Raw genomic sequence first — 72,089 nt, 5'->3', positions numbered from 1 at the left:
CCTCTTCCTTAATGGGCCCACTGGGTGCCACCTGGGCTGCCATGTGGTAGCACTTGATTTGCCTATGTATGCCACATACTCACCCACATGGTGCCACATCATCACCACCTATGCATCCATTCACTGCCACCTAAGCACCACCTATCGTTGCCACCTTAGTGTTGCTATCTCGCTATGGTTAATGGGTGAGCAACTCTGCTTGGCAAGATAGTGAAAATTGCACGATTAGGACACATGTCACAATCTCCTTCCATCTAAACTCATTTTTCTTTCGCCGGATCTCTAAGTTTTTCTGGCGACTTGCTATGTCGCTAGCCAGAAACCCTAGATTTTTTGGCTAGCAAAGTAGCGAGGTGCAAGATTTTTGAGTTTTTCGATCGTCTTCAATTTACTGACCTCATCAACTTGTGCATGCATTTGGGTGTTCAAAATATCATCTTTGACTGTGTCCAAGTCGGGTCCATGTTCCACATTGCATGCCTTATAAAAGCACCTTGTCTTAAGACAACTATCATTTGGTGGGAAAAAGTATTTAGGGTGCTTACATCTTTATCACCCACTCAATGTGGGATAAAACTTCTCAATTTTCTCCTCCTACTCTTCATGTATTCGCTTGCACTTTTTCTTGGTTACATTTTTTTCATACCACTACCTATTCCTTCATTTTGGAACCTGCGGCCTTTTAGTTGCTATGTATGGGATTTTTACAGGTGTTGACTACCTGCTTCAATGGTGTGTTCTCCTTTTTGTGGGTGCCCCTATTCATGCTTGTGTGGTTGATCCTCTGGCATTGTTTTCTTAGACTTAGCCATGGCTTTTCCATGCCATGCATTAGCTATTTTGATTAAACCCCTGCCTCTGTGAGTGACTACGGGTTTCTTTTTTGAACACAGACTTGATTCTATTATTGCCCTGGCTATTTGGTTCTTTATATGCAGAGGGTCTCTAGCCTTTGTGATGTGTGTGCTTCTATTCATGTAGCTTGTGTTTTAACTCACATGATTTCTCCCTTCAAAAAAAAATTCCTCATTGCATGAAACTAAAACAAGCAACGGTCTGGAGGACCAGTCCAAGTTGTATTTGAGATCACAAAAGTCAATATATGGAGGAAAATATCCTTCCTCGAGCCTAAAATTGGCAAAAAACCCTTTTTTCATGTGTGAGTTTCAAATACTTGCGTGCTTGGTCCTTTTCAACGCATGCTGGTCTTCCTAAATGCTTTGAATGGGCCTTCTTGACTTGTGGGCTGAGTTTTTTCTATTCTAATTTTTCTTGTATGCATGGGTCTACTCATATAGTGTGGATGGCTTCATTTCATATCTATTTATGTCTTCATTTTATTTCCCTCTACATCTTTATATGCTATGGCTTGGTGCCTCTGTTTGCAAGCTACCTTACACACAACCTCTACTCTTTTGACTGCGTGTGAGTTTCTTTCCATACCTGCGACTGGTGTGTAGCTTCTTGTCTATACTTGCTTCCCTCTTCATTCATGGATTTGCTATCTTTTGTTGCTTTAGAAACTACCCTTTGGCTACCCCTATAGGGAAGCATGAGAAAGCTTCACAAATGTCTTATTTGGTCCATGTCATCCACATTAGAATAGGAAAGCATTGGGCTCTACTTTGACTTCTCACAAATCAAGCTCCCCTGCCACGGTGTATTAACAATATGGAATTCTCCTCTATTCTTAATCACTCCAACACAACTTCTGTTATGACCTCTAGTAACCATGAAAACATTACCAACATCAAATTTGATAAAGTCATTGATCTTGCTTAAGATAACAACTTATGCCTAAATCACTGCCTACTTGCCGTCATACATCATGTGATACTTTTACATCATGGTGTAGGCATATCCTTCTAGAAGCTATGGCCTATCTCTGCTTGACTATGGCTAACACAAAAATTATTTCCCAGTGACCCTCTTCGAATGTGGCCCCCTTTGCCATGACTACAAATTTGTGCTCCTCTTAAAAGGTCACATTATCAACATAAAAACTTATCAACATCCTCCTTGACATCTAATCTTCTTTGCATTTATGAAATCTCCCAAAAGAAATGAATTTTATATTGCTTCTTTAAAATCCTCTGCTAATGCCCTACTTTCCATATTTTGGAGGATTGTCAATCTGACATGATTATTCAGGCCCCAAAGTGGGTTTGGCTAAAAAAATTGCATTCCTAGACAATTGAACTACTAAATTGACCTATTGATCATCTCGAACTGATTAGCATCAAGTTCAATTATTGACTGATTGTTAAAAACTCATTTTATCACTCTCTACCAACTATCAACTTTTGTGCCAGGAGGTTCATTCACTGGCCTTAAAAATTGATCCAAACAGATAACTGGGCTTTGAAAACTAGGGCACTGATTCTTTGTCATAAGGAAATTATGGATTTGCAATCTAGGATCATGATGATTAACTGGGCATAGATGGAAAGTGTTCAAAGTGGGCTACTTGGATTTTATAGATTGAAACAATGGTAGAAAAGTGATTTTTGCAAACGAAATTGACCTGGAAAAGTGTGCAAATGGATTCGTCATGACTTGCAAATTGACACACTTGGAGTATTTTCAAAGCAAAATATAGGGGTACAATCCATTTGACTTGACCTATCATAGATTTAGAGATATAACATCACGAATAGGGGTACAAAACAATCTGTAAATACTGACACCTTTAAAAAGATAGAAATTCCATTAGGAATCGCACTTGAAAACTGATCAAATGGATTTTTCATAACTTGAAACTTGATACATAACAAGTGTTTGACATTAATAATGCAACACAATAGGAATTTCAACATTTGGGTCAACTGGGTCAAAGTTATAGTACGTCAAACAAGGCCTCCGAGAAATATGTGCAAAGTGCAAATGCATGAAAATAGTGACTGACCAACTTTGAGGGATTAAAAACCTAATAAAATGGACTCAAAATGATTTGAAATCTAAAACATAGGTTCTTTATTATGGATACTAGAGACTCTCAAAGTGAAAAATCATGAAACATTTCTAGGTGCAAGATATTCAAATTCAAACAGGGCCTCCTGTCACTATTTGACACGGGTAAAATGCAGATTTGACATTTTCTCAAAACAAGACTTCGCCAAATGACTCAGAATGATGATTTGACTTCATGGAACACTTAGCTAGGCTGAAAGGAAGGTGTTAGAAGCATTGAACACCTCCAGGGCGTCAAAGGTACATTCTAGTACATAGGCATCAAAAAGCGTTTATGGGGCTTAGTTTCTCAATGGTAGTCAAGATCAGGAAAGCAATTTTGAGCACCAATAGTGGCTTTTTCTAGGGATGCATGCCCTTTGCAGGCATGGCAAGATTTTAGATCTTTGGGAGTAGTAGACCACACACCTGACAACAAAAACTTCTCATGAACAACTTTATTGAAAGCAGGAAACAACTACCTCTACTATGTACAAGCGATGGCCCTGGGCCATCGAACTTCAACAAATTTTTTACCTTTATCATAAATCTTATTCTCATTTGAACATACATGAGGTAAACTGAAAATATTTCTTCTATCAATTTCACCAATCAGCTTAGCATCATGAACCAACTCTCTCGGCAAAACTGAATCTATAACTTCACTTTCACAATGCATATAAAAACTTACTTCATTTTCAACCATTTGCTCATTATGAAAGTTCTGATCAGCATGCTTAAAATTATTAGACTAAAAATGAAAACCTTCTTCAACAAACAAATGATGCATGCTACTAGTTTTGAATATAAAGGATTTATTTTGAACATGGGGAAAGGGATCACACATACCTTGCAAATGTGTATCCTTATGCATAACTGGATGGTATTCAAACGAGCAATTTGACTTGTACTCACACATGTCATCAATATCATAATCTAAAACTAATCCATGATCTTCAAATGGTTCTTCACAATCAACAAATAGATTAGTCTTCGCATTAGAAAGTTTATCATAAAATTCATTGCAAGGTGCATACTTATTTTCATTAACAACCTCATCAAACACCTTATTCTCAATCTCATGAGATGCAATCTCATCAATATTTTCACCATCATACTCAAAAGAAGAACAATCTAACCTCTTACAATAGTAAGACAAGGTATCATCATTAAACTCATTCTCAACTAAATCTGAAACTTCCATGTGCTCTTCAAAAAGAGGGTTAATAATTCCGTGCAAAGTGCCTTTTTAGACATTATGACAAGTGATGTGCTGATCAACATCAAACTCCTCACCATATAACAGATTAGTGAAAACTTTAAAACCATCTCTAACATCATTGTCATGGATACTTTCAACATATGAAGAAGAAAAATCAGAATCATCACAAGAGGACACACCATCAACTCCATCAACGAAGCATGCAGAGTATGAATCAATATTACTTGCATTGTTTCGATTAAAGTGATTCAAATTTCTTGCAAACAAATCATCATTTATCTTACCAATAAGATTTGATGCGTTAATTTTAGAATCATTGATATGCTGATTATTAGTGTATTCATCCTCAAGACATTCATCTACAAAGTTAGGTAGTCCATCTTTATAAATAATCCCTTTATCTTCATATTGTGTAGACAAATCTTCCTCATAACTTTCAACCTCAAATTGATTTACACAATTCTGAAATGGAATTTCATTTTCAGATTTAGAAATAGTATTCATACCTTTGCTTGCATAAGAGCACTCACTTTTTTCATTGCTTTCTTCTTCCCAATTTGCATCTGATTCACATGAAGACGAACATATACTATCACTATCCTCTTCTTGACTCAAACAAAAATTCTCATCATTGTCTTCACATGATGCTTCTTCACAATACACTAGATCAGCAAATTCACTATTATCATTTGACACATTAGTTCTAGCCTCTTCATCCTCATACCGAGATGAATACCTTTCCTCTTCTTGATTCATTATGTTTTCAACATAATGCAAATCATCAATGGGATAATGAATGACTAAACTTATATCTTGCATGCATAACTCATCAAGTGAATCAACTCTATCATCTACTATTGTAATACCATAAACATGTGCATTCAATTCAGAAAGAATGGAATCATTTCTTCTTTGCAACAAAGAAACCTCATCTACACATGTTTTTAATTCTAAAAATTCAACAAGATTTTTTGTAATAGCAGGGGTACTTATTTGCTGATCTAAAATTGAACATTCTATATGACATTGATTTGTTCTTTGCACCTCATCTTGCCGACAAACATTTCTAGAGAAGTGACTCTGGGTTAAGCCATATATTATGTTATTCTCAATCTCTATCGCTATCATGAATTCTTGATGCAAAGTCTTAGGTTCCTTATCTCTTAATAGGTAACTGATCTTTTTATCAAATGCATCAAGATAAACAACTAGACACACTTGATCATCTGGCTTGTAACTTTCAAGAATTTCATTAAAAACCTTTGCAAATCTGATATTAAATGTAGAAACTAACTCATCATTCCTGATTTGAATTTTCAAAAACTTATCAAAATAATTAGAGATGCTTACTCTTTCCTCGAACTGCATCATGAAGGCTGAAAGTAATTCATCCCAAGATGAAATTGAGAATGTTGGCAAAAAGAAAAACCAACCCCTAGCATCCCCTTCTAAATTCTAAACAAACAACTTCATCTGAACATCTTGATGAGCAATTTCAAAATCACCAACCAAGTCACTAAACAACTGAACATGATGACTGGCTGAATTTTCATGGTTCCCACTAAACTTAGGTAAATACTTTCTGAGATCATAGGGCATAGTATTTGGGAAACCATGAATACCATTAAAATTTAGTGGCATATACCGCTTGGTAGAAATAGATCTAAAACTTTCACTAATAGGCTGCATACTAGATAAAATGAAATTGGACATTCTTCAAATTCAAGACTCATTCACCATTAAAAACTTTTAGAATTCATAACTTGTAGTAGATCTAGAAATATCTTCTACCAAATCAACTTCAAACATACTTTGAAATATGAAAATACTTTCACTGAATCTACCTCTCACAAAGTATGTTGAGATGTGTTACACCATTCTCCTTTTTAATGTTGAATCCATTTGACAGAGAAATTTTTTTGAATCTTACTTTCATGTAAATAAAATCACATGCGAATGTAAATACCTTTGAATACAGATGCCTGCAACTACTTCAATGCTGCAAATAATAGCAGATTTAGATCTCATCCAGATTTAGTAACACTTGCACTACATCTCATATGAATGTTTCACCCATTGCCAAGAAGCTTGATATAAATACTTCAAATAAGCACTCCAACTATTATTTCCTTCAGAATATCTTCACATTTATGAAGCATTGGTGTAGAGATTTGACTTTGAGTCACCACTCACTTAGTGAGAAAAGATTTACCAATTTTCAAAATAAAGCAAGCTGGTCTAGAATTTACAACTAGTATTCAAAAAATTTATTCAACAACACTTTAGGAATTTCATACTCTTGACAACATGAAAGAACCTTAACAAAAACTCTGAATTCTAATAGCAACATATCAAAATGCCAAATGACTTTGATACTACCAATTATTCAATTTAGTCAAACTTCTGCTATCAATGAATAAGAACACTAGGGAACATGAAACTTCAACAAAGAAAATAAGGAACACCTCTTGCTATATATTTTCTATATCCAATCTGTTTCATGCCAGAGATTTTGGTTCTTTCTAAATGCAACTCCCTAACAGAGTCATCATTTTGTTGGCTTCTAATTTAACATAATTTGAACAACCAAGTATGGAAGGAAAGAATGCATCTATGGGCAGCTATCTCCAATAATGGACACAATTTACCAATAACTTGGGCCAACTATAAGGCTACACTCCTTCTACACTTCAGACTTTGCAAAACCTAGGTGGGTGAACCTCTTAGGATCCAATTGTGTGACTAGTGCAATAAGCATAATTAGAATCCAGAATAATAGATGCAAACCCTTAAATCTTATATACTTAACTAGGAATCACAAGCATGAAATAGCTAAGAACATGATATATGAAATTGATAAGCTAAGTGTGGGTTAAACTTTGAATAACTATAAACATGAAAGGGAAATGTTTGATTAATGATGTTGATTCAACCCAATCTCAAATATGTAGAAGTATAACGAATGATCCTATAACTGATTAGTGCCTAATCCATTAGGCAATTCCATGAATTCAAAATATACATCTGTAACATTAGGACATATTTTGTATACCTAGACATTAGATCTATATAATCACCTTGTGATTCAGACATCAGTTTTCATTTAGATCTCATTTTCACAAAATATCCTTCTCAAGTAACTAGTAACCTTGTTAAACATATCAAGCATTTACTTGGCCCTTTGGTCCAACAACAAAATACATCAAACATACAACTTGAAGGGGATGCAAATGGACCTTAGATCTTTGTTCCAAGACCACATAAGACTTACAGATTTCTGAGATAGGAGACAAGAACCAAAATGAAACTAGTGAAATTATTGCTCATATGTATTCATTTCCTTGAAACTATACATTTAGATGCAGAAAATTAAAACATGAAAACACCTAACATATCAAAACTTGTTGTATTATCTACACTACTGCTATTCACATGAGAGAATTATGCTGAAGAATGGTATCACAATCAAGGAAATATGTCAAAGTACTAGAATGAATGGTCTCATAGCAATGAACTTTTTTTCTTCCTAGGAATTGGAACCAATACAATGAGAAAGAATAAGATAGATATAGAGGAAGAAATTCTTGGATTGAATCTACAATTGACATCTGTCCACATGAAATTCCCTTTCTTTGCTATGAAAAGACTCTCCCTAATCTCTCTCCTCAACTGCCTATCAGATCCCTTTTTCAATTTACTTTCAGAGGCATCAAATATCTCATAAGTGTCATGATGAAAGATCATAAATAATTCTGAAGTAAAAGTGAATTCAAGGTAAAAGGTAAAAATCAATTGAAATGACCTCAAGAATACAAGAAAAGTGATTAAAATCAATTTTCTTCACTTTTACACTTCACCAAACCTTTATATCTACCTCATGACCAATTTTGATGATTAGTGATCAAAATTGTTTATTCTGATGAGAACACCCCAAAATTCACAAATTGGCTTATAGCTCGAACTGGTGAGCACCTGTGCAAAAATTGACTTCAAAATGAGAAAATTCATCTCTTCTCGGTTTTGGTGATATATAAAATTTCTATATTCACCTATGAGAAACCCCTCCAAAATAAGTTTGAAAAAATGGTCCCTCTCTAGTATGACACTCAGGTCTACAACTTAGTTTGCAAAAATTTAAAAACTCTCTAAAGTTTGATGTTAGAAAATACCCACTTATGCATAAAAAAATGCATGGGAGCCCTTAATATTAAAAATTAATATTTCATTTAAAATCCTCTTCCACAATGGGCCCATTGGGTGCCACTTGGGCTGATTGGCCTACCTATGTCACATACTCACCCACGTGGTGCCACATCATCGCCACCTACGCATCCATTCACTGCGACCTAAGCGCCACCTATCATTTCCACCTCAGCATTGCTATCTTGCTATGGTTAATGGGTGAGCAACTCCACTTGGTTAGATAGTGACAATCACATGATCAGGACACATGTCACAATCTCCTTCCATCTGAACTCTCATTTGTCTTTTTTTAGATCTCTAAGTTTTTTTGGTGACTCGCTATGTCACTAGCTAGAACTCCTAGATTTTCTAGCTAGCAAAGTAGTGAGGTGCCGAATTTTTGAGTTTTTTGATCATTTTCAATTTGCTAACCTCATCGACTTGTGCATAAGTTTGGGCATTCAAAATATCATCTTTGACTGTGTCCAAGTCGGGTCCACATTCCACATTGCGTACCTTATAAAAGCACATTGTCTTAAGACAACTATCATTTGGTGGGAAGAAGTATTTAGGGTGCTTACATCTTTATTAGCCACTCAATGTGGGATAAAACTTCTCAATTTTCTCCTCCTGCTCTTCACATTTTTCATACCATTGCCTGTTCCTTCATTTTGGAACATGTGACCTTTTAGTTGCTATGTATGGGCTTTTTATAGGTGTTGACTGCCTGTTCCAATGGCATGTTCTCCCTTTTGTGGGTGCACCTATTCATGCTTGCGTGGCTGATCCTCTGGCATTGTTTTCTTAGACTTAGCCATGAACTTTGCATGCCATGCATTAGTTGTTTTGATTAAACCCCTATCTCTATGAGTCACTGCTGGTTTCTTTTTTGAACACGGGCTTGATTCTATTACTGCCCTAGCTGTTTGGTTCTTTATATGTGTAGGGTCTCTGGCCTATGTGATGCGTGTGCTTCTATTTATGTAGCTTGTGTTTTAACTCACATGATTCCTCCCTTCAGAAACAAATTTCTCATTGCATGAAACTAAAACAAGTAATGATCTAGAGGACCAATCCAAGTTGTATTTGAGATCAAAAAAGTCAATCTGTGGAGGAAAATATCCTTCCTCAAGCCTAAAATTGGAAAAACACCCTTTTTTCATGCGTGAGTTTCAAATACCTATGTGCTTGATCCTTTCAACACATGCTGGCCTTCCTTATCGCTTTGAATGGGCCTTCTTGACTTGTGGGCTGAGTTCTTTCTGTGCTAATTTTTCTTGTATACGTTGGTCTACTCATATAGCATGGATGGCTTCATTTCATATCTGTTGATGTCTTCATTTTATTGCCCTCTGTGTCTTTATATGTTGTAGCTTGGTGCCTCTATTTGCAAACTACCTTACAAATAGCCTCTACTCTTTTGATTGCATGTGAGTTTTTTTCCATACATGTAGCTAGTGTGTAGCTTCTTGTCTATACTTGCTTACCTCTTCATTCATGGATTTGCTATCTTTTGTTGCTTTAGAAATCACCCTTTGATTTCCCCTATAGGGAAGTATGAGAAAGCTTCACAAATGTCTTATTTTGTCCCTGTCATCCACGTCAGAATAGGAAAGCATTGGGCTTTGCTTTGACTTCTCACAAATCAAGCTCCCCTACCATGGTGTATTAACAATATGGCATTCTCCTCTATTCTTAATCACTCCAACACAACTTTTGTTATGACCTCCAATAACCATGACAACATTACCAACATCAAATTTGATAAAGTCATTGATCTTTCTTAACATAACAAATTATGCCTGAATCGTCACCTACTTTCCTTCATACATCATGTGATACTTTTTCATCATGGTGTGGGCATATCCTTCTACAAGATACAACCTATCTCTACTTGACTGTGGCTAACTCAAAATTATTTCCCAGTGATCCTCTTTGAATTTGGCCCCCTTTGCCATGAATGTAGGTTTGCCCTCCTCTTAAAAGGTCACATTATCAACATAAAAGCTTATCAAAATCCTCCTTGACATCTAATCTTCTTTGCATTTATGAAATCTCCCAGAAGAAATGCATTTTATATTGCTTCTTTCAAATCCTCTGCTAATGCCCTACTTTCCATATTTTGGAGCATTGTCAATCTAACATGATTAGTCGGGCCACAAAATGGGTCTGGCTAATTTTTTTTTGTTCCTAGACAATTGAACTCCTGAATTGACCTACTGATCATCTCAAACTGATTAGCATCAAGTTTGATTACTAATTGATCATTAAAAACTCATTTTATCACCCTCTGCCAACTGTCAACTTTTGCGCCAGGAGCTCTATTGACTGGCCTTAAAAAAATGATCCAAACAGATAACTAGGCTTTGAAAATTGGGGCACTAATTCTTTTTCATGAGGATATTATGGATCTACGGTCTAGGATCATGATGAATAACTAGGTGCAAATGGCAAGCTTTCAAAGTGGGCTACTTGGATTTTACAGATTGAAACAATGGTAGAAAAAGGATTTTTGCAAACGAAATTGACTTGGAAAAATGTCCAAATGGATTTGACATTGTAGACACCTAAAAACCTTTAGAAAATAAAGTATTTTTATTTTCAAAAAAATTCCTGATGACATCATCATTTATTAATTAATTAATTAATTTATTTATTTTTATGCCATTAAATCCCTTTATCTTAATTAAAAATATTTAATTAAGGAATCCCTCCCAAAAATGTTTAAATCTTATTTAAACATTATTTCCTTATTTATTAATTATTTAATTAATAAATTGACCAAAAAACCCAAAATAAATAAAAAAATTATTTTTTGCCCAAAACTTGGCCAATTTCCTTAAGACCACTAACCTCTTCCAAAATCTTCTAATCCTTCTTTAATTTTGATTAAAGGCTAATCCCATCATTTCCTACCCCTAATCCCAACTCAAAATATTTAATTAAGATTAAATATTAATCCTCATGTTTATTAAAAAAGTTTTAATAAATATCTCCTCAACCCAAACCCTTGAAATAAATAAAACTTTATTTATTTCCTAAAAATCTAATTTATCCTCATCCTAAGAAGTTCTAGACTCTTCTAGAAAGTCTTCATCCTCATCCTAGGAAATTCTAGACTATTCTAGAAAGTCTTTATCCTCATCCAAAATCTAGACTCTTCTAGAAGATGTCTTTAAACCTAATCCTAATCCCCTTCTAACCTTGTCACATTCTCTAAACATGGGTTAAGACTTACTAACCCAATCCAAAGTTAACAAATATCTCCTCCTTCACCCACCCTCATTAAATGCCATCCACTTGCCTATCCCTAAGCTAATCCTAAACCATCCTAATCCATCCTCTAATCATTTGTACAATCCTAACCAAGCTTAAAACCTTCCTAATCAAGCCCAAGTCGAAATTCCTCTCATCTCCTTCAAAATATCCCAACCATAAAACTTTATGAAGCCCACTAGGCCATAAATGACTCTTCCAAGCTTTTTTATTGCTCTTACAAGCCATTATGAGGGTCTTTATGAAGATTTTATCCCTTGAGCCTCCTTTTTTGACTCATCCTTCCCCTTTCCTCCATCCTCTCACCTTGTGACATGTGTCACTCCTTGATTGGCTGTAAGGAAGCACAATCCATGTGCTCTCCTCTCATGCAATCTGAACCCTCCATGAGCTTTTTCCCATCCTTGCATCTTAGCCCTCAATCCCTCAAGCCTCTTGCCTATAAATTGGATCCTTCCCCTTTGTAAAATAACACAATCCATGAAATAAAGTCATAATGCCATTTTACATCAAAACCATACACTCACACCCAAATTCCAACTCCATTTGAAGCCCTTTTTGAAGCATAAAGCTTGAGCATACATCCTATCTATTTAGACAAAGCAAATCAACAAGAGAGCTTCTCATTGAGAGAGCCCATTAATGGCTCATATTCTCAATTGAGAGCTTATCTTCATCTATCTTGAAGTTTATGAATTTTTTTTAGTTTGTAGAAGCTTTATTTAAATTTGATTTCTATTAGCATACTAACATTGCTCATATACATTTTGGCACGCCCGGTGGGACCCCGCATGGGTCATCTTCATTAGCTTTTTTAGTCAAGTTTTGTATGTCATTTGCTGATTTTGGCTAATTTTGCTTGTTTTTGTGCTTGGTAGGATTGTATAAATTGGTTTTGTAGGTCCACATGAGCATGAAGAAGACAAAGGAACTCATAGTATATCTCATAGTGTTTGCAGATTTTTCAAGCTTATAGGTGGACAAAGAACTTGGAATTCTTCTTCCTCTTCTTGTCTATATTCTTCTTATTCCATCTACTTCTTCTTCTTCTTCTTGTGGGAGATCTTGGCCATTTTTTTTTAAGGAAGCAAAATCATACACACTTCTTTTTAGTACTTAAAATGAACCCCCAAATTATACTTAAATCCATTAAAAAATTTAAAATTTTCTAAAATAAATAAATCTTTTAACAAGTGAAACTAAACCAATCTAATCATTTGCATCCTTGCAACATTAAGGTTTTAGATGCATTCATGCAAAGTTAGGAACACTTAATTTTTGAGAATTTAAAAAGAACTTCAAGTTTCCATTTCAAAAGGTTCAAAATCAACACTAAGTGCACACTAAAATCTAAATCAAACTCAAAGCATCAATCAAGGATAAAATGAACCTCATTTGCAAATATTTTAAAGTTCCTTTAAAAATGTTTCTTAAGTTTTTCATGCATCAAAACAATCTAGAAATATCATTTTTAGGCTTAAAATATGCAAACTAGAACACAAAATCTTGAATGAAAACCAAAGTCCAAAGAGTCATTTTCACTTTTGAGTCCAAAACAATCTTGAATGATCTAAGGTTAAGAAAAAGAACTTCAAAGTTCTTAAAACAACACACAAAATCTCAATCTTGAATGCTCAAAGGAAAAAACTTGAATGTTTAATCACTTGTCTTTGAATGCATGTTGCTAAACACAATCTTGAATGCCATGGATTAAAATCAAATTTTCCTTGAATGCATGATTAAAACAAAAAATCCAATCTTGAATGCCAAGGATCAATTAACCATTGCAATATCAAACACTTCATTTGGAGCTTCTAAAATTGAACAAAACAAATCTCTTTTCCACATGCAATTTAGGTAAATTTTGATTTTTGGACATTTAAGAGACTTTGTTAAGTTAAATACAAATTTTCAAAAATCAATTTGAGTAGTTCCTTGGACTCACCTCTTTTCTAATCATCCATCAATTCAACCATTGGTTGCAATCTCAACGCCATTTATGGGGATGGGTCTACTTGAAAAAGGTGTTAAATGTTCCACAATCTAAATCACTCACTTGGTCTTTGAACGTTTGCTTTAACTTTATAAAAAAATTTAAATGACCAAAACTCTAGATTAAATCGATCACACTTCAAGTTTGGGCGCTAAAATTGAACAACTATTGACGTGGAGGGCCTTCGGGTGCGCACTTGACAAATCAAGTCTCACACATCTTTGCTTTGGGCTTAAAACAAAATCACACCAACTCTTGAATGTTTTGAAGGAAATTAATCAATACTTGATGTGGAGGGCCTCTGGGCGAGCGAGTTTTCTTTTGTTGACCCTAACTCTTCTTCTTGTTTGCATTCTTTGATTGATTTACTTTTTTTGGCGCTTCAAGTTGGAATTGAACATTGTCTCTTAAACATGAGTGCTTGCAAAGTCTAGATTAGCACACATAAGAGTCAGTTGGTAAAAGAACAAGTGTGTTTTATTTTAAGCCCAAGGTTATCCAAGTCTTCTCTCCCCTTGTTGTCTTTTGAGGCCATCTTGGGTGCATAAGATTAGGATCCAAAACCTTGTTTCTTTTTAAGAGGCCTACTTGGGGATTTCATCACCCCTTGGACGACCTCAACTCCAACATTCTGGTGGAGTATAAGAATCGAGAGGTGAATCGAAAGACACCTCTCTTGGAATCAAGATTTTTGTCACTCGGGCTAAGCCTTAAGAAAATTTATACCCTTGAGAAGTGAAAGAGGAGAAGTGGGTTACCGCTCCTCTCAGCTGTGTGACATCTTGTTGGTTTCATCTACGGATTTGGGCCTCACGTACCTTTGGGTATATCGAGGACTTCCTAGCTAAACCAATTGTCAGCCTTGTAGACAACCATCTAGAGTGTTAATGTGTTTCAAGTGACTGATCGAAACATTTGTAAAACATACACACTCCTCAACGCAAGTATCACATTCTGAGAATCAAAAACTTCTATCTAGTTGTTCCTATCTATTGCTTGCTTTTTTATTTGTTGAATGAATGTTTGCCAAACTTGGTCAATCCTAGCTTAGGGAACACTTAGCGTAGTCACTGCCTATTCTAGAAGTTGAACAAGTTGAAAAAAAACAAACAAGGTCTCTCAAAGCCAAGCAAATTCAAGAATTGATGTCAGAGCAACCCAAACCCAAACAAAAGTTCCACAAAGTTAAACTCAAACCATCTTAGGCATACCAAGAACTTTCAGCCAAGAGAAAGGAACTAACACCAAGTCCTCAAATTTCCAAACTCCACAAAGCAAAGGATAAAGCTACCGACAAAGCACTTCAAGAGGCCTAGTTAGAGCGCACCATCAAATTTAGCCAACATATCCTGCTTATGCCTTACCAACTAGGCATGATTTCTATGATTAGACACCCTTGTTTCTCCACACCTTCTTGGATAAGCTTCACCTTAGAGTCATCTTTGTAGAAAAGTCAGCCATCTTAGGTTATCCCCTTAAGCATTATTAGCTCATCCATCTCATTTAGGACCAAACCATCTAGCCAGCAATCCAAAGTCTTCACATCCAAGCCTTCAAAAATTGTTGTCACCTTGCTAAAAGTTTGCCATTCCTAAAATCTTTCAAAACCACCAATCTCACCAAGGTTATCTCTTTGACAAAGCTTTGTCTAGGGTAATCTAGCTTTGCCACTTGTTATCCCTCATCACCTTGAGCTAAAGGTTGGGATACACAAGTGGTCAATCTCGTGTTCTTCCTAAAGGATCATTAGTCTATCCTTAAGTTGACACAATCACCACCAAGCTTGCACATAGGAAAGCAGACCTTTTGTGCTTTGGCAACATATCTTTGAAGTTAGAATCCCCAACCCAATCCTCCTTAGGTTTTGTCATATAGCTTTGCCTCAACCTAGGAAATCATTTGCATAGAAAAGCCTTCCTCCCTTTTGCATCCACCAACATTTGTTGCATCTCATCCCTAGGAGCATTTTTCATGCCACCCATCACTCGCTTAGCCAAGAAGAAATAAACAATGGAGCCCTATCATTTGGATTGAACAACCTCACCCCCCTTGAGCGCTCAGCCATCCTTCAGCCCAAAGAAAGCTATGCCATCATCTACTGACATTGAAGCTTTCATGAACCAACCGGGAAATGCAGTATTGGTAAATGCCATTATAGACAAGAACAAAGAGACAATCATGACTAATTTTTGAAGGGACAATGTAAGAACCATCATCCACCCAAGTTGAAATCTCCATGTCGCAAGCCAACCTAGCCACCACCACTCCATCCTTGGTTCATACCTCTCCACTCCAAACCCCCTTTACCCAAAACACCTCACTGTTCATGCCCTTCACTATTGTTGTTGCTGCTCCCCAACCCAGCCTTCCAAATCCACCCATCTCCCAAATCAGTGCTAGCATCTTTGGCCAACCTCAACAATATACAACAGGGATGTCGCCCATCGGGCCAAGTAATCAACCTTTCATCACCCCCAGCTTGTTCACCATAGCCTAAAGCACAATCCCATCATTTCCATTAGGTCTTGGGAGCTCAGTGCCATCAGCCACAAATCCACAAGCTACTACCCTCACTCCACAAAGCTATCAAACCCAACAAGCTACTACCAATGTTCTGCCCAGCTCTCAAGTGACCCAAGCTCTCGCCACCACTCTACCAAGCTTCCAAATCCAGCCACCAAGCTATCAAACCCCATCAATTCCATTTCCTAGCTTTCAATTCCCACCACCTCCACCACCAACTAATCCATTACCTCCTATTACCAACTACTTTTCAATGCCACTTCTAGGAGGTAACCCACCAATCCAACCAACCACCGATTATTTGTAGGTACCATCCCAAATGGGGGCCCAACCCACATACCTTGGTCAAACCCCACAAGCCCCCTGATCCTTTCCCCAAGCTTCACAACCATCTTATACCTTACCTTCACAAAGTAATTCATTTATCCCATAGCTAGCTTATGTTCCTCAATCCCAACCTCAAATCCCATATCAATAGCAAGCCTCACAGCACATGTAGCACTATGCGCCACCTCCCCCTTAGCAAACCATCATCCACCATGCAGCTGCCCAAACAATGTACAACCCCTATCAGCAAATCCCTCATAGCCATCAATATTCAGTGGCCCCATCTAGTGCATACCTACCTCAAGGCACTCCTACATTGGGGGCACCCCAGCCATCACCCATTAATTCAGAATGGGAAGCCATGAAAATAGCTTTGTAGAACATCCAAGAGGGAAATGATCCAAAAAATTTCAAGTTTGAGAATGTGTGCCCTTACCCATTTTATAGAGCCAATACCATGACACCATTCCCCAAGCATTTTGAGACACCCAAATTTGACAAATTTAGAGGAAAAGGAAACTCTGTCACACATATCAAAGAATTTTACATGCACTGCCAAGAAGTGGCATACGATGACATCTTCCTCTTGTGTCTCTTTCCCAAAAGCTTGGCTGGAATAGCTCTTGAATGGTTTTATAGAATCCCCTATGGCACAATTAAAAATTTTGCTAAATTATATGAGGCATTTGTAGCCCAATATGCCCATCTTGTTGAAACAGAGCTATCAGTAGTTGATCTTGTCCACACCAAGCAAAAAGGTGGAGAAAGTGTTCTCAAATATATGCAAAGATAGCAAACCCTTACCACCCACATATCTTGCACCTTGCTAGAGTGCCATTTGGTGAAAATGTTTATTGATAATGCCCATCCTAGCTTGGCTCACCACATGACCATGAATTGTTTGCAGACCTATAAAGATATCAAAGAGAAAGGAATGATCCTTGAGCAAGGACTCATTAAAGATGGTGTGGTCAAGATTTACAATGAAGCCAACCAAAATCAATCACATTCCAATGATAAGTCTAGGTATTGGAACAAAAACAAGCATGTTGCAATAGATGGCATCACTAACACTAGACATGTGAATATTGTTGGTCCTTCTCACAAGCAGTCCAACCCACCCTATCAACCAAACAATCAGCAAGCTATAACCTACCAATAGCAGAATAACCACAGCTATCAAAACCACAATCCAAGACCAAACTTTCAAGGGTCTAGCAATCAAGCTAATGCCATCAATGTAGCTGCAGGACAAAAGCCCAGATTCCAACCTACACCTAGAAACTATACACCCCTTGGTGAGCCATTGGATGTCATTTTTGAAAAATTAGTCAAGGAAAACCTCATCAAATTTCCTCCTACCCAGTAAATTGACCCAAGCCAATCCAAAGCTGCATGGTACAAAGACAATGAGTACTGCAAATTTCATAGGGTAAAAGGTCACACTACCCTCAGATGCATGAAACTGAAAGACTATGTGCAGGACCTCATTAATAGGAAGGAAATCACTGTTGGTGCCCAAACTTCTCCGAATGCAGGCTTACAAATCTATCAAAATTCTTTTTTTCCTCACAAAAATCAAAATCTTGGAAAAGCACCTATCCAAACCAACAACAACACCACCAACAATCGTCAGCAGTCTGCAGTCACCACTCGAAGGACCAAGGACCAAACAATGAGTCTGCAGTCACCACTCGAAGAGCTCGATTTAACATCATAGGCCCACCTGTTTCACCAGCACCATCAGCTCCATCAAAAAGCCAATACAATATCTTGGAACACCTTGGGAACATGCCAGCCCAAATCTCCATTTTAGACCTTCTTCGCACTAGTCTTGTGTACAAGAACATTTTGACAGTGCTCTCATAGAATCCCATGTCCCTTCTGATATCAATGCTACTAATTTTTGTAATCTTGTTGGATACCTTTCATCCTCATGTGCCCTATCATTCAAACCCACTGACATACCCATGGTCAAGCCAGATCACACCCTTCCACTTCACATAGCCATTATGGTATCCAATTTTGCTGTGAAAAGAGTAATGATAGATAATGGATCAGCCTTGAATATTTGCACCCTAAAATTCATAAAACAAGTTGGGTATACTGAGGTAGATATCATCAATGAGGTTATCACCATCAAAGCTTATGAAAACTTGGAAAGAACCACAGAAGGAACTATTTTGTTGCCAATCAAGGTTGGGCCAGTCATCCAAGAAACACTCTAGCATGTTATTGATCTAAACCTACCATTCAACATCCTCCTCGGTCACCCATGGATTCATGCCATGAAAGCTGTTCCATCCACTTACCATCAGTGCATCAAATTTCTACATCAAGGCACTGAGGTAACCATCCATGCCAATCCAGAACCCTTTGCTTACTGCAATATGGTTGAAGCTTCATATACAAACCATTGCCCTAGAATTGATATTGGCACATCCATCGCCAGCTCATCCCACACTTGTAATGACCCAGAAACCATCCTCGCCTCTACCCTATCTACTGTGAAGATCAATAACAAGGGCTGTGGAGAGTATAGTCTATTGGATGCATTTTTTTTTGGGGCACTCCCACTTGATCCACATGCCCATGGATGATCGACATATCACAAAGCTAAGGAGATTCCACCTCCTCGATACAAATAGTTTGGCTTTTTATCCTTGAAAATCCCTCTTCATGAGGAGCTCACTCCAAATATCAACAATTGGTTACATAAGGATGCACCTCAAAGGAATTAGGCATGCCTTGATCACTTCAGCCAGAAGTATCCCCAAGAACATAAGCTCATCACTGATAAATGGAACTATCAAGGTGGTGGTCTAAGAGCAGAAGGAAGAGGCATGCAGTGCCCCATCAACGCACACAAGTGGGAATCAAAGTCAATTCTTGGCTTTGACATACACACAATTGAGGGCACCAATACGAACGGTCATGCTTTTTTGAACATTCACTGTGACCTTGTCAAAATTGAAGACATTCCTAAGGAAGTTGAAAAGAGAGCCTATGATGATATCCTAGACCAAATTTCCCTCGAAGACTCTGTTCTCCAAGAACTATCCATCCACCTCATTGACCTACCACTCGCCCATCCACAACTCATAGATTTTGACCAACCAAGCATCATACACATTGATGAGTTCACATCAGAGGAAGCACTTCTAAGATTCATGCTAGCTGAAACACCTCACAAGAAAACAAAGCCAAATTTTGCCTATATCTACAAGCTAGATCCCAAGGGGTATTTTGGAGAAAATCCCCAACCTAGTTTCGATACACCCAAAACTAGAACTAAGGTGAATCTAAGACTAGCTAAGGTAGCGAAGAGAACCCCTCAGCAAGAATATCCAGAGCCACAAGAAGAACATGAGGATTTAGCATTACCTCCTCAAGATAATCAACCAAAGATATCTTCTATTCTAATTGAGGATACTAGGGAAGTCAACATTGGTTCTTCAGAGATCCCTAGGCTTGTTCACATTGTTGCATCCCTATCACAAGACCAAGTTGATCTCCTCTTTGAGGTCTTAAGAGAGAACATTGGCCAATTTGCATGGTCATATCAAGACATGCTAGGGCTTGATCCAAAGCTTGTAGTTCATCATCTTGTAGTCAATCCACAAATCAAGCCCGTCAGACAAAAACTTGGAAAAATGCACCCCAAGGTGGCATTACTGGTCAAAGCTGAGTTAGAAAGAATGTTAGCTTCTAAGCTTATCTGACCTATCGACTATTTAGAGTGGATCTCCAACATGGTCCTTGTCACTAAGCCTTCTGGTGACATGAGAATCTACACTAATTTCAGAGATCTTAACAAAGCTTGTCCAAAAGATGATTTTCCCTTGCCCAACATAGATATGATTGTAGATCTTACAACTAGACATGAAATTTTGTCCCTCATGGATGGATTTTTTGCGTATAATCAAATCAAGATTGCAGAAGAGGATCAGCATAAGACATCATTCACTACCCCTTGGGGAACCTTTTGCTACAACATGATGCCTTTTGGCCTAAAGAATGTTGGGGCTACCTATCAAAGAGCTATGACAACCATTTTTCATGATCTCATCCATACCATTTTGGAGGATTATGTGGATGATATCTTGGTCAAGTCTCATACCTTCATGGATCATCTTGCTGACTTAGAGAAAGTCTTTGATAGGTTAGCCAAATATCATGTCATGCTGAATCCCAAGAAATGTGTCTTTGGGGTCACATCTGGCAAGCTTCTAGGCTTTATAGTTTCTAAACAAGGTATAGAGATCAACCCCAAGAAGGTCAAGGCTATCTTAGACATGCCTCCTCCCCAGACACTGTGACAACTTCATTCTCTTTAGGGAAAGCTTCAATCTATTCAGCGCTTCATCTCCCAGCTTGCAGATAAGTGTACACCATTTTCACATTTACTGAAGAAGGATGAGAACTTCAAGTGGGATCCTTTATGTCAGCATAGCTTTGACCATCTCAAGCAGTATCTCATCAATCCCCCTATCCTAGTTCCACCAGTTCCTGGTCGTCCCCTAATTTTGTACATATCAGCAACACCTACTACTCTAGGGGCACTTCTAGCACAGCTCGATGACTACAGCAAAGAAAGAGCCATCTACTACATCAGTAGAACCCTAGTTGGTTATGAACTCAATTACAATCCTATGGAAAAAGCTTGTTTGGCAGTTGTTTTCTCAACTCAAAATCTTCACCATTACATGCTAAGTCATACCATCCAACTAGTCTCCAAGATTGACCATCTCAAGTATATACTCTCCAGAACAACACTTAAAGGCCGTTTGGCCAAATGGGTTATGCTCCTTAGCAAATTTGACATCCAGTATGTGGACAGAAAGACAATAAAAGGGAAAGCTATAGTAGATCACCTAGCTGATGCACCTCTAATAGATGCTTATCCATTGATCACAGAATTTCTAGATGAGCATATCTATCTAATTGAAGAACAACCCCCATGGAAACTTTATTTTGATGGCTCATACAAATCTCATGGATCAAGGGCAGGAATATTGTTGGTCACACCTCAAGGAGATTACATTCCAAAAGCCTTCAAGCTACAATTCCCTAGCACCAACAATATAGCTGAATATGAGGCCCTCATAGCAAGATTAAAGATAGTTGCAGAATGGAACATTGCTGAGCTACAAATCTTTGACAATTCTCAACTCATCATCAAGAAAGCCCTAAATGAATATCAAACCAAAGATGAAAAGCTATTACCCTACAAAGAGCTAGTTTATTAGCTAACCCAATATTTTACAAAGCTTTAGTTTACACAAGTGCCTCGAATATAGAACAAAGTAGCAGATGCTATGGCTACTATCAGCTTGCTCTTGGAAATTCCCCAAGCAGCTACACAGTATGAGTTTTTAGTCGAGCAGCTCCTCACACCTGCCTATGCAAATGAGGATTCAAATTGTGTTTGTATCTTGGTTGGTCCCCAATCTCCTTAGTACCATGAGATTCATGCTTACCTTAATGATGGTATCATATCCCCTCACCTCACATGTACCCAACGCCAGAACCTCATTCAAAAATCATCCCGCTATGTTATCATAGCCAATACCCTATATCGTCGAGGTTATCACGATACTCTCTCTCGATGTTTAGACCAAAATGAGGCCGCGATGGTGTTAAAGGAAGTATACTCTGGACTTTTTGGTGCCCACACGAGTGGTATTGTCCTAGCGCGACAAATCCTTAGAGCAGGCTACTATTGGCCTACCATTGAAGAAGACTCCTGTGACTTTGTCAGAAAGTGTCTCCCATGTCAGCAGCATGCAAATCTTGTGCATGCTCCAGCACAGGATCTATAGCCTATTGCACCACCTTGGCCTTTCACTTGTTGGAGCCTTGATCTAGTTGGAACTATCACACCCCTCTCATCTGATGGACATAAATGGATAATAACAGCTACAGACTATTTCACTAAATGGGTGGAAGTAGTCCCCCTAGTCTTAGCTATAGGAGTTCAGGTCTCCAAGTTCATCTTGTACCACATTGTTTGCCGCTTTGACATCCCATCCACCATCTTCATTGACCACGGAGGTAACTTTGAAAATCTCAACATGAAAGAATTATGCACTTCCCTTCACATCCATCACCGCTTTTCTAGCCCATATTTTCCACAAGGTAATGGCCAGGCAGAGGCAACTAACAAAACCCTCCTCAAAATCCTAAAGAAAGTTGTCAATAATTCTGGCCGTGATTGGCACCTACAAATAAATCTAGCCCCATGGGCCTATCAAAATTCCTTTCGTACATCCATAGGCACAACTCCATACTCCCTAGTCTATGGTGTCGAAGCGGTACTACCTATAGAGGTTGAACTTCCCTCCTTGCGCATATCTTTGCAAGGGCAAATATCAGATGAAGAATACAGAGTAGCTAGACTCACCTAGCAAGATCTCTTAGACAAGAAGTGATAAAAAGCCTATGATCATTTCAAACAAGGCCTCCCAGAAATATGTGCAAAGTGCAAATGCATGAAAATAGTAACTAACCAACTTTGAGGGATTCAAAACCTAGTCAAATGGACTTGAAATGATTTGAAATCTGAAACATAGATTCTCTATTATGGATAACAGACACTTCCAATGTGGCAAATCATGAAACATTTTCTAGGTGCGAGATATTTAGATTCAAACAAGGCCTCCTGTCGCTATTTGACACTTAGGGTAAAATGCAGATTTGACATTTGCTCAAAATGAGACTTCGTCAAATGACTCAAAATGATGATTTGATTTCATGGAACACTTAGCTAGGTTGAAAGGAAGGTGTTAGAAGCATTGAACACCTCTAGGGCCTCAAAGGTATAGTCAGGTACATAGGCATCAAAAAGCATTTATAGGTCTTAGTTTCTCAATGGTACTCAAAATCAAGAAGGCAATTTTGAGTGCCAACACAAGTGTTAACAATTGGCTATATGTAGATATGTACATATTGTTATTAACAGAACCACATAATGTACATGCTTATAGTAAACCTCAGTAATAAAGATACTTAGCTTTTAGGTACTCAAAAAATTGTCCAAGTATGGAAATAGTTTACAAGAGTGTATTCTTTTATGTATAACTTATTTATATGATGTTATTATTGAAAGAGAAGATATATTGGAATAATATAAATGTTGATGATGATTTATATAACCTCAAACATCAATACAAATAGTATGGAAAAGAGATTTTTAAGATGTACAGAACATCAGAATGAAAGGTAAAAGAATTATTTTGTTTACAAAATAATTACTTGACCAATTAGAGACAACATTGTAGATGTTTACTCTAAGTTTGGAAAGTTTATTTTGGTCTTAGGTGACCTAGTAGAAGTTTGTGAAAAGGCATGGTATTTATGCAAAGACATCTTGCGAGAATATTTGGAAGTGACGTGAAGTTTTGTATCATATGTAGAAGAAAATTTATGATAAACTAATTTTGTGATCCAAGATTGAGCTTAGGTCAAAGATTAGTTGAAAGAAGGTACATCATCCATACTGTTATATTTGAGGAACTTAAATTACTTGTTACACTAGTGAGCTCTTCTTGCACACATTTTAACACAACTCCTAATAGGTTTAAAATCTCCTAATAGGGATTCAAAGTCTCCTAATAGGGACTCATATGTACTGAATGAGTTTATAGACTCCTAACAAGGTCTATCCTCTAAAAAGGATCATTTATATTAGTACATAATCTAGTACATATCATCCCCACTAGGGTTTTCCCTTGGCTAGGGTTTCCATAGTTAACAAAGTATGGTGTTATGAGTTCTCTCTATGCATGGTTACTTTTACTGTTTAAGAGTACTTGTTTGTTTGAATACTGATTCATGTCACCCCCACCACCCCCCACACCCTCTTAACACTCCCTATTTCTAACAATTTGTATCAGAGCATAGTTACTTAGAAGAGGCTTAATAACTTGAGTAAGATCCCTATGGATATGGAACAATTGATGAAGAACCTTGAAGAGACACTTGGACAAATTGATCTCCTTACTAAAGAAAGAGATAAGCTGAAAGATAATTATGAAAACTTCAAAGTATACATTAGACAAATAAAGGACAAGATTGAACATCTCAAATAAAAGCCTGAATCTACTGAATCTAAAACTAGTGATGATGAATATTCAAAACTGAAGATAGAGTACAATATCTTGAAGCATGAATTGAAAATTACCAATCTAAAGTTGAGTTTGAAGAATGATCCTAGAAAATTTGAATCTAATTTGAAGGCTAAAAATTTAGATCTTAGAGTGAATCTAGTAAAGAGGACATTTGAATTTGAAATATTGAAAGAAAACCATTAAGAACTTCATAAGTGCAACACTATTGTGAAAGGTGAGCTAACTCAAAGGAAGCTACAACTTGAAAATCTTTATTCTAGTAGAGAAAATCTTGATGAATCAATGTCAATAAAAAGACCTAGCTATGATAAGAATGGTATTCATTACCTATTTAACATGTTGAAAAAGAAACCTAAAAGTGGATCAAATTTGAAAGAAAAAGAAAAATCTAATGATAAGATTGAATCTAGTCAATCTTCTAAAAAATCTAAAGAAGCTAGAAAAGAGAAGGAAACTAAGAAATTGGATGAACCTAAGAAAGTGGAATCTCCTAAGGAAATTAGGTATGAATTTCAAGGTAAGTTTTTTTCATATAATGAAATAGTTCATCTGAAAAGAGAATGTACAAATAAGTCATTTAATCATGTTACAAATTATTATTGTCATAATTTTCATGGTATTGGACATAAAGTAATTGATTGTAAGAAGCCTAAATATGATAATGATAAAAGGAATAGTAGAATGTCTAGAAATACTAACCCTATAGATGGAAGAAGATCTAATGAAAGGACATCAAGAGAAAGAAGACCTTATGAAGAAAGAAAGAAGATCATGTGTTCTAAGTGTAACAACTTTAGACACATAGCCCAAAATTGTCAAGCACCTATTGATCAATAGAATCCTAGAAGTAGAACCCTAGTATGTTAGTTATGCAATGAATTTAGACATATAGCAAAGTATTGTAGAATGGACATAAGGAATAATGGAAGTAACTTTGGAAATGATAGAAGGAATTATGAAAGAAACTTTGAAAATAGAAGCAAGAGTGGAAGAAACTTCAAAAATGATAGAAGGAATCATGAAAGTAACTCTGAAAATAAGAAAGATAATGAAGATCAAAGAAATGTAGTTAGAGAACTTTGAGAAGAACTTGATGAAAAATTTGTGAAGGAATTAACTATTGAATTAGAGGAAAATTAAAATGATGTAGAGAAAGGGAGATTGAAGTCAAGAATTGAGTTTGATTCAACCAAGTTGAATTAAGCTTGTTCACAACACTAGAATTTGAAACTTCATATAGAGACCAAACTATTAGTAGCGAGGTTGAGAGAAGATGTATACAGAAGAGTTGAGATTGTAGCTAAGATGACTTGCAATTTAGAGCTTATCAGAACAAGTTACAAAGGAAATAAGAATTACTATTACAACAAAGAAAGTTTACTCTATGACAAAAGATGAAATCTATGTTTTCACAGAAAAACTCATGGAGAAATTTTTTGTGAAGCATTTTCATGATGAAAGGAAGCTATGATTAACCTTGTGCAACATTTGAAGACCAGATAAATGAGTTTGAGTAGATATTTGATTTCATAATGAAATTAATAGCTTTTTTGATTTGGAAAAGTACACAATTAATACAAGTTCTAGTTGGATAAATAGAGTATGAACTTGATTATTTCCACATTGAGGTTATCTCAGAAGTGATTTGACAAAGAAATTCTAAGAAAAACACTACTTTAGAAAAAGTTGTTTTTATCATTTTTCATACAAAATTTCTTCGATAAATTTATCTTTGGTGAAATCATGGATATATCAATAGTTCATAATGTTGAAGATGACAAGAGACCCAAGTTGAAGGTTATTTCTATGAAACCCTTAGAAGGAAACCTCAATTTGGCTCTATCAACAACTCTAAACAATGTAATATACTTTGAAGATGTAGGAAGCTATTTAACTAGCAAGTTTGAAACTATTGGAAGTGAGTTAATGAAAAAGGATATGTAAATTATTTTCAACCATGATATGAATGTGAAGCCTAGATTTGAACATATGGAGGATTTAAACTTATTTAGATATCATTTCTACCATGAACTTGATAACAAAGAATGGACTCAGATCATATTAAGCAAAATTCATAATGTGAAGTTTTGGATGGGAGATAAATTAGTTGACATTTCTGCCAACCTTATCATGAAGTTACTAGTCTTAGCAAACAAGGTGCTATGTACCCATTAGTGAGAAATTAGTCAAGAAGAAAGTGGAAATCAATAGTAAAGTAGTTTATAATAGTATGGAAATGGTGATCAGCACCATCAGAGAACATGATGTGAGATTCTTAAACGAAATCATTGCATATTCTATTTTTGCAAGTTCTACGAGTGACAAGTTGTCAGCATGCTTTATCTATGTAGCCTACAAGATTTGTGTTGAGAAAGAATATGTCAATTTGAGAGAGAATTTGAGATTACAACTCCTTGAGAATCTAGAGAAGATTAAGAGAAATAATAATGGTGTATTTAGATTTCAGTCACTAATCAATCATATTTTCTTTCATGTACTTAAAATATTTCCATTTCTATTAGTTAAAAAGATCATTAGCAATGAAAGATGTACTATGGATAAGATAATAGATGTATACAGAAGACATCCTATAGATAAAATCTTGGATAGTGGTAATTTGATTATGAGAACATTCCAAAATGAAATGAAACAAAGATTCAAAATTGCACCTATAATTGTTGACAAATTTAGGGATGACATATGTGATGCAGGAGCATCCAGAGGTATAAGGGCAATCTTGTGTCACCCAAAAAAAAAAGTACTTAGACTTAGTTTCTGTTTCACGTGTTTTCATTTTTGGATACCCATTTGGGCCAAATAAAGGTTCCAACTCTCACAGTTCCACTATCAGTGTGTTAAAAAATCCCAAAAAAATAGGAGCATGCAATTTGGCCATCATTTTGGTGACCTAGAAGGTGTGAATTGGCTAGATGAATGTAATTGTGATTTAGAGCATTCCAAAAAAAGAATCAAGTCAAAAGGCCCCATGGTTTGAAAGTTATTAATTTTTTTTGGGTTTTGGAGACCTCCTAAGAATGCTTCAAAGTTAGGTTAGGGGCATTAAATGACCTCAAAAAGGGCCAAAAATGGGGGATGAGCAAAGCTAGTCCATAGGGCTATAGAGCACTTCGAGAGCTTTTTGAAAATGTAAACATCTCGTCAATCGGAGCTACGATTCAAAAGTTATGCCCCCCGAAAGTTCGGTTACCATTTCTGGATTCTTCTAGATTTGTACTGACTTCTAACGCAACTTCTAGAACCTTCTATTTGGTTCGTGGATGCCTACTAGCATTTTCTAGAATTTACTCCTAGTCCTTAACCCTCCGAGATCTATTTAAGGAGATTTATGGCATTGTAAAAGGCAGTTCGGAGTGGAGTTTGAGAGGAGGTACTAAAAAGAGAAATTATCTCTAGATTTATGCTATTGTAAGCCCTTAGGGCATGTTTTGAAGTTTATTTTCTCTGTACTATTTGTACTAGCTTGTTTTCTCAGTTAATATAATTTCCCTTTTCTGTTGTGTCCCCATCAATATGTTTGATGGTATATACTGACCTAACTTATGTTGAAGCAGTAGAACCAAGGGAAACATTTCTTGATCCCTAAAGTTATGAATTAAGTGATGATGTAGCTATTGGCTACATTGATCTATTTTTTAACTCCAAAAAGGACCAAGCATCTTATAGATTTGGAAAATATGAAGAGTTAACTCAGTTATCTTACTAGACATCCTTAGATAAAGTATCTTATAAGAAGATTGAGACTATAATGAAGAAAGCATTGATTGAGGATGGTATGTTGGAAAGTGAATCACATGCAGTAAGGAAAACTATCTACATACTAAAGAAAATTGGTGAACAAGGTGTGATGTATGTAGCACCTCTAACAATTGGGCAACCATCAGGTGTATCTATTGCAATGACTCCTATAGAAAAAAGTATTCCATATGCTTTTGTATTAGCCGAGAAACCAAGTGAACCCAAAAGAAAGTTTGACAGGTTAGTAGAAGTTGAGACTCATAAGACAAAGATAGTTAAGCAACTAGCTACTAGACCTAAGAAAACGAAGAAAATAGTGTTGACAATTGAAGACTCTAATGAGGAATATAATGAGGAACAAGAAGTCAAAAATCCTGAAAAAGTTATTGTTTCTAAGTAGTTAGCATGTAAAATAAGGCAACCTTGGAAATTGAAGATAGAAAGGATTAACTCAACCATTTCAAATGAAAGGAACTTTGTGCAAATGAATAAGTTTTATGATTTGTATAATGATATTGAGAAAAAGTGGATTGGTATCTCTACTGTGAGATATATGATTCTTAATAACTTGAAACTTGAAGATATTGAAGGTATTATAAATTAGAAAGTCTATGATAGACTTATAGAAAAGAAGACACCAACTCATGAGGAAGACATGGAATTTTAGAAATCAATGATAAGGACTATATGCAAAACTGATGATGGAGAAGAAATCAAGAAAATGATGAACAAACTACCACCCTACTTAAGAAATAAAATGAGTCCATTTAGTTTATGGAGGTATGAAGAATATTATAAGAAGTGAAAAAACAATAGCCATCAACCATATGATGTTTGAATCAAAGGCATCACCTACCACAATAAAGAAAACTTTGGAAGTGTTAGTAAGCAGTAACACCATGAAAATTGATCAAAGTAATGTTGCTATTAACATTGATGAGAATCTTTTTGAAAGCTTTAATTGTCTTGAGTCTCATTTTGAGGACATTCAATATCAATTAAAACTAATTGAAGAAGAGAAGAGGTAGATAGAGGAAGAAAAGAAGAAGATTGAAGAAGCCGAGAAAAAATTTCTTGAGGAGGATAAGAGCAAAAAGAAGAAAAGAAGAGGAGAGAAGAGGAAAAATAGAAGAAGCTAGAAGAGGAAAAGAAAGAATAGGAAAGGAAAGAAAAAGAGGAGAAAGAAGAAGAGAGAAAGACTAAAGCATCTAACTCAACCACTCCACCATCTCTTGCCAACCTTATAGGTGATGATGATGATTGATCTAACTTGATCTCATCTTTAAATAAGTTAATTGAAAAAAAATTAAGAAAGTCAAGAGTCTATAGAGTGCATTAATGGAGGTGACTAACAAATTACACAACATTCTAGTAGCCAAATATACAAAAGTAGACCCCAAATAGAAAGCCAAAGTAGTAGTAAAATCATTTGATGATGAATTTACTAATTTTTTGAATGTTGTTGAATCTAAGGCTCAAATTTCTCATGATGCTAATCTTTTTAGCATTGTTTTTTAGAACATAAAGATTGATTTGATGAGTATTGATACTTATATCAAGGAACTTTGAAGATGTCAACAAGATGGAAAGGTATTGTACATAAAATGTACTTTATCTCACAAGTTGACTACATTTTTTCATAATAAGATGGAAGGGAAGCTAAGTGAGCTAAAATCTCTGACAAGTTAGCTACAATATCTAGTAGAGTTGATGACTTTGAAGGACAAGTTGCTAGTGTTCACACTAACATTAAAAAATTGCAACTTGGAAAAGAGAAAAAATAGAGAAGATTATCAGATTTTAGAGAATTTATAGCTCTAAAACTATCAGCCTTTGAAAGAAAATTGGAGGAATGTGTTAAAGAAAAGGACACTGTTCCAATTTTATATATTCTAACCTTAATTCAGTTGAGATTGCATCATATGCCTTATGTGAAATTCTCACTACTACCGAAATAATCAAGGCCACATGGGTGAAAGATATGGATAGTCTAAAGGAAAATTTTGGTAATTGTATGAAGATGATATTAGCTTGAGGTAGAAAGACAAATTTTTTTGACTATTTTTAATAGTAGTTACTAGAATTTTGTGACAAATTTTGGACATTCTGACCTTTGTCATTGATGTTAAAGGGGGAGAAGTTGTATAGAAATTTGTAAGTTATGCATTTTGTAGTCATGTCAAAATGGGGAGCATTTGTAAGATGAAGTATTTGTAATAGATGGGAAGTATAGTTATCTTGTATGTTTTGGTAAAGTTTTTCTTACTTAGCCAATTTTCCTACTTTGTTGCCACCAATGTCAAAGGGGGAGATTGTTGAAAATTGGCTATATCTTGATATGAAAATGTTTTAATTAATGGAAACACATTATGTACATGCTTATAGTAAACCTTGATAATAAAGATACTTAGCTTTTTGGTACTCAGAAAATTGTCTAAGTATGGAAATGGTTTATAGCAGTGTATTGTTTTATGTATAACTTGTTTATGTGATGTTTTCTTGAAAGAGGAGATATATGGGAACTTTATACATGTTGATGATGATGTGTATAACTTTAGACATCAGTAAGAATAGTACAAAAAAGAGATATTTAAGATGTATAGAATATCAGAATGAAAGGCAAAGGAATTATTTTGTTTACAAAATAAGTACTTGACCAATTAGGGATGACATCCTAGATGTTTACTCTAAGTTGGGAAAGTTTATTTTGTTCTTAGTTGACCTAGAAATTTTTTTTGAAAAGGCGTGGTATTTATGCAAATACATCTTGTGGGATTATTTGGAAGTGACATGCAAAAGCTGTGAATGTGAATTTTTGTATCATATGCAGAGGTAAATTTTTGATAACCTAATTTTGTGATTTGAGATTGAGCTAAGGTCAAAGATTAGTTGAAAGAAGGTAAGAAATCCATACTTTTATATTCAAAGAACTTTAATTATTTATTTAGGTAGTTATCTCTTATTGTAATTGAAAGTGCATGTTTGGGCAGTGAGCTCTTCTTGCACACATTGTACCACAACTCCTAACAAGGTTGGAATCTCGTAATAGGGATTTAAAGTCTTGTAACAAGGACTCATATGTGCTAAATGAGATTATAGAATCCTAATAGGGTCCATCATCTAACAAGAAACATTTATATTAGTACATCATCTTGTGGGTATCAAACCCCATGGTCAGGGTTTCCCTAGTTAAAAAATATGGTGTTATGAGTTCTCTTTATGCATGGATACTTTTACTATTTAGCATTACTTGTTTACTTTCTTATGCATGGTTAAAAGTAATTAATAATATCTAGTTGGTGACAAAAGTTTGTAGAATACTAATTCATGCCCCCTCTTAGTATTCCCTATTTCTAATAATGAGCTAGGGTGAAAACATTGATTTCACAAAAATTTCAAATGATTTGTAGAACAACCTTATAATAAGATTTTTTTTGAAAGGTATTATGGCTTTATCAAATCTCCCATGCAAATTTTAAAATGCAATCAATGTTAATAGTTTCAACAAAGAAACTATGAAAAAACTGATATTAAGGCATAACGATTAGGGATTTTCTAGGGCATGATTAATCAAGAGGCATACAAACCATAATTACAAAAATATACTTGAATTTTTCACAACAAAATTGAAGGGATTTTTACCTTGTTAAAAACTAGGCCAATAGGAACAATTGTTCTTGGTTCAACCTTATTTAATTCTTTATTTTCCTTAATCTGAGGTGTTAAAATAGTCTTATCATTTTCATTAGTTTCTCTATCTTAACCATCTTCTTCTTAATTTATCACCCTTGACTTCTCAGCTTCTAGAGTGATTAGGTTATGGGCATGTATAGGAGACATGCTACCTTATGGACTCATCACACCTAAGATTTCTCCACTACTATGTTCATCATCAATGTTTATAGTCTCTACCTTCTTTGTAGTTAGCCCAAAAATGGTCTTCTACAAAAAATTTCTTTGTTGGTGTATAACTTCCTCTTTATTTACTAGTATAAAAAATGTTTTCAATTTTGGGATAAATTTGTTCCTGTATTATTCAAAAAATGTCTCCTTCTATTCTTCTGATAGATTAGCCATAAATCTGAATAATGTGTTAGTTCTTATATGATTTTCTACTACCTTGGCCTCTTGCCATCTTCTCTTTAATCTTTCAAAAATATCTTGAGGTATCTATTTCTCCATTTCATTGGTAGCTATCTTGAAATTTGGCATCATTTCTATCATAGCTTCTTAAATTCTATTTTTATCATTATTATCTAATGTGTCATATTTCACAAATTTAAAACTAGATAATCCTAGAGAACTTTTTATATCCAAACATACATCATCAATAGACTTTTATTTCCTCTCTGGTGGTCCTCTAACCAATCTACTTCTTCTAGTTCAAGTTTTACTTGGTTGAGTTGTCTCTTCTACTTTCTTCTTTATAGACTACTCAACAATAGCAACTCCTCTAGTTCTTGGCTTATTTGGTGGTGGAGTTATCACTACCTTCTAATTATCTTTTCTTGGAGCTTTCTTTCTCAGTGGCATGAAAATATTAGGGCTTTACCCTTGTCATATTTTTCTTCTTCATCTTCCTCATCACTACTATCTTGTTCTTCATCTTCACCAAGACCTTGTGTTATTTGCAATGGTTATTTTCCCTTGCCTAGGGTGCCTAGTTTGGCTTCTAGGTCTTCAATCATCTTCTTTCTTTTCTTCTCCTTGGAAGCTACCTCAATGTTCACTATTATCTTTTCCTTAGCTTCTTCCTATCTTCCAAAAGGCTTAGCCTCAACATCTATTTCTCTTTTTAACAATGCATCAATGTTTGCACTTACAACATCACTATCTATCTCATATTCAAATCTTTGTATGCCTTCCTTTGCTTCATTTCTTGTACAAATGTGTTTTTTGTATCAACAAGGAAAAAAATTTCACTATAATATTTGGTGACCAATTCCTTTGGAATTCTCATTCTGCTTTTCATTCTCAACTTGAATTCATCAAAATATGTATTCATTTCATTATCAAAATTATCTCCCAATTGAGTAGTAAACTCATTAATTTCCTTGCCACTAGTTTATCTTGTTTTCATACAACATTACCTATTCCAAAAAAAAAAATTCTAGATATAAAAGAATATATAATCAATTAGGGAACCAAAATTACACGTTGAATTATTTACATTTCTTATTGATGATAGGTTTTCTGCTAGGTGTAACATTTCTAGCTCAACAAGATCATACTCATGATCTTTAATTACAATCTTCCATGCTTGGTCCACAACCATACATGACACATTATTCAATCTGCTCAATTGATAGAATTTTTGAGCAATGAATCATGCTAAAAATTTTATGAGTGGATCAAATATTCTTGTAATGGACATACCACATCCATTCCACCCAACTTCTGTATTAGCCTCAATTTCTCCTCAGCTCAAGCATCACATGGTTTTGTTCTTATCTAGGGTTGGATAACCTGTAACCCTATGCAACATCTACTTCATGATCTCCACTAGTCCATTCTATAACCAGTACTTCATATCATAAACTTTACTCAAAATAACTTTGGTCCATTCCATTCTAAAATTTCTTAGAAATTATAGGGTTCAAGTTAACCCTTTCCTCTTGACAATGTGAAACTTATCCTTCAAAGTTCCTTCATTACACAACTCATAAGCTTCCCTAATTTCATTATCTCCTACTTCTCTAATTTTGTGCATGTAACAACTTCTAACACTATGAATCATAATGACTTTAGTTGATATTGAGGATAACACACCCATTGAGTCTCCTTTTATAATAATCTCTAGAATAGCACAAAATTTAGGTGGAGGAGAGGTGTCACTCTTCACTAGTTGAACTTTACTAATCTTTTGACTCATTCTATTGGTTGATGAATCTTCCATTATCATAACTAGGGTTTGATGTTCTTCCTTCTCTACATACTTGACACTTGTTCATGCTCTTTAATAGTTAAAACTTCTCGATAAAATTGCTCCTTGAAATCTCTATTGGTTTCTTGAAATCTCTTAAGATCGCTCTAAGCTTTTTAAAAATCTAGATACAAGGCATGAAGTATAATATTTGAATTTTTTTATACACCTCATCTTTTCATTGATTAGGTTCACCATTAATGTTGTGTACTTTATTGAGTGAAATCTAGCTAGCATAACAACTAAGTCTCTTCCATAACCTTCGATCTTTATTGGAATGTTTGGTCTATGTTGCAATCTCAGTCAATATAGATAGTTTACTAATACTCAACAACATTTCAAAAAAAAATTTCTCATGCATTTTATATATCCATATATGAACTTTTAGCACACATTCATGTAAGGAACTGATGTATCATATATCATTTAGGTATACATTTGCATACATACCTCTTTTGCTTAGTTAGAGATGACATGATCACCTTCTCCACTAGATTGGGTGACCTCAGCTCCATAAGCTCCACTAATTACATCTTTTGTTTTCTTTTTCCATTTTTGGTTCATTTCATTCCTCACTTGCTCAATGTACACTTTTCCTTTTCCTCTATCCTTTGTTTGTCCTACAATTCTTTCTTCGATGTCCAAAATAGTGAAACTTGGAACATGTATTATTAGATGCATAATTCTTATTTGGATAGTAGGGTTATGTCTCTTATCTACATTTAAATTCTCTATAACCATATTTCTAATAGCTGTAGTTGGTGTATTTCTTAGTTTTGATCTACATTTATTTATTTGATGTTTTTGTTTCTTGTAGTAAAAATAGTAATAAATAAATTTAGGTTTGTAATTTTTTCATACCATGTTTGATTTGATAGATATATGAAGTATGACCAATTTTTCCATAATGATATCATGTTGGTTTGGCTTTTGGCTTTGCATTTCTCATTTCTCCATTCTTGGATGATTCTCCTTTTTGAGTGCATGAATGTCCTGACACATTAGAATAGTTTGATGACTTCATAAGTTCTTCAAATTACTTCATTAATTCCTTTGGTTTGTTATATTTCTCCATAGATTCCTTTCCATTCTTCAGTATCTCATTGTGTGACTTTGGATTTGCAATTTCCAAATCCTTGTGATTTAATTCCTGATTTGTAGTCATTAGTTGATTCATCAAATCTATTTGTGTAATTGTGAGCTTCTACGCATATGACATCCTTTCTTCAAGTCTATTAGCCATTACCCTTTTGTCTTCTTCTACTATAGTCTTGTCTTCTTCAACTTTCTTTCTTTGTTCAGTCACTTCACATAGTCTCATTGATTGTGTTTCATGTGCTTTTTTCAGTGCCCTTACCTCTTCACTAAGGAGTTTGTTCCTGTCAAGTTGTTAAAAAGATTCTTTGTCACTAGGATTTATTGGTTCAAATAGTCCTTTAGTTTCAACTTCTTCATAAGAGTATTTCTTTATTTGGATGACAATTTCCTTTCTCCTTTTAAAGGAATCCTTTAGATATTGGGTAAGTGCACCAAGTTGTGGTGCCAAAAAGATGAAACCTTTTTTTTCTTTTCTAATTTTGAAAAGTGTGTATGCACTATAGTCCGCATGCACTATAGCATGCACATGCTATAGCTTGGGTATCCCAAGCCATAGTGCATATGTGCTATAGTGTGTATGCAATATAATGCAGATGCACTTTTTTTAAAAAAATTATAAAGTGTGTACGTGCTGTTAAGAATTAAATTGAAAAATATTTAAATAGTGCATACATAGTATAGTGTGTATGCAGTATAGTGCATACACGCTTTTCAAAAAAATATATAAAGCATATACACGCTATTTAAAATTAAATTTAAAAATCTTTAAATAGTGGTGCACACGCTATTTAAAGCTTTGCATTCTACCAAGCCTAAGGTTTGGTTTTGCCTTGGGGATCCAACCCAAAGGTTTAGAGTTTGTAAACTAGTTTGAGACGTATTTTTCTACAAACATACAAAAAATGATTGATTTTTCTTGTGTGCTCTCCTTCAAGTTTCCTCATGGTTGAGCATCGATAAAATTAGGTTACATGACATTGCAGGTCTCTGTATTAGCTATATAACCATATAATTTATTTTTTATTTGAAGTATTTCAATCCTTTAATCTATAATTTCTTTTGAATGTATGTCCATTTTTTGTCAAAAACTAACATATACTAATTGGGCTGTAGATTTTAGTTCATTCATCAAATTTTGCAACAACTTAGTTTTTTAGAAACTAGACTCCATTCTACACACTTTGATAAAAAGAAGTTTTGATTTTAGAATAGTTTTCAATCATTTCTAGGGGGAGCACATAGATATTTCAAGTTTTTGGGATGTGTCTAATTAAAATTTTCATAAAAAAAAATACACATTATAAAATTACCTGAAAAATCTGGGACAAACTACATAGTGTTAGGTAAATTTTGACTAGAGTGATTAAAGAATTTCAAAAAAAATTTAAAAATTCAAGTGGGCCACACTTTTTAAGGTGTTATGTTTTTTTGGAATAAATAGTACCACTTTGTGTGGCCCTCTTTTTTGAGGACCTAAAACTAAACCATTTTGAAAAAAAAATTAGTAGTTTAGAAACTAGATTCAAAGGACTTTGTTTTTTTCATATCTTAAAATTTTGAGCGTAACTATCTTCAAATTCTTGTTGAAGTTTAGAAATTACTGATTTTAGAAAAAAAGTATCCACTTATACCCCCCCTTTTGGCACCACAACTTGGTGCAATCACCCTATTATCTTGCCTTCTCAAGCTTTTGCAGTTTGAGTTGGATGTCAATCACCTAATTGTCAATAGTCTTGCCCAATTTGCAAGCCTCCATCTTTCAATATCTAATCTCCAAGCCTTTAAGCTTGTTTTAGAGAACTGGTGCTCTGATAAAAATTTCTAATTTATGGAGATGTAAACTAGATAATAAGAGGGGGTGCCCAAGGGGGAGTGGGGGGGTGAATTAGAATCTATAACACTTTACACTTTGTCATATATTCATCAACATCCAATAATAACTTGTGCATCCAAAACTATAAATGTAAACTTGTTGTAGCATGTAAATCAATTTAATCACATCAAAGTAGTAACACATAACACAATATTTGTTACCCAAAAACCCTCCAAAGTGAAGGTAAAACTAGGGCAGGCATGACACCCACAAATCTTTACTACTATAGTAATAAAGTTAACTAGTTAAGGTTACAATATTTGACCATAACATATGATCTATTTTGTGAGGATTCGATCCTATTGAAAACTTAAGAAACTATTAGGTTTCACCTTGTTAAAGGATTTGACACTTACAACTAAGTAAGGACTCTGTCAGGAGACTTGCAAAGATCTATTAAGACCACTCTATTAAGAGATTTACCCTAATTGAACTCTATTAAAACTATCCTAGTACCTGATTCTTAGGTTTCTCTACAAGCTAATTTTGAGACTCCTCCATACTAACTGATCCTCTCCATTGATCTAATACAACTTGTCTTTCCCTTTCCCTTTCCCTTTCCCTTTCACTTTCACTTCTTGTGAATGGGTCACTTTCTCTGTTGGATGATAACATAACCCTTGAATGACTTCTAATCTTCACAATTCTTCATTGTATATTACATTATATTCTCACATATACTCTTCTCTTCTCTGACCATACAATCTAGGTTAAGATCATCACTATTTAAAGATTCCATGTAGAGTCTTGTAGATGGTTTTATGTTTTTCCTCTTCATCCTAATTGTTTAATATACACATAGGGATATGTGATCTATGTCATGTACATATTTGGAAATAACCTTCCAAGTTGACATGATAATCATTTTGCCTAAAACTTTATTCCATTCCTAACTTTTATGTAAACTCTACATTTCTCGGCCTTTACTATTTTTGATGATTGACATTACTATGGCTCAACCTTTGTTAACCTTCTGATGCTTGGCATATATTGTGCTCAAAACATACTATATCACTTGGTACTTATATATTTGGAATTTCACTCATTCATTGAGAACTTGCTCAATCTATGATGATCTTGGTATATATAGAAAATTACTCCATGACCATACACTTACTCAACTTCTATAGAATTTATCGCTACATACTATTTTATGTACATGACTCAACCTATGTAGAGTATCTCATCCATAGTGATGACTATCTTCTCTACCTTGTAAATGACTGAGTAGCTAACACTAATAGACAACAATGGTTAGAGATACCAGCAATCTCTATAAGATTGCATCATTGTCTCTAATGGTTTTTTCAATGGTTCTCTTTTTTGTTTCCAAGGTTCTTTTTTCATCTTCAACTTCTCTTATTCTTTCAAGTACTTCAATCATTATTAGGAAATAATTTTCTTGTTCCTTTTCTATCTTGGTCACCTCTTCATTAAATACATTACTTTTATTCATTAGATCTCTTATAAATGCATATCTTCCTTAGAATTAATACACCCTTCTAATAATTGACAAATGCTAATCAAACTTTTGTGTATGTGTTCTAATGGTTCCTTCCTTTTTACAAATGAGACCTTCAACTTACCCTTTAGTTATTTTATTTATTCATTAGCTTCCTCTAAGGATTCTTCCAACTATTTCTTATACCTATACCTCTCCATCTTTCAAGATCAAATCTCAAGTTAAACTTTCCCTCTAGAGGGGGTGGAAGGTGAATTAATTATCTAAGCAATTCACCTATTTTAAACTTTTCACCATAAGCCTTAACTTATATTCATTAACTTACAACAAAGTAAATTTCTCTATCTATTAACCATATGATGAAATATAAAGTACATTCTATGAACAATAATTAAAGCATACATACACATAAAACCAAGATCTCAGTCTTGCATAAACCCTTAGAGGGAAAAATGTGGTGAGCATGGTACCTTCAACTCTTCACTATAGTAGAAATTTTTTACATTGTTAGGAGGTAAAAATGTCACCTTCTAAGTGACTAACCCTATTAGGAGTGATTGGAATATTGTTAGACATATCTTCAATTCCCATTATAGACTATGATATTGATGGATTTTATCATACTATTACAATGTTCACCTAATCAAGGGGTTTACATGAAAGTATTGTTAAGAACTAGTTTGCTTAAAGGATTTTGATAACTTGCTAAAAAATGTTAGTAAAAAAACAAGTTAAGTGACTTGTAATTAGACTTCACATAATTCTATAAAATCCTTTATGCTCTATACTTATCTATACAACTCTTCTCAACAATTTTTTTCTTTCTGACGCTCAACTCCTTTTATGATTATATCACCTTTGATTGGAAAGTATAATTAGGGTTTTTAATCTTTATAAAACTACAATCAATCTCTATCATGAACATTATGTAATCTTTAATTGCATCAGCTAGATCTAACACATTCTATAATTCTATAGTTAGAACATATCTTTATTTCTATTCACCAAAACTTTTCTTGAATTCACCATAATATGAGACCAGATGACCCTATAAACTATTTCATTTGGCTTTGTAATCTATTTAGAAATTTCACTTTTTATCCAGATTTTATGAATCTCACTTCAACATGATTATGTATCCAATTAATCAAAATTGTTTCTATCCCACCTTTTTGTTGACTAATTGGTTAGTCTATTTTTTGATTCACCTTTAGCACTCAAACCTTCACTTGTTTACCTATTGGGTCTATACACTATTATTCCTATTCACCAATAAGAGTTTACCTATTTTTTGTTGTTGCCAATGTTTAGTTAACTTGGTCATCTTTATGCTTCCTTTCACCAATATAGTATTTTTTTTACCTATTGTATATACCTATTCATCTTCTAGTGCTCACAAAAATGACTTCACCTATGTAAAGGTTTTCCATAAATTACAACCACATCATCCAAAATCATCATCAATGTTCTTATTTGAATTCTAGAATCAACATAGGTTTCCATTGTAACTACTACATCTGAACATTTTTAACAATCATATCCCCACTCTAATTAATATATTACTAGTCTAAAATAATATTCAAATTGCATTATGTCTATTAGTAACTATTTTAGGCGATACTTGATTTGATCTTATCAAACATAACTCACTTAATTATTCATATCAATAGTTAAAATCACAACCATAATATCATAATACATATCATAGTCTTAATATATAATAACAACTTCTAAAACATATTGTAACTCATAATTTATTCAATCCATACCTAGTATTGTGTGCTAAAATATTGACACACTTCTATGAATTATTATATCCAATATTTCTCAACAATGAGGTCTCAAACAGTGACTCATATCTCTCTATTCATGGAATGAAAGGGTTTATAATGGAAGTCCTTAGTTTAGACCTAGTTTGTGTCCATGCAAGTACACCATAAAATGAGAGATTCAAAGAGGAAAAGCAAGAGTGTAAGTCTCCATGATCATCAAATATGCATGCAAATGAAAATGGAAGCTATTCTATATGATAACAATGCATGAAAGAAAACTAATCTATGAAAGGAAATGCAAATGAAAGATCATTCTATGAAAGGAAATATAAATCTAATGTAACATGCAAGTGCAAGAGTAATCCAAATGGATTTCAATAGATGTATGAGAGAAGAATAGAAGAAAAGAGAAGTTGTAATGTCCAAGCTCAAGTGCTTAAGCTCTCCTCCAAAATCACTCTCCAAACCTGCAACATAACAATAAATCTTGATCTATGAAAATGAGAAGGAGAGGGCTCCTTATAAATGAAAGTGTTAAGAGGAATGCATCCTCAAGAGAAATGTGGGATAAATCCCGTAAAAGGAAAGTGAGAGGAAAAAGTCCACCACTTAGAAATATGCGCAAAAAGGAATCTTTATTTATTTAATTTATTTCTTTTTTATCAAACAAAAATCTTTTTCATTAAAAGAGAGATTTTCTTTTAATTAAATAAGACAATATTATTTAATTAAAAGAGATATTTTAATTAAATAAGATAAAATTATTTAATTAAATGAGAGATTTTAATTAAATAAGATAAAATTATTTAATTAAAAGAGAGATTTTATTTTAATAAAATAAGATTATTTTATTTATTTAAAAGGGATGTTTTCTTTTAATTAAATAATATTATTGATAAAATGATCAAACCTTAGGAAATATTGAAATAGTTGAATTAATTATAGTTGGATGAAGAAAATTGATTTGAATTAGAAATATTGTAAGACATTGATTCAGGAAATTGATAATTTGATTGCATCGTTTGATGAATTGAAGAATATGGGACCATAGTCTAGGTGACCATTTTAGGATGCATGCATTTTCCCCTCTTTGACTAATGTGTGATATTTATGGGAACACATGCAATAAAAGAATGTAGTTGAAGTGTGAGATCGATTTGGGGTCACAAAACAACCTAGAAATGTGTTCGATGGATGGGAACACATCATGACAAAGATAAGATGATTGAAAAAGAGAAGGTCAACACCATTGTAAATGGGTATTTGACATGTCCAAGATAAGAATCTCAACAAGGTTACCTCAAGTAGAGAAATTTATAGGATCTATATGTCAGAAACAATAGTCCACCAAGATAACTAAGAGGGGGGTAGGGGGTGAATCAATTGTCCAACAATTAAAACATTTATCAACCATAACAAATCTTATCCATTCAATGAAAGTAAATAACAACCATAAGAAGATGCACATAGACAATACACTAGATATATTAACTAGGGAAACCCTTGATTAGAGGGGAAACCCCAATGGGAATGATGCCCACAAGATGATGTACTAATATAAATATTCCTTGTTAGAGGATGGACGCTGTTAGGAGTCTATTACAACATTTATTAGATATGAGACATTGTTAGGAGACTTTGAATCCCTATTAGGAGATTCTAACCCTATTCAAAGTTGTGCCAACCCTATGAGGAGTTGTAGTACGATGTATGCAAGAAGAACCCACTACCCAAACATGTGATTTCAACTACAAAAAGATCTCATTACCAAAACAAGTAATTTACTATTAAGTTCCTCTTTCCTCTATTCCTCAAATGAACGAATTAGTCTTAGGCCTTGTAGACTAGGTCATGAACCTCAAATCCAAGTATCCAATTTTGAATCACTTAATAAAACCTCAGTGATGAAGTTTCCTTCACTTTTGCTCTTCTCTACTCAAATTCACATTCTGCTATTTGTGTTGCTTAGAATCACTTGCCCATGTTATATATGATAAAGGAAAATGTCCTTCCTTTATATTGAATCCATAAAATAATCCCTTGAGTTAGTTGTTACACCTTCTCAATTAATTATTATAGGACGACATTAAGAACACGTTATACTTAGTGATAACATTAATCCTCCACCTTAAAACTTGAATATCTTTTTGTACACATAATATTATGACAAGAAAACTTAACCTAATCATCATCAACATGTCTTCTTCACATCTTTAACTTTGAATTCTCAGAATAACAACTATTAAGAGATATAACAAGTTTACTAGAACATGCCTCGATAAACTCTATCTCAAAATAGTTTTTACGAGAACTTGCATAACTTATTTGAGACTTAATATCTTGTGCTTCCATGGTTCACTACATATACTAGACACTTAGTAGTATCTCCCTTTAACCTTGCTACTGAAAGTACTTAATAAGTTGTCCGTACCAACTTGATCTTTCTACTATTCTTCTATTAGATACCATAAAAAATTGCTATGTTGACATCAATGAAAAACTGATGGGGACACAACCCAAGCACAAAATGGACACAACAGGAAAGGGAAATTTTATTAACTTTGTAAATAAGCTAATACATTCAGTACAGAGAAAATAGATTTCAAAATATGCCCTATGGGCTTACAATAGCATAAATCTAGAGATAAATCCTTCTCCTAGTACCTCTTCTCAAACTCCACTCTGAACTGCCTTTTACAATGCCAGAAATGTCCTTAAATAGACCTCAAAGGGTTAAGGATTAGGAATACATTCTAGAAAGTGCTAGTAGGCATCCACTGACCAAATAGAAGGCTCCACAAGTCGCGTTAGAAGCTGATGAAAAACTAGAAGAATCTAGAAATAGTAACTGAACTTTCGGGAGGCATAACTTTTAAACTGTAGCTCCGATTGACAAACTATTTACATTTTTGAAAAGCTCTCAAAGTGCTCTATAGCCCTATGGAAAAGATTCACTCATTCCCCATTTTTTGGCCCTATTAAAGGTCATTTAATGCCCCTAACCTAACTTTGAAGCATTCTTAAGAGGTCTCCAAAAATTGAAAAACTACAATAACTTTCAAACCGTGGGGCCTTTTGACCTGGTTCTTTTTCTGGAATACTCTAAATTACAATTACATTCATCTAGCCAATTTACACCTTCTAGTTCACAAAAATGATGCCTTAATTACATACTTCTATTTTTTTGGCATTTACACATATCCCAAGGTGTTCAAATACTCTATCCTAGAACACTATAGTGGAACTATGAGAGTTGGAACCTTTATTTGACCCAAATGGGTATTTAGAAATGAAAACAAATGAAATAGAAACTAAGTCTAAGTACATTTTTTTGGTTGACACAGGATTTTTCTTACACCTCTCAATGCTCCTGCATCAGACACCTAGGGTAGATTGAAAAGTGATCCTGTCACTTTATGAATGGTAGAGGAAATCCCAAATGGGAAACCTCATCTACTGAAATCCAAGTTGAGTCCTCTATCGGTCATCCTTTACACTTGACCAAATACTCTTCATACTACCTATTTTTGGTACTCCTACCCACATGATGATCTTGAATGTCTTTTATCTCCTCCTTCTTAGAAGTAGGAATTGGACATGGCTCTAACATCAGCTCCTCATCTGCACCATCATCATGTTACTCTATCAAGTCTGTAATGTTGAAAATTGGAGAAATGTGAATACCATCTGGCAACTCCACCTCATATGCATTTCCTGAGTCATGTTTCTTCAGAATTTTGTAGGGGCCAAATTTCTTCATTTTCAGCTTGTTGTAAGTACCGGCTAGAAATCTTTCTTTTTTTGTTAGTGTACCATGACTAGATCCCCTACTTGGAATTCCTTATGTCTTATCCTTTGATCAGCCCTAGCTTTATACTCTTGATTCATCTTGGTAATGTCTGCCTAAACCTCCTCATGTAGATGCTTGATATGTTCAGCAAATTCTTCAGCTTCAACACTTGTCCTCTCCCCTTGCTCTATCTTCCTCAATTCTGGTGCAGTCCTTGGGCTACTTCCATATACAATTTGGAATGGTGATGTACTTGTAATCCTATTTACAGAATTATTGTAAGCAAATTCCACTTGTGGTAGAATGAAATCCCATCCCTTGGGCTTATCCCCAACTAAAAATCTCAGCAAATTGCCCAGACTTCTGTTTACCACTTTTGTTTGGCCGTTAGTCTGCGGGTGATGTGTGGAACTAAATTTAAAGTCTACTCTCAACTTCTTCCACAATGTCCTCCAGAAATACCCCACAAATTTAGTATCTCTGTCAGAAACTATACTCCTTGGGAGGCCATGTAGTCTTACCACCTCTCTAAAAAACAAGTCTACAATAGGGATAGCATCATGAGTTTTGTGGCATGGAATGAAATGTGCCATTTTCGAGAACCTATCAACCACCACAAATACTGAGGCATTACCCCTTTGTGTCCTTGGCAATCCAAGAAAAAAATCCATACTTATGTCCTCCCATGGCTTTGATGGAATAGGCAATGGCTGATATAGTCTAGTATTGTGACTAAATCCATTGGCAACTTGACAAATTTGACAACTCTATACAAACTTCTTCACATCCTATGAAATCTAACACCAAAAATAATGTTCTCTAAGAATGGTAATGGTCTTATCTTGACCAAAATGTCCTGCCATCCCTCTGCTATGTTTCTCCTTTATTAGATTTTCCCTCATGGAACTCCTTGGAATGCATAATTGACTACCCTTGAATAACATACCATCCTAAATTAGATAGTCTAACCACTTAGTTTTGTCTATAGCAACAGGCTCTTTACAAGCTTTCCATGCTTCAGCAAAATCAGGATCCTCAAGGTATAGATTCTTGAGTTCATCAAACCCAACTACTTCAACCTGCATTACTATAAGCAACAACTGTCTCCTACTTAGTGCATTTGCAACCCTGTTAGATTTTCCACTTCTATGCTTTAACACAAATGTATAGCTTTGCAAGAACTCTACCCACTTCATATGCCTTTGATTCAATTTAGCTTGGCTATTTAGGCACTTTAATGCCTGATGATCAGTATACAAAACAAATTCATTTGGCAATAAATAATGCCTCCATTTTTTTAAGGCCTAAACTATTGCATAGAATTCTTGATTATAAATAGAATACTTCTTTTTCACATCATTCAATTTTGCACTAAAATATGCAATAGGCTTACCTTCTTGGCTCAATACAGCTCCAATAGCACTACCACTAGCATCACAATCCACCTAGAACACCTTTCTAAAATTTGGAAGTACCAACATAGTTTGTTCTATCACCTTCTTCTTCAGCAATTCAAAACTTCTCACAGCTGTCGTAGTCCATTTGAACTCTTTTCTATCCCCTCTTATTGTGTCAGTCAGGGGTGTACATATGCCACTAAAATTCTTAATGAACTTCCTGTAAAAACTAACTAGACCATGAAATGATCTTACCTCAATAGCAAACCTTGGAGTAGGCCATTCCGAGATGGCTTTTACCTTTTTTGGATCCATTTTGAGACCTTCAGGTGATATAACAAACCCCAAGTAGACTACCTCCCTTTTTGCAAAGATACACTTCTTCAGATTAATTAATAGTTTCTCTTCCCTTAATCTTTTAACTATGAATATGCAATAAATGTTCCTCCAAAGTCTTGCTGAAAATTAAAATATCATCCAAATAGACAATAACAAATTTTCCCAAGAACTTCTTAAGTACTTCATTCATAAGCCGCATGAAGGTGCTTGGGGCATTTTTCAATCCAAAGGGCATGACTAACCACTCATAAAGACCCTCCTTAGTCTTGAAGGCTATTTTCCACTCATCTCCTTCTTGTATCCATATTTGATGATAGCTACTCTTGAGATCTATCTTTGTGAAATACTAAGCTCCACTCAAGTAGTCCATAAGATCATCCATTCTTGGCAAAGGAAACCGATACTTGATGGTTATCCTATTTATAGCTTGAGAGTCTGTACACATACTCCACTCTCCATCCTTCTCTGGTGTTAGTACTGTAGGTACTGTACATGGACTCAAGCTCTCGTGAATCAAGCCCTTCCTCAATAGCTCATGAACGTATCTATTTAGCTCCTCAGTTTCAGTAGCAGTCATCCTGTGAGTAGCCTTGTTAGGAAAACTAGCTCCTAGGATTAAATCTATCTGATGACTAATTTACCTTACTGGTGGCAATCCTTCTAGAACATTATCAGAGATGATATCTCCAAACTCACCTAGTAAATCTAAAACTTCAAGTGGTATTTCACTACTACCTTCTTTATCTTTCCTAGGAATCAAAGTATAGCACATACATTGATGTTTCATGCCATCTAAAAACTTCCTTCCATCAACAAGACAAATCCTAGCACTGCTACATACTTTTTCACCTTCCTTTTTCACAGGCTTCAATTTATGGTAAACTCCATCCTTTGTTAGAGAGTATGTGTTTGCATGACCATCATGTACTGCATGCCTATTAAACTACCATGGTCTTCCCAACAATAGATGGAAAACATCCATTAGAATAATATCATAGAGAACTTCATCATGGTAATTCCCAATTTTGAACTTCACTAAACATTGTTCACTTACTAGGACCTTATGATCATCTTTCACCCAAGCAATTCGATAGGGCTGGGGGTGTTTCTCTCTCTTGAGCTTCAGCTTAGAGACCATCTCCTCTGATAGCAAGTTATTAGTGCTACCACCATCAATGATAACATCACAACATTTATCCTCACACTTGCACCTAGTAAAAAATAAACTTCTTCTTTTTCCTAGTTCAATCTCACCACTTAGTAGGACTCTTTCATTTACTAAAGTCTCTCCTCTTTTTGCATCCTCATCCACATGAGCAATCCGAGCTTGACCCTTAGCTCTCCTATTTTTCCTTCCTTGTCATTGAGGGCATTCGAAGGCATGATGACCTTCTTCATTGCAATGGAAATAGGTACCATGGAAGCATCCTCTTCCTTGTCCATGTCCTCTACCTCTTCCTCTCTAATTTCCAAAGTCTTCATCATGGGAGCAGTTGAAACCCTTGTTCCTCTGGTTCCTGCTAGTACCCAAATCTTCATTTTTTTTTTGGGTTTCATTTCAGCCTCTAGATGACCTACCACTACCCCTTTCTCCTTGATCACACCCTCTTTGTCTCCCTTCAAACCTCTTATTTAGCTTCTCTTCAACTCATAGGGCAAACTGGTATGCCTCTTCAACATTGGTCATTCTTACCAGACTTAATTCCTCCTAGATGCTAGGTCACAACCCACTGATGTAAAGAGAAACCTTCTCCTTATTCACTTCTACATGCCTTGCTCTAATAATAAGTTGGTAAAACTCCTATGTATATTCTTGGACTGATTTTCCTACTTGCTTTAACCCATGCATCTTCTTGAACAAATCAAGCTCATAATCAATAGGAATGAACTGCTTCTACAATTTGTCCACCATATGATCCCACCTATGATCTTATCCTTTCCTCTTCTATTTTGTTCCAATTGAACCTCTTGCCACCAAATTTTGGCATGGCCTTATAGTTTGGCCTTTTTAAACTTAACCCTATCTAGATCCTTGATATCCTCATACTCAAAGTATTCTTCCAGTTCATTGATCTAATCGATCAACTCATCTGGTTTCAAATTTCTTGAAAATACACCCACATCAATTTTAGGTCTTTTCCCAAACTTAGTAATGGCCTTAAAAAGCCTTTCCTCTACCTAATTTAGAACTTCCCAATCAAATTCCCCTTCTGGTCCAATTTCTTGTTCTTCATGTCATCCTCACTTTCATCACCTGCAATAACATTTGTTCCTCTAATGAGCTCTTCCTACAATGCTTGTACCTGCCTTTGGAGGGCTCTAACCTCCTTAGGATTAATAGCTCTATCCCTTCCACCATGCTCTCTTTGTGGAGGCATCTTTTTAACTCAAACCCACAACCACACAGTCCTAGTGCAAACTGCCTCACAGTCGACACTCTATCTACACACTCAGGGAAACTAGCTCTGATACCATTTGATGGGGACACAACCCAAGCATGAATTGGACACACTAGGAAAGGAAATTTTTATTAACTTTTTAAATAAGCTAATCCATTCAGTATAGAGAAAATAGACTTCAAAACATGCCCTATGGGCTTACAATAGCATAAATCTGGAGATAAATCCTTCTCCCAGTACCTCTTCTCAAACTCCACTTCAAACTGCCTTTTACAATGCTAGAAATGTTTTTAAATAGATCCCAAAGAGTTAAGGATTAGGAATACATTCTAGAAAGTTCTAGTAGGCATCCATCAACCAAATAGAAGGCTCCAAAAGCCACGTTAGAATCTGACGCAAAACTAGAAGAATCTAAAAATGGTAACCAAACTTTTAGGAGGCATAACTTTTGAACCGTAGCTCCGATTGACAAACCATTTACATTTTTGGAAAGCTCTCAAAGTGCTCTATAGCCCTATGGACAATATTTTCTTGTCCACCCCTTTTTGGCCCTATTTGAGGTCATTTAATGCCCTAGACCTAACTTTGAAGCATTCTTAGGAGGTCTCCAAAAATTGAAAAACTGCAATAACTTTCAAACCGTGGGGCCTTTTGACCTGGTTCTTTTTTTGGAATGCTCTAAATTAAAATTACATTCATTCGACCAATTTAAACCTTATATTTCACCAAAATGATGGCTCAATTACATACTCCTATTTTTCTAGCATTTACATGTATCCCAAGGTGTTCAAATACTTTATCCTAGAACACTGATAGTGGAACTGTGAGGGTTGGAACCTTTATTTGACCCAAATGGGTATCTAGAAATGAAAAAGCATGAAAAAAAACTAAGTCTAATTACATTTTTTTGGTTGACACAGGATTGCTCTTACACCTTTGGATGCTCCTACATCAAAAACATAGTCATGAATGTAATGTATCATCATGATAACATATCTAAAATACTCCCCCATAGGAAAATAATTAACATTTATGCTTCCAACTATCTCCCACTTTAAAATTGATGGAAACATAGATGAAAAACATCTAGTTCCAAAAATACCAACTCTAAAAGATTGTTAACCTTTATTTTCAAATCCTCTTCATCAATCAGTCTCCCCTAGTGATATACCTTAATGTGCATTATTTTTTTCCATATCATACTTCTCCCAAACTATTTTCATGCAATGCTTCTCCCCCATGATATTTTTCATGTAGTATTTCTCCTAGATTTCCATCAATATCTAAGGTTTTGGGAACCATCAAACTTTGCAACAACTAATTCTTACTAGCTGATGTGTCCAAAGAAATTATTCAAAAAAATATCTAAGAAGAGTCCTAGATGACTCCATCCATCATAGATACTCCCCCATATAGGAAGTATTGGCATTCAATCTAGAAAAACAATGGTGCTTTGTTACACTAGACTGATGCACTCTTGCATCTTCTACTTTGAAGTAGGAAGGGCCATAACCACTATCACACCTTGCAAATGCTCAAAAGTTTCTTTGAGAAGAGGCTTTGTGAAAATAACTACAATCTACTTTTTAGTGCTAACATACTTCAATCTAATTTCATTTTCTACAACTTTCTCTCTCAACATGTGATACTTAATACAAATGTGCTTGGTCTTAGAATGAAACACTAGATTCTTATACATATTCATTGTGTGTGTGTTGTCACAATGTATGATAATAGGTTCACTAATTTCTATCCTTATATACTTTAGCATCTATTTCTTCCAAATTTGATTGCAATTGTTCGCTACTGCAACATATTCTACTTCTACTATACTTTGTGAGGTACAATCTTGCTTCTTGCTTAGCTAAGAAATCAATCTTCCTCCAAGAAAGAAGGCTCCACCATTGGTGCTCTTTTTTTCATCCACACTACCTACCCAATCATCATCAATATAAGCACTTAGAGTGAAATCATTAGATCTATCATACCATAATCTAAACTTTAGTGTTCCTTTTAGTTAGCTAAATATACTTTTGAATGCCACATAATGTGCTTCTCTAGGATTAGCTTAGAATCTTGTAACAATTCCAATTGCATTTGTTATATCTAGCCTTATGTGAGTCAAATATTGCAATCCTTTGATCATAGATTTGTACTTATTTTTTTCAATAGTAGGTATCTCATCCTTTGTAAATAACTTGTGTCTAGTTACCGTAGGTGTTCCAATAGGTTTATATGTTTCCAAACCAAACCTTTTTAGTAAATTCTTCAAATGCTTAGTTTGAGAAATAAAGATGCCTTCTTTATCTTGTACAATATGTAATCCTAGAAAATATTTCATTTCTCCTATCATACTCATTTCCAATTCCTTTTTCATTTCTTCTACAAACTTTTCACTTTCATCATCATTTCCTCTAAGTATGATATCATCAACAAATATTACCAAAATCATTAATACATCATCAATTTCTTTCTAGTAGAGATTAATATCTGCCATACCTCTGCTATATTCAAGCTTGTTCAAATGCTTGTCCAACCTTACATACCAGGCTTTTGGTGCTTGCTTCAAGCCATACAATGCTCTCTTTAGTCTACATACTATGTTCTTGTCATTTGTCAAAGGACAACCTTTAGGCTACTTTACATACATCTCTTCTTCTAGTTCTCCATTTAGAAATGCTGACTTGACATCCATTTGATATACTTTGAATTTCTTATATGCTAGATATGCTAATTATAACCTTACTACTTCTATTCTTGCCATAGGAGCATAGGTCTCATCATAGTATATTCCTTCTTGCTATGAGTAACCTTTACATACCAATCTTGTCTTGTTCCTTACAACTTTTCCTTGTTCATTCATCTTGTTTTTGAATACCCATTTAGTTCCTTTCATATTCTTGTTTACTGGTCTAGGGACCAATTCCCATGTCTCATTCTTTACTATTTTATCTAATTCCTCCTTCATAGCTTGTTTTGAATGATCATCTTTACATGCTTCATCTGCATTCTTAGGTTCAACTTGAGATATCAAACATAGTATTCATTGATTCTACTTCTTTTCATCACACATTTGTCTCTACTTTTGATGATCTGCTTAGGTGGATGATTCTTTATCATGTTCTTACCTAAAGTAGGAGTTGCTATCTCAACTCTTGGCTTTATTGAAGGTTCTAAGCTTTGTTCCTACCTTGTCTCTCCTTCTTTCTACAAATCATTGTTAGTCTCAAGGAATACTTCATCATTCCTTGGTTTAGTAACAACATCATCATCTAAATTGTAATCAACTATTCTTTCTTGTATCTTGAATTTCTCATCAACTCTCCCATTTTCACTTTCCATAATAGTCTTAGTTCTTAGATTATAACATCTATAAGACTTTATTTTTAATGAATAACCAAGAAACATACCTTCATCACTTTTAGCATCAAACTTACCAATATCATCATCTCTTTTGATATAACACTTATTGCAAAAAATTCCAAAATACTTAACTATAGGTGAGTGACCAAACAATAGTTCATATGGGGTCTTGCTTGTGTTTTTCCTGAATTTCATGCTATTCATAATGTAGGCTACTATATTCATAGCTTCTCTTGAAAACATCTTTGATACATCATTCTCAACTAACATGGCTCTTGCTACTTCTGTTACTAACCTATTTCTTCTCTCTACTATACCATTCTGTTTAGAGCTTCTTAGAGCTAATAACTATGTTTTAATTCCATTAGTTTCACAAAACATGTTAAACTCATTTGAACTAAACTCTTCTCCTCTATATGATCTTAAACATTTAATCTTCATGCCTGATTCATTCTCAACTCTATTCTTGAATATCTTGAACTTATCAAATGCCTTAGATTTTTCTTTAAGAAATGCAACCCACATCATTCTAGAAAAGTCATCTACTAAAATTATGAAATACCTTTCACCATAGAATCCTTTAGTCTTTGTAGGACCACTAAGATCTATATGTATAATATCCAATTTTTCTATAGTAGTAAACTTCTTGCTGGGAAAAGAAGTTATGTTATGCTTTGCCAAAACACACTCCTTGCGAATTGTTTAATTAGGTTTTACAATCTTAGGAAAATCTATAACTACAAACATACTACTAGCATTCACAATACTATCAAAGTTTATATGAGAAAAATTCTTATTCCATAACCAATTGTCATCTACCTTTGTAACCAAAAATGTCATTTTAGTAGGGTTCAATTGAAATACATTACCTCTAGATCTAGTTCCTATTCCAATTACCTTTCTATATTTTTCTCTGATCATGCATGACTTTTTTGTGAGCTATAGTTGATAACCTTTATCCACTAGTTGTCCAACACTCAAAAGATTGTTCTTCAAACCATCAACAAAATATACATCCTTAGTATTGGTTTTACCATAAAGAGTTATAGGTCCAATACCTTTAACTTGGCATGTTGCATTGTTTCTAACTCTAACAATGCCTCCATCCTAAGTTTTGAAGTCAACAAACTTGTTCATATCACCAATCATATGATGTGAATAACCACTATCAATTATCCAATCAGATTTCTTTTCAACCTATGACACAAAAGCTACTTTCTCTAGACTTTCTTCTTTAATTTCTACAAATCTAATTTTATCATCACTAGCACTTGTTGCTTGTTCATCAGAATCATCTTCTTCATTTGCATATAAACATTCTCTATCTCTTTTAGGTTTGAAATTTCCTCTATATTTTTTTCTCTCTTTTAGGACACTTAGATGCATAATGATCAAATTCATTACAAGTCCAACATTTAAATATTTTCTTACAATATTTTTCTCTTCTTACCAGAAGGGATACTCCTTCTTCAATCTTTCTATCCTCATCAGATCTACTACTACTAGCAAAGTATCCTCTAGTACTTATGCTTCTTGATAAACTAGTCAAATATTCAAGGCACTAAAAGTTGTTTCTATGCTAGTCAATTCTCTGGACTATCTAAGTTCATTCTCAACTACTTCAAGTCTTCCAAGCAATGTCTCCTTTGTGAAATCTTTGGTACAAGAGATCAAGAACTATATCATTTGAACTGCTAACTTAAATGGTGGTGTTAAGCTCTTCAATATCTTCCATATCACCTCATCATCTTCTTTGGTTCCTCCTTGAGATCTAATACCTATAGTAATTTTTGATGTCCTACCTACATATGTTCTTACATATTCGTCTTCCATCATTTTAGCATTTTGAAATGCACAAATCAAACTTTATAGTCTCAACTTCTTAGAATGTTCATCACCTTCAAAACTAGTTTCCAAAGCATCTTGAAATGTACAAATCAAACTTTATAGTCTCAATACAAGTTTCCAAATCTTTTTCAAAAATGATTATCTTTGCTGATTTTGTCAAGATCCAATATCTTAGACCCATACACGAAAAATGTGTCTTAAAATTTTCCTTCCAAGAGTCATAATTTGTTCCATCAAACTTCAAAATATATTTCCTAAACATGCTCACCATGGATCTCCCAAAGTTGTTAAACTTTATGTTCAAGGACTTGCTGCTTTGATACTAATTATTAAAAACAATAGTCTACCAAGATAATTTGTGGGGGGGGGGTGAATCAATTATCCAAAAAAAACATTTATCAAACTTAAACAATCTTATCCACTCAACCAATGTAAAAAACAACCATAATAAGATGCACATAGACAATTACACTAGACATGTTAACTAGGGAAACCCTTGATCAAAGGGAAAACCTCAATGAGAATGATGCCCAAGAGATTATGTACTGATATAAATATTCCTTGTTAGAGGATGGACCCTATTAGGAGTCTATTACAATATTTAGTACATATGAGACCCTATTAGGAGACTTTGAATCCCTGTTAGGAGATTCCAACCTTGTTAGGAGTTTTGCCAATCCTGTTAGGAGTTGTAGTACAATGTATGCAAGAAGAGCCCACTGCCCAAACACACAATTTCAATTACAAGAAGAGCTCACTACCCAAGAAAATAATTTATTGTTAAGTTCCTCTTTCCTCTATTATTTTAACTAAAAAAATCACTAGTAGACCTTGTAGACTAGGTCATGAACCTCAAATCCAAGTATCCAATTTTAGATCACTCAATAAAATGTCAACAATGAAGTTTCCTTCACTTTCTCTCTGCTTTTGTCAACTTTGTATTCTTCTCTTCATGCTACTTACAATAAATTCTCCATGTCATATATGATAAAGGAAAATTTCTTTTCTTTATGTTGAATCCATAAAACAATTCTCTGAATTGGTTGTTATACCTTCTCTATAATTATTATAAGACCACATTAAGAAAACGTTACACTTAGTGATAAAATTAATCTCCTACCTTGCAACTTGAATATGTTTCCATACATGTAATATTATGATGAGTGAACTTAACCATGTCATCATCAACATTTCTTCTTCACATCTTTAACTTTGGCTTCTCAAAATAACAAATTTTCTAGGAGATATAACAAGTTTACTAGAACATGCCTCTGTAAACTCTATCTTAGAATAGTCTTTCCCAAAATTTGAATTACTTTTTTTAGAATTAATATCTTGTGCTTCTAAGGTTAGGTAAATATACTAGACACTTAGTAGTATCTACCTTTAACGTTGCTACTAAAAGCACTCAACAATCTATCCGTACCGACTTGATCTTTTTGTTGTTCTTCTGTCAAATACCATAGAAAACTACCATGTTGACATCAATGAAAAATGAAGTCATAGATGTAACATATCATCATGATAACATATCTAAAATACTCCCCCATAGGAATATCATTAGCTTTTATGCTTCCAACATGATACAACTGAATCAAGGATTGAAGTTTGATATGTATTACCCACTCGTGATCGAAATTGAAATGAGATAGAGGAAAAGTAAAAAATTGATAAATTTGATGAAATTAAACTGAGACTAAGGTTCTTGATGCAAGATGAAAGATATAAGGATCATAGAACCAAGGTAAATCATCAAGAATAAAAGATTATGCCCCAAGGTTGAATTAGAAGAAAAGAAGTGGGGTGAAAGCGAATGGAAGATAGAATTTTGGAAGAGGTGGAAAGAAATGGAGAGAAGAAAGAGATTTTGCCTTAAGAAAGAGAATGCCCCAAAATCAATCAATTATTTAAGATAGACAATTATGATTGATATCATGAAAGAAGATAAGGAAATGAAGATCAAGACATGACCACAGTTGATGAAAAGTCCACAAGAAATATGGAGGAAAAAACCATCTCAAAATCATAATGTAGCATAAAAATGTAAATCAACATGAAGTCTAACAATGCAAGATACATTAAAATGCAAAGGTGTACTTGTAATAGAGCAACTATAACATAGGATTTTGTGTTCATAATTCACTAGAGAATGTTAAGGAACTTATTTTCATCACTAGGATATTATTAATAGACATTAAAAAATTGCACAATCATCACTAGTCACAAGCACAACTATGAAGATATGAATGTGACTAATATTAGATTTGAATATGGAAAGATTCTGACATAAGAATCAAGGAAATAAATGTCAAGAGGACTTAGATGTTAGCTTACCCAATTTAATGTATCAAAACCACACTCGCATCAAGGAATAAATGCCGAGATGACCATAAGAATGACTGTGCAAAAATAGTCAAGGATGATGATTCAAATCCCCTAAGTGTTTCAAGGTGACAATAAGAGACACTCTAGAGTTTCAAGACCACACCCACAAGTAGAAAGAAAATAAAAAGATGCCTCATGTCCCAATTCCTCTAGCTATGCATACTAGAGAGACTTATTAGACAAGGACACAAAAAAATCAATAACAGTCAACACATAAAGAAAAGATCATGACATAGCTCAAGCATTAAGTGTTGTGTTTAGAAATTGAAGTATGTTAACTAATATTGAGTTTGAGGATAAGGATCAAATTATTGCAAGTAGGTAAGATCACATGAAAAATATAGGTAAGACCAAATTGATAAATGTTGAAAAATACTCGATGTTAGGGGTTGTATTGAAAAATATAGTTGGGGTGGTGTTAAAAAAATTTCCATTTATGAGGTGTCCTAAAGACTAACACATCCAAGAGACCACAACTAACATAGTTATGACCCATAGAAAAAGATAAAGACTAATTCCAAACCAAGGAAACAAGGACAAGTCATGATGGAAAAAGGCTAAGTATCGAGGACACATGCTAAGAAACAAGGGTGCAAAGGCCTCAAGTAACATCCATTTCCAAGTTTTCACAACCTGAATTTTATTGCAAATTATTTTCATTTTTTTAAGAATATATATATATATATATATATATATATATATTGGAGAAACATCAAAGTGCCTATTGGTAGTTTTCAGTAAGACGATCATTCTTTCAAGAAATTTTATGATTTTTAGAATTTTTGACAATATGTCATTTTTAGGATTTTTTTAGGATCAATAAGTACATACAAAGGATGCCCCCAAAAAGAATGGACATCATGGATATAACTTCTTTAGGTGCAAGATATTGATAGGATCAAGGAGCTTCTCTCCCACTAAATTAGATAGTAAATAACCACCTGACCCAAAAGTTGTTGTAATGATGTAAGCTCTAAGCCAATTAGATTCAATTTTTTCCTTTTATTCTCTATGTTATGGATTCATAGGATTTTCACATCAGACAAGATCTTCCACTTGGAATTCTCTAGGGTGAACCCTTTTGTTGAAGGCTTTGGACATGCACTTTTGATAAACCCTTATATGATCAAATGATGCTTGAAATTTCTCATCTAGATGTTATAACTGTTGAAGTCTCATGGTAGGTGGTCTTCATCTATAACTAGGCCTTTGAGGGAAACTCTAAGTGAAGGAATCTCAACCTATAAAAGTAAAATTTCTTCAATTACGTATGTAAGGGAAAAAAGAGTGGCCTTAGTAGGAGTACAAATACTCATTCTATAGGCCCATAAAGCCAGATCTATCTATAAGTGCCAATCTCTACCACTCTTACAAACTATTCTATGTAGGACTTTAAGAATGGTTTTGTTTGATGCCCTTACTTGACCATTTCCTTGTGGAAAGTAAATGGAGGACCAAGGTTGTTTAATTTAAAATTTCTTGTAGAGTTATTTAAGGTCTTTATTTTTGAACTAGCCTCCACTATTAGTGATAATCTTAGAAGACGCTCCCTATTGATAGATGATATGGTTCACATTGAATAGAGAGACTATCTTTCTTGAGGAAACATAAAGTGGGACAACTTCTACCCATTTAGTGAAGTCATCAATAGTAGTGATAATAAACTTGTGTCCACCTAATGAGTTGGGATGAATCTACCCAACAAGATTGAAGGCCCAATGTTGAAATGGGCAATGAGATATAGAAGGAATGAGCTCCATTCTTGGAGCATGTATCAGGTTACCATGTTTTTGACACTTTTCACATGACTTTACAAAAGATACTACATCAATATACATTGTAGGCCAATAGTACCCCTTCCTAAGCAACCTTCGAGCCATGGTAAGACCATTGAAATGTCCCTATCAACCAATGGTTGGTCAGATTATTCCTTTTCTAATCATCTAATAAGTGTTCCATCTAGACCCCTCCTATACAAATCACCAGAGATAAGTGAATGGAAAGAGGCATTTTGGGTAAAGTTTCTACATTCAAATTAGTTAAAGGTTTTACATATAATTCCATCATGAAGGTATGAGTAAATGACACCATAATGGGATAACTCACAACCAACAAGGGTATAAATGACATGACTTTCTTGGGAGTCATAGATAGGGTGATGTAGCTCTTCCATTAGGAATTAAAATATGGATTCATGTTTCTCTAATTGAAGGAGTGAAGCAAGTGTATCCATAACATCAATTGCTTTGTTTTTTTCTCTAGTGATTTGCTAAAATGTGACAAATGTGAAGTATCATTTCAAGGAATCAACCATTTTCTTGTAAGGTACCATTTTTTTATTTTCTTTTGATATTCATCATTGACTTGGTTGATTATTAGCTATGAATCCCAATAGATGTGTAACTAAGTGATTCTCCATTCTATAGCCATCTTAAGTCCATTTTTTAAAGCTTCATACTTAGCAATGTTGTTTTTACATAGGAATAAAAACTTGTAAGACTTAGGAATCATGTAGCCATGAGGAGAAACAAATGAAACACCAGCTCTTGAACCATTTTGCATATAGGATCCATCAAAGGACTTCTTCCATGTTCTTTCAGTCATATACATGAGGTGTTCATCTAGAAGTCAACTTGAATAGGTGCACTATCTTATATTGGGAAATTAGTCAATTGATCTACTATGGATTGTCCTTTGATTGATTTTTTTGGTAGCAAGCCAATGTCCCTCATAGGATTTGTGACATGACTTAACTACCTCTTGTGGTTCTATAAGACTATTGGTTGTATCGGGCATTAAAGGTCAAACTTTTGGTGCAATGACAACCTTGTCCTTTCTAACAATTGGCATTAGAGCTTGGTCATAGGTTTGAATCCTATTGGCCAGAGTGAGTGATGCTAGGAGGGGGATTTTTGGCAATGGGATAGTGCCCCTCATAGGATTCATGACATGGCATAACTACCTCTTTTGGTTCTATAAGACTATTGGTTGTATTGGGCATTAAAATATCAATCTTTTGGTGCCACATCAACCCTATCCTTTCTAAAAGCTTTATGCTCAATTTACTCTATGCCAAACCTTAAAGGATCATGATCCATTTATAAAATCTACTGGTGAGGGTAGCCTTACCTAGTAAAAATTTGAGTGGACCTATTTTTCTATGAGGTGTATAGTCTATGCAAGCATGTAATGTCGCAACTTTTGGGAAGCAAACACAACTACAAGGAAAGATTTCTCAATGCTAGTGTAGTTAACCTCATATGAAACAAGAGTGTGGATAATGTATTATATTTATCTTTCTTTCTCATGTTCATCAAGTTGAGCTAGTAATTCCACCATTGAAGATTCTATCACTGAAATGTATAGAATAAGTGGTTTTCCTAGGATACAAGGCATTGAAATAGGAGGGTTTGCCAAGTATTTCCAGATTTGATCTATGCTCTTTTGACAACCCTCATTCCAAACACATTTGAATCCTTTATGTAAGTTCTTTTGAAAGGTTGAGCTCTATCTTCCAACTATGAAATGAACCTCCTTATGGATTGAAGATCTCCTTGAAGACTCTTCATTTGACTAATGTTTCTAAGAGGTGGCATGTCTATGATTGCTTGGACTTTTTTTAGGGTACACCTCTATTCCTCTTGTTGAAATTGTTAGAGTAAATAATTAATAATTAATTATTTATTCTATTACTTAAGCTTACTTAGGTTAATGCATTTATTTAATATTTAGTATTTAATGCATGTAGTGGTTAGTTGTTGACAACTCGAGAGTTTGCTCCTTTTTTTAGCATATTCCACTTTTTGTGGATATGTGCTGAGTTGTCATTTTTGTCCTCTACCTCCTTCCAGCTTGTTCTACAAGCTTCCATGAGGCCTTTTTAAATGGTCTCTCTCTCATTGTAATATATTCCATTTTTTCACATAGCAATTCTAATTTTCTATTGTGAAACATTCTTGTGCATTTTTTTGCTTCAAGCTCTTTGCTCCCTAGGCTTTTCTTTAGTAAGTTATTTGCACTACAGGTGATCTTGGTGCATTATCGGAGTCAAATTCTCAACTCCTACATGGTATCAGAGCCTCCCTGCTGCTTCTTGTTTGAAGGATTTTTGAAGCCGTGATTTGAAGTCACAAACCCTAGTTTGTTTGTGCAATTTTTCTTCAAATCACGAGTAGAGTGAATTTTTGAAGCACTTTCAGCTCAAACAGACATCACCATTGGATCTAGAAGGCCATTTACAGTCATAATTCATATAAAACTTTTCATTTTTGGAGACAGAGCTCCAGGAGGCAAATATATATATATTTTTGTTTCAGGGTTTGGCCGTACCATCGTACGGACGCGCGACAGTGAAAAAATAAAAAAATATATATTAAATCGGGCACCACCGTAGTAGCACCAATGCGCCACCACGAGGCCACCCGATCTCCACTCGCGCGCCTCCGACGGGCTGCTCCGCCAGCGGCTCCCACCGTGACGCCACCCAAAACACCCGCCGCCCAGTTTCAGCTGCCTCCACCACCACAGACAGCGGCGCCGTCGAGTTTTCCTCCCGGGTGCCATCGCCATTGGCAATTTTCATTGCTTCATCACCCTACGGCCTCTCCAACCACTAGGCGACACGTGGCGTTGTCTACTTCCAATCATTGACTGCCACGTGGCACCTGACACAGATTTGCTGACGTCATATTCTAGTAGGTTGACGTCACTTTTTGGCGTGCTGACATCATTTTTTGACATGCTAACATCACCTTTTTGGCATGGATTTTTCCCTGGGATGGTCTTGTGACGGGCATACAACCGTCAAATTTAAGCTCATGTCTGTAATTTTCCAGCAAGGGTCATTTTTGGAGCAGTAGTCAGTTTTTTGGCCATAACTTGAGCATACGGAGGTATTTTTTTGATCCAAAAGTTGCGTTGGAAAGCTGAATCAGAAACGGAGACATTGGTGCTAGTTTTTTATGATTTTGAGTTTGTTTGAGCTTCCATTTTTGGCTTCAAAGTAGAGGCTTCTATTTTCTCTTATTCTGCATCAACAAATCCAGGTTCCTTTCCAGTTTTTTGCTTTCCTTAGTTGTTTTTTTGTGGTATTTGGGAGATATTCTTGTACGTTTGTGGGGGGGTGTCTTTCTTTTTTGTAATTTACTTCAGTTAAGACCCTTCTACTTCCATCTTCTTCTTTCTCTCAATGGCGGATCCATCTATATACCGTCTCACACCACACAACTACCACACGTGGAAGGCACAAATGACTAGACTTCTCATGTCAAGGGGTTTATGGTCATGTTTGGATGAGAATAAACCTATTCTTACATGAGCTTTTGAGGTTCTTCAGCATAGGAACAAAATGGATGAGGCCATGGGATTGATTGCACTAAACATTTCAGACAATCTACTATTCCACTTGGATGGTTTGACTACTCCACGAGCTTATTGGCTCAAATTTCAGACTTTGTTTGGCCAAGTGAATGAGTTTCAAGAACTTTAGCTAGATACAGAGTTGACTTCTTTGACACCTGATAGCTTTCCCACCATTGAGGACTTCTTGATGAAGTTCAAATCTCTACATACACTTTTGCAAGGATGTGGGAAGAACAAAATAGATGATGAGTGTATCTTTTTGATACTCTCGAAGTTAAAGGGACAGTATCAGATCTTCTCTTCCTCTTTCTACTCCACTATGGATGCCTTGGGTGATAGACATAGGATGCCTTCATTTGAAATATTTTGTGATCAATTAACCCGTGAACATTCCAAGATCACTCAAATGGATTCACTTTCAGGTTCACAGTCACAAGCATTGCTTACACAGGAGCAGAAGTCAACACAGATATCAGATCCCTCTTCTACTGGTTCATCATCTTCTAAGAAGAAGGAGAAAAAGAAGACCACAACTCCTACCTGTTCCTATTGTGGGAAAGGATCTCATGATGAGGCATGTTTTTTTTAGAAGAGATGTGATGGCTATGAGAAACAGATTGCTGATTTGCATGCTCTCCTTCAGAAGAGCACTATTTCCTCTCCATCCTCTTCTACCTCACAAGGGTCTTCTTTTCAAGCTTCTTCCACCTCTTCAACATCTACATCAGATCTTGGAAAGGGTCATGCATTATAGGCTTCCATTGCATCTCCTTCATAGGTTCCTTGGATACTAGATTCAGGTGCTTCTCACCATATGACATCTTCTCAAGGTGTCTTCTCCACCCTTGAGGCTTCTCCTATTCCTCACATTCTCATGGGGAATAACACTGCATTACCAGTCTGCGAAAATGGTTTTTTTCCCATCCAAGATGGTATATTCAATGATGTATTGTATGTTCCATCTTTGTCTGCTAACCTTCTCTCAATTTCTCAGATTACACGCAGTGGATTAGGGAAGACAGTTGAGTTCACTACTAATTCAGTCTTCATTCAAGATTGTGCTACAGGAGATCTTATTGATATAGGGGTAGTTGATCCTTCCACTCATCTCTACACCTTCTCACACTTTGGTCCACCATCTCCATTGTTGAAGCACACTACTTCTCTTTTGCAGGAGCATCATGTGGTGCAGTCAAGATACTTGAACCTTTGTATTGTTCCTAAGATCCCTATTTTGACTGCCACGCCACATCCAGTTGAGGGCTTTTCTTCTCTGCAAGATTCTCCTTCCACTCTACCTGATCTTCTAGCTTCATTTGAGACTCTAGATACACTTTTTGTAGATACTATAGTGGACATTCATGACAGTGTCATCACACCTGCCTTGGGGATTCCATTTCCAGATCCTCATACATTCTCCCCTGGGCCTCAACTAGGCTTTCCAGTTTTGCCTCTCATTCAGGGATTCCCTTGTTATGTACCCTTGTTTCTTCCACATTGGAGTTGCATTGGTTTGATCCCTACTTTAGGGGCTCCTTTATTCTGGGGAGGCTCTAGTATCTCTCATGGGGGGGCTGGTTTTACTTATGGTTTTGAGCGAGTCTCTTGACTCTTTTCTGATGGAAGTTGTCCTTGGGGGGATTGGTTGAGGCCTTCCTTCCTTCCTTCATGTTTTTTTTCTTTTCATAGTACATGGGTACCTAACATGGCCTCGTTTCCGAGACCCATTATGCATTTCATCTTAGTTTTGGGAGCTTAAGGCATTCCCCTAAGTTGCACTTAAGGGGGGGTGTTAGAGTAAATAATTAATTATTAATTATTTATTCTATTTATTAAGCTTACTTAGGTTAATGCATTTATTTAATATTTAGTATTTAATGCATGTAGTGGTTAGTTATTGACAACTTGGGAGTTTTCTCCTTTTTTTAGCATATTCCACTTTTTGTGGATATGTGCTGAGTTGTCATTTTTGTCCTCTACCTCCTTCCAGCTTGTTCTACAAGCTTCCATGAGGCCTTTTTAAACGGTCTCTCTCTCATTGTAATATATTCCATTTTTTCACATAGCAATTCTAATTTTCTATTGTAAAACATTCTTTTTCAATTTTTTGCTTCAAGCTCTTTGCTCCCTAGGCTTTCCTTCAGCAAGTTATTTTCACTGCAGGTGATCTTGGCGCATTATCGGAGTCGAATTCTCAACTCCTACAGAAATGATGAATCCCAATAGTTTTCTAGAGGCAACTTCAAATTCAAACTTTTTAGGATTTAAACTTAATTAAAATTGTTCCATATAATCTAGAATGACTTATAAATCATTTAAGTGCGTCTCTTTTTTTAGGCTTGGCCAAATTGTCATCCACATAATCTTCCATGTTTCTATGTATCATGTCATGAAAAATGGTGGTCATAGCCCATTCATAGGTGACTCCTATGTTTTCCAAATCCAAAAGGCATAATGTTCCAACAATAGGTACCCCAGACACAAGTGAATGCAATCTTTTCTTGATCTTTAGGAGCTATCTTAATTTGATTGTATTTGGAAAAACCATCCATCAAGGAATAAATCTCATAATCTACAGTCATATCCACTATCATGTTTATGTTTGGAAGTGAAAAATCATCCCTTGAGAAATATTTATTATGATTTCATAAATTTGGACACACATGAATGGATTTTTCATGTTTAGATACATGTACTATGTTTGATATCCATTCCACATAAGCTATAGCTCATATACATCAAACACTCAATAGTTTTTCTAATTCTCCTTTGACTAGGAGAGCTATGTGAGGATGCATTTTTCTCAATTTCTTTTTTACTAATTTGATACCTAGAGCTATGGACAAGTGATGCATGATAATATTAGTGTCTAAACCTAGCATATCTACATAAGTCCATGCAAATTTGATCTTCTTTTTAATGTAAGAACATAGTGTAAGCTTCTTTTTCTTGTGGTGACAAAAACTGAGCCAAATGTACTATTTTTGGAGCCTCATCTATACCCAAATTGACTACTTATGTTGGTTCAATAAGAAATAAAGATCTATCTTGAAAATAGTTAGGGAGATGATAAAATATCTCATCCTTAGGTACCTTAGAGAGGTTTTCACCCTTGGATGCATCATTTCTATTTACTTTTTTTTGGTTTTGACACCACTACATAGTGGTTTTTGCCATCAAAAATCCTATTATTTTGATTTTCTTTTCTTTTTATTTTGTGAATAATGTACTTAATGTCTGGTTTTATCATGTTGGTAGCTAGTTCACTAGTGGAAGAAACTACATGTTCAATGGTATTCAAGAAATAGGCAATCTCATAATCATTTTGAAACATTAAGAGCTTAGGTTCTAGATAGTGTTGGGACCAATCAATGAGGTTAGGATGAATAAGAGGCAATTCAATGATTGGTTCAAGGTTGTAAATGTGAATGATATCATCTTTGGAGATAGAAGAGTCAGAGTCCATCAATTATTCCTCTAAGTTATCCAAATTAGGATTTTTCCTAACAAGTGAAGAATCATTAACTAAGGAAATATGTGGTTCAAATCTTCTAGTCCTACACATGACTTGTTAGCTACCTTAGGTTGAGAACTATAAGTTAGGATGATATCAACATCCATGTCAACTATGGAAGGCTCTGAGAATGAGTCCCACTTATACTCATATGAACTTTTTTTTGGACTTTCGCTAGGATGTTTACACCATGAAGGTTTGGGACATCTTGATGTGGAAGTTCTAATTTCATCATGGGTAACACCTTCTCTTTCCATCAAACAAACAAGATTATTTTTTTGATGTTCTTTGATAGGATCTTCTACATCCAATTCATCTTGTTCTAAGGTTGCAATTGTCTCATGAGTGATAGAACTCTCTGAATCTCCCCAAAGGATATTAATGGAAGGGAACCAATATTCACACATATATTTCTCAATTCAATTATTTATTTTGGTTCATCTTCACTATTTGACTCATTAAGAATAGGAGTACTATTATTGTTATTATTCACAAATCCTAGGGCAACTACCTCCTTAAACTTGTAGCCAAAAAGAGCATGATCAAGGGATTCAACACTAGCATCCAATCTATGACTAAGAGGGCCATGTCTAAGATAACCCATATGTTTGATAAAAGTATACCCTCTTCCATAGCCTTAGGAGAGGGAGAAAAGTTCTCATTGTGCATGCATTTCTCTTTGCTAAAAATCTAGTCTCTGACAATCATTTCTTCTTTCTCATCTTGAATAGGTACTAAAGACTATAAAAACATGCCAAATAAAGTCATATTTGAAGAGGAAAGTCTCATTTTTTATGAAGGCTTTCCATAAGAACTAGGTCAAACTAGTAGTGTTGTGAGGGATTTGAGTTGATGTCCCATCATACCAAGGTCTATTGACTTAAACTTGTCTTTATATTTAGCTAAGGTTGCATCGAAGTCTTATGCTTCTCTATTTAGGGGAACATGAGCAGTTATTGAAATTGAGTTAATAGATAAAGTGTTATCCCTAGAAATACAAATCTCTATTCCATTATAAGGGAAATTAACACATTGATGATAGGTAGATGACATTGCTTGCATATCATGAATCCATGGTCTACTTAGTAAGATATTGTAAGATAACTTAGTAGAACTCCTCAATATACTCTTGAACAAATTTTCCTGCTTGCTTCATTCCTTGCATCTTCTTTAACAGATCAAGCTCATAATCCATAGGAAAATTTGTTCAAGAGTATATTGAGGAGTTCTACTAAGTTATCATTAGAACTAGCTATGTAGAAGCTAATAAGAAAAAAGTCACCCGTTATCTTAATGGGTTAAGGCCCAACAGTTAGGATGAGCTGAGTCTAGTTTCAATGAATTGTATTGAGGAGGCATACTAGTTTTCCATAAGATTTGAGGAGAAACTGAGCAAGAAGTTTGATAATAAGAATAGTGAAAGAGGTCATGCTAGAAGATTTGGTGGATGATCTTATGGAGGTCGTAATGATGATTAGAAGAATAAGGATGAGGCTGGAAGTAGCAACCAAAACTAAAGGGAAAATAATTCCAATCATTTCCATGCTTAGAACAATAGAGACTAGAGAGGAAGAGGTAAAGGACAAGGATATAGAAGAGGAGGTTTCCATGGGAAATGTTTTCACTATGGAGAAGAAGGGCATAGAGCATTTGAATGTACCTGATGCCAAGGAAGAATAGACGAAAGAATATAAGGCTAGGCTAGAGTTGCACATGTTGATGAAGATGTCAGATCCTCACATTCTAAAGATGCCAAAAGAGGAGAAGTCCTAGTTAATAGAAGAGTCCTATTGAGTGGTGAAAATGAACCTAATCAGACAAAAGGAGTTTGTTTTGCACAAGGTGCAGATGTGAATATAAGTGTTGTGATGTGATCATTGATGGTGGAAGTACTAACAATCTAGTGTTAGAAATGATGGTCACCAAGTTGAAGCTGGAGAGAAGGAAACACTCACATCCATACCATATTGCTTAGGTGCAAGATGACCACAAGGTTATGGTCAATGAGTAGTGCTTAGTGAAGTTCACGATTGGGAGCCACCAGGATGAGGTACTTTGTGATATCATACTTATGGACATATGCCATATGTTGTTGGGTAGGCCATGGTAGTTTGACAGACATGTTGTACATGATGGGTGAGCAAATACCTACATGCTAACTAAGGATGGAGTGAAACATAAGTTGAAGTCATTGAAGGATAAAGAAGCAAAGGTATGTAGTACTACCAAAATATGTTTTGTTAATGAAAAATAGTTTCTTAAAGTTATGAAACATGAGCATATGCATTTTGCTATAATTCCTAAAGATAGTAAAGAAGAAGTAAAGGAGATACTTGAAGAAGTTACAAATATGTTGGAAGAGTTTTTTGATATTGTATTGGATAATATATTTAATGGATCATTGCCAATGAGGAAGATTAGTCACCATATGGATTTGGTTCTAGGAGCCAATTTTCCAGACAAGGCAGTGCATAGAATGACACCAAAAGAAATTGAAGAGTTGAACAGGCAAGTTCATGAGTTACCACAGAAGGGGTTGATTCAAGAGAGTCTGAGTCCATGTGTTGTACCAGTAGTATTAGCACCAAAGAAGAATGGAGAATGGAGGATGTGCATAGATTCTCATGCTATCAACAAGATCACCATCAAGTATAGATTTCCTTTGTTGAGGATGGATGTTATTATGGACTCTTTGAGTGGAGCTCAATATTTCACAAAGATAGATCTAAAGATTGGGTACCATTAGATTTGTATTAGAGAAGTTGATGAGTGGAAGACTACTTTCAAGACAAGGGAAGTACTATATGAGTGGTTAGTCATGCCTTTTGGGCTAACCGATGCACTGAGCACTTTCATGAGGCTCATGAATGAGGTATTGAAGGAGTTTCTAGGTAAGTTTTTCATTGTTTACCTAGATAATATATTAATATTTAGTAAGACATTGGAGGAGAATTTGATCCATATTTGCAAGGTATTTGAAAAGTTAAGGGAAGAAAAGTTGTTGATAAACTTGAAGAAGTGTAGTTTTGTAAAGAAAGAGTTGGTGTACTTGGGATTTGTAGTCTCAGGAGAAGGTCTGAAAATGGACCCAAAGAAAGTGAGGCTATCCTTGAATGGACTGCTCCAAGGAGCATGAAAAAGGTAAGATCTTTTCATGGACTGGCTACATTTTACAGAAAGTTCATTAAAAGTTTTAGCAGTATTTGTGGACCCTTGACTAAAACAATGAGAGGACATAGGAAAGAGTTTAAATGGACTATAGGGGAAAATAAGATCTTAAATCTATTGAAATAGAAAGTTATAGAGTAGCCTATTTTAGCACTTCCTATTTTTAACAAGGTGTTTCAAGTAGACAGTGATGCTAGTGGTACTACAATAGGAGCTATTTTGAGCTAGGAAGGTACATCGATTGCTTATTTCAGTGAGAAGTTGAATTATGAAAAAAGAAAATATTCTATTTATGATCACAACTTTTATGCTATAGTTCAAGCATTGAAGAAGTGGAGACACTATCTTCTTCCCATGAAGTTTGTTTTGTATATTGATCATCAAGCTTTGCAATATTTGAATAGTCAAGGAAAACTAAACAAAAGCATTTAAAGAGGGTTGAGTTTTTGCAGAGTTATACATTTGTTTTGAAACATAGGAGTGGAAAGTCTAACAAAGTTATAGATGCTCTTAGTAGAAGATAACTTTTGCTGACAAAAATGCAGATAGAGGTGGTTGGGTTCAAGGAACTTAGTAAATTGTATCCAGATGATCCTAATTTTAGTGAAGTGTGGAAGGCTTGTACATAACCTTTTACTCTTGACCAAACAAAGTGGTTGGATTTTATGATCCAAGATAATATGTTGTTTAAAGGAAGCTAGTTGTTCATTCCAAGAAGTTCAATAAGAGAGAACCTCATCAAGGAGAAGCATAGTGGAGGATTGGCTGGAAATTTTGGCAGAGATAAAACTATAGCTTTGGTTGTTGAAAATTATTACTAGCCACAATTACAACAAGATGTGACAAAGTTTGCACAAATTTGTCGAGTATGTCAGATGGCAAAAGGAGTGAAGAAGAATATAGGGTTGTATCAGCCATTACCTATACCAAAGAAGCCATTGGAGAATGTCAGCATGGATTTTGTTCTTGGATTACCAAGAACTCAACAAAGGTATGATTCTATTTTTGTGGTGGTTGACAAGTTTTCAAAGATGGCACATTTTATTCCTTGCAAGAAGACTAGTGATGCTATTCATGTAGAAAAGTTGTTTTTCAGAGAAGTGGTGAGATTACATGGTCTACCAAAGAGTATAGTTTTAGATTGAGATACTATATTTGTTGGGTATTTCTAGTGTGCATTGTGGAAGAAGTTGAAGACATATTTGAAGTTTAGTTCATCACATCATCCACAGACTAATGGACATATAGAAGTTGTGAATCACAGTTTGGGAAACTTGCTAAGGTGCTTGGTTGGAGATAAACCAAAAGGATGGGATATGGTTTTACCATAGGTGGAATTTGCATATAATCATTTTGTCAATAGGAGTATTGGTAAATCACCATCATAGATTGTATATGGGAGTAGTCCCAAAAATGTTTCTAAATTGAGAAAGTTGGATAAAGGAGAGATAAGTAGTGCTGAAGCAGAAGATTTTGTTGAACATCTAAAGAACATCCATGAGGAGGTGAGGAAGCACATCATAAAGATGAATATGCAATATAAGGCTAAGGAAAATATGAAAAGGAGATATAAGGAATTTTATATTGGAGATGAAGTCATGGCTCATTTGAGAAAGGAGCATTTTCTAGTAGGTACATATAGTAAGCTAAAAATTAAGACTTTTGGACCATGCAAGATAGTGAAGAGGCATGATTCTGGAAATGCATATGAATTGGAGTTGCCTGTTGAATTGAATATTTTACCATTATTTAATATTTCAAATTTGATAGAGTACTATGAAGGAGGTGATGGAGATAAAGCTGCAAAAGCACAATGGAGCATTCCAATAGCTAGTTTGGCTACCAAGGAGATTGACGAGATACTAGATAGTTGTATTGGAAAAAGTACTAGAAATAGAACTTACGAGAAATATCTAGTCAAATGGAAAGTGCAACCAGTTGAGGATTCATCCTGGCTAGCAAAGGAGGAGGTCAACTATCTTGGTTTTCTTCTAAACACCTGAGACTTGACAAGGTCACTTCTCAAACTACCCTAGGTGTCTGATGCAAGAGCATCTTGGGTGTAAGGGCAATCTTGCATCACCCAAAAATATTTTATTTTCAGCCTTTTCTATTTTAATAAGGACTAGTAGACAAGGTAGTTACTATTTATGGGAACTTGTTATTTTTAGTAATTTTTCCATATGAGCTTGAAACATTCTCATTTTCTATAGGAAGGTTCATTTTAGAGATATAAACCTACCATAAAAATCTCATTACTCTAGCTTAAGTATTAGAGAAGTTATTACAGATTTTTGGTGGAAAAATTTGTAGAAAAATTTTCAGGCTCACCATTGGAGGCCTTAGAGTGCTTGGATGATGTCCAAAAACTCGATGGAAGGGTGCTAGCCAATCGAAAAAGGATGGCCAAAAAGTGGTTAAAATAGCCATTCAAAGCAATGGTTCGTGAGTTATGGCCTTTAGAAGTTGGGCCACCAAAATTTCTAAAATAATTTGTCAAAGATGTATTTGGAAAACTCTATGTGTATTGTTAGGGTCTATCAGCCCTAGGTATTAAGTTTGAGCATCTAGAACCTTCTCAAGTGGCATAAAACTGCCTATTTAAGAAATGCCCAAACATTGTCTAGGATAGTTGTAGGTGATAGTTCACAACACTGTCTTGTAGATTACTATAATGAAGGCACCCATTTGGGTTAGCATATTGTAATTGAGAGTTCTATAATCCCACATTTGCGATGATAATAAGAAGTCCATATTTTGTTTCTCACATTTGCTATTGTTTCTTTGATTTTGTTATGAGTTTATGGTATAAAGGGGAGTCCCCTGCATCACCTAAATCGCTACATTTTTTATTAAATTTAGTTCTAAAATATTTAAAATAACTCAATAATTTATTTTATTAAAAAATATAAACTCAAAAATTTTCCACAATATTTGATACATGATTAGATTTGATTCAACTAAATATTATATATTATTGAAGAAATTAAAATTAATTCACCAATAATTATCATAATTATTAGTTACTTTAGGGATATATTACCAATATTTAGTTTTCACTATGGATTTAAAATATAATATAATTATCCTCATAATTTCTATGAGATAAAACATGTTCAATTTTAATTTATAATATTCCATGACGATTAGCGAACTTCCTATTATTATTGAGATTCACTAGTATTTTCTACTAAAAATTATGATTCCAAAATAATCATCAATATAAATAATATTTAAAATAAAAAAATTGAGAGATTTGTAGATAAAAAATAATTGGGTTTTCAAAATAATGAAAGATCTACCAATAATATATATCTTCTTTTGGAAGGGGCTTTCTTAAAGTTTACCCTGGGTAGCAATATGGTTAACCATGTTTTGGAATTGATCAATGTCTAAATTGTTGGGGACATTCATTGTGTGCAAAGCATCTTCCAATACGTTCTTGTGTCTCAAGGACAGCTCTAAGAGATCAAAGATTGAAATTTGTGTTGGGGCTCTTTGTAACTGATCAACAAGATTATACCTTGACATAGGATTGAATGCTGGTTTTGAGGTGACATTCTTGGATGCCATTTTATTCTGTTTACTTGATTGACTTGAACTGGGTCCTCTAATGACAATGGGACCTTGACTTTGTGTGACAAAATTGAGATTTTGAGATGACATTCTAGAGTTAGGACCCCTTAGCACCATAATGGGTTCTTCATCAAAGATAGGATAAGAGTCTATGTCTAAATCATAACCATAGGGATCTATACCTCTCATCTAGTTGATGCTTTCTTCTACAACTTCAAGCATGTTGATAGAATTCTTTGCATTTGTGTAAGTGTAATTAACCTCAACCTTTCCATTATTAGGTCTAGAGGTTCCCCCTTCTCTTTCTCATACTTGGGAAAAGGTTCTTTGAATGTCTTATGATCAACATTGGTGTTCAATCCATCTACCTTAAGTTTTCCATTCTCAATGAGATCTTGGATGATATATTTGAGTTTCCAACAACTTTCAATACAATGTCCAATTCCATTGTGAAACTTACAAAA

Source organism: Cupressus sempervirens, chromosome 9, assembly GCF_028749045.1.
Source record: "Cupressus sempervirens isolate cs-2001-9-10 chromosome 9, ASM2874904v1, whole genome shotgun sequence".
In the NCBI taxonomy this organism is placed as follows: domain Eukaryota; kingdom Viridiplantae; phylum Streptophyta; class Pinopsida; order Cupressales; family Cupressaceae; genus Cupressus; species Cupressus sempervirens.
This window is presented reverse-complemented; position numbering follows the sequence as displayed.